Source organism: Pteropus vampyrus, unplaced genomic scaffold (assembly GCF_000151845.1).
Source record: "Pteropus vampyrus isolate Shadow unplaced genomic scaffold, Pvam_2.0 Scaffold1840, whole genome shotgun sequence".
Taxonomy (NCBI): domain Eukaryota; kingdom Metazoa; phylum Chordata; class Mammalia; order Chiroptera; family Pteropodidae; genus Pteropus; species Pteropus vampyrus.
Window position 1 is genome coordinate 1 of NW_011890621.1, and position 70,627 is coordinate 70,627.

Genomic DNA, 70,627 nt, shown 5'->3' on the forward strand with positions numbered 1-70,627 from the left:
TAAAGAGAAGCTAGGAGAAGGGGGGTTTCTCCTCTGACCCTCCCCCAGGGTCACGGGCGCTGCCGCTGCCCCTGTGGCATCTGTCCTGGGACTGCAGCGTTCTCCTTGACGGTTGTGAAGACCCTCGGACTGAGGACTGAGGGGTCCGCCTGCCCCAGAACAGAGGGCTTTGCAGAATCTCTCCAGGCGCTCCTGCCAGCTCTGGGACCCGCGGTCAGGGCTGTCAGGCTGAGCACCCCACCAGCACCTCCTCCGGGAACTCGGGGAGTCGGGACCTTGGTATGAGGGGCACAGGCTCAGGACCGCTGAGGATGTGGGTCTAGGACCTGCCGGGTCAAGGGCGAGACCAGGGGGAGGACTGCAGGAACACTACGGAACCAAGTGTCGTCCCTCCTGTCTGGCCTGGGGGACCCCAGAAGTGCAGTCCGGATGTGACGTCCACTGACTTCCGTCCAGGAAGTCTGAGAGGTGAGCACCGCGTCTGGGAGGCCGGCTTCAGGTCGGAACAGGGAAGGAGCCCAGTCCGGCAGAGATTCAAGGTACGACCCTGAGGGAAGACGGAGGGCCCCCACAGAATCCAGGGTGCCGCCACTGTCAGCACGGAGAGTCCCCGGGGCTGGGCCGTCGGGCCGAAAACTACCCCACCGCCACCGAACCGCACCCTCCAGAGAGACTCCGGGAGTCCAGGACAACATCTGAGGGGAGCAACCGCAGGTCAGCAGGGGGAGGGCCCAGGCCATGCCCGAGACAAGGAGAGGACCCTAAGTGAGATTGAGGGACCCTGGACGCCAGAACAGCGCCACCTCTAGCAGGGCTTACGCGGACGTTGGGGGGGTGGGGCGGGGCGGGCAGGAGGGGGGTGAGCACACGTGGCGGTTCCTGAGATCTGCATCGGGGACTTTGGGACTGGGGGGGGTTGGAATAAGGAGCAAGGCCTCTGGCGGCAGAGCGGAGGACCCCTGGTCCCGCTGGTGTCACGGTGAGGACATTGGCGGAGGACCGGGGGATCCTCTGCCGCAGAACAGTCAGCCCTGGGAGGTCCAGAGGGACGGCCCCGAGTGGCATGTCCTGCCGTCCGCACCCGGTGTGTGAGACTCGAAGGACTCGGTGCAGGAACAGGGACTCCGGTCCTAAGAGGGAGGGTCCAGGATTCACCAGGTGAAGTCGAGGGCCCCGAAGGAGGACTGAGAGGTCCCAGGACCCACAACCGAGGGTACCCCACCGAAGTCTGCCCCTGCTATGAACTCCGGCAGACCCCAGGGCGGGACGACCACATGCCTTGTTTTCGGACTACTGCATCCCCTTCTGAGAGGTGACAGGAGTTGGTGTGAGTAGCAGGGCTTCAGGCTGGCCGAACGGGGGCTTGGAGGGGGGGGGGCGGGCAGGCCTGCCAGCGTTGAGGATGAGGACACAGAGGGAGGACTAATTCAGTCCTGGATGGCCCATGGTGGCATGAGCACGGGAAGCATGTCCTGGTTTCCAACTCGGTGTCTGGGAAAGACTGGGGACTTGGTATGAGGAGGAGGGTCTCAAGGGGACAAAGGAGAGGGCCAAGGTTCAGCTGGGAGTCAAGGGGAGGACCCTAAGGAAGGAGAAGGGACGCTGGCACCAGAGGTCTGAGGGATCGGCCTTCAGGTAGGCAGAGGAAGTGGGTCCAGACTTGCCAAGATCCAAGGTGAGGACTGGGGGAAGGGTGGAGGAGGCCCCCTGCACACATTAAAGAGGCCCCACTGTGCCCTGTCCCTGCCATCAGCACAGGGGTGCCTCATGGCAAGGCTGTGGCTTTGGTTGTTTTTATGTTTCTACCCGAGGAGTGGCTAAGGGAGGTGAGGGCATTGGCCTGATGGAGCTGGACGCAGGGCAACAAGGGGAGGGGTCCCAGGCCTGCCAGTAAACACAGTGTGGGCTTTGAGGCAGGTCTGAGGGCCCCACTCACCCAGACAACAATGGAGATGTGGGCTCATTTCCTAATGACAGCTGGATTGTTTAGCGTGTGGTAGAAGATGTGATGTGTTGAAGTCCACCTCGCAGGTCTCAGGATGATGAGGGCCTTGGTGTGTGGAGTGCCAAGTCCAAGGCCTTAGATGCTTCAAGGTGAGTACACTGAGGTAAGACTGGCGGTTCCACACTAGGTAGAAACGCTCCCCTCAATATATACCAGAAAACCCCTGCAGTCCGCTCTGGGAGGCCTGGCAGGAAGCCTGAAGGAGACTCCTCCCCCGCTTCCTCATTGCGTGGATAGCTAAGAGACATGGTGCCTTGGCCTCCCCTCTGCATCCTCAGGGCAGCAGAAGGGAAAGGGCCCAGGCCCTCTATGAGTGACAGGGATAGCTTGGGGTGGACCAAGTTTACCACGACCCCAGACCAAGGGGACCCACCGAAACCCACTCTGTGCTGCCGGCAGGCCTAGGAGCCCCCTGACATGGGTGTGCGGGGGTGGTTCCCCCTGACATTCCCAGGGTCTTCAGGAAGGTGAGGGCCTTGGTCAGAACGGATGCGTTCAAGTTATGAATAGAGGAGTCGAGGTTTTGCCAGGGTTGGAAGGGTGAGAACATTTATTTGGGGAGAACTGTAGCTACCCGCTCTCTGAGAAAGAATGAGACTCCACAGCATCTGGGCATCCCCATCCTCATGCGGGAGGCCCCAGACAGGGGTAACTGGATGTGACATGCTTTACCATTGTCACATGTTTCCTGTAAGGTGTTCTCCTGAAGGACAGTTACTCAAGGTGAAATCAGGTCACCAAGGAGTCAACCCAGGCCTAGCCAGCAATAAAGACAAGTTCCAGGAGTAAAGTCATACCCTAAAAAAGATGGATCAGCATGCTCTTGTTCCTGGGTGACCCTGGGGCAGTGGACGGGGGAACAGTTGCGGCCTCATCTCATTTTGTCTCAGAGCTCTCAGGAAGGTGAGGACCTTGGTCTGTGAGGAGAACGTCAGCCTATCCTTGGAAGCCACATCTGGTCCACAGAGAGAGGAAGCCCAGATCCTGCTATGAATCAAGGTGATCACCCTGAGGAATGAGTGAGTTCACCGCGAACAAAGAGGGGGCCCCAGAGAAATCTGCCTTGCTCTGACCATCAGCCCTGGAAACCCTGGGCTGTGCTGTCAAGCCTACCACTTCCTCAGTCCCAAATTGGTGGTCTCAGGGAGGGGAGGGCCCTGGTCTGAGGCCTGGACTCAGGTCAGCATGGGCAGTATCCCAAGCTTTGGTAGGAATCAACGTGAGCACTGAGGAGAGCTAGAACACTTGGGAGTCCAGGACTGGCCTGCCTGCTCTGTCAGCTGTGGGGAATCTGTGTGGAACGGCTCCGCTCAGTTCCTCTTCTAGTGTCTAATGGAGAGGAGGCCTTATTTTAAGCAGTGTGGGTTCAGTAAAGGGAGAGCATTGTCTAGGTTTTGCAGGGGGTCAAGGAGACTTATGGGAATGTGTCCCAGGATAAATGGATCTGACACTTCAGTGACCCCTCGTGGACCCCTGGGAGGCTCTGGGCACGTGCAGTCAGATGTGAAGCCCTGCACTTCCTTCCGTTCAGTCTCAGAGGTGCGTGTATCAGTGCTCAATGTTTTGCCTCAGGCGAGCAGGGGACAGGACGCCAAGCCCTGGTGGGGGAAACATGGTCACCCTGAACGAGCAAGGAGAGGCCCGCCTTCCTGGAAGAGAGAGTATCTCACAGAATCTGGAATCCTCTCCTGACAGCACTGGGGCTCCAGGCTTTGCTAGACATCTGCACTTTAATGTCCCCCTTTGTTTTGTCTTGCAGGGGCTGCTGGATCCAGTAGGTGCAGGCCTTGGTCTGAGGTACGTGTCCTCATGTTGCAGAGCTGATGCAGGCCAGGCAGTGCCAGGAATTAAGGTGAGCTGTCCGCCCTGTATGTGTACCCAGTGGGTTCCCTACCCCACAAAGAGACCCGACAGTCCCCAAATCTACCCACCATACTGTCAGCCCACGAGCATGGACTGTGCCAGCTGCACCCTGAGGAGCCGTCTCACCTGTTGCTTCAGGTTCTTAGTGGACGGGACGCCCAAACAGGAGAGTGCTGTGAGGCCTGAGAGCACCCTAAAGAGGAGACCTGTAAGTCGCCTTCCTCAGAGCCGCCTGAGGTGCATTTCTCAGGTGAGATCTCTCACACTCTCTTTCTCCTCCAGCTGTGGGTCCATACCATCTACCCTCCGCCCACACTCCAGTTGCTATCCCAAGAGTCACCATGCCTCTCAGTAAAATGAATGAGCTCTTCAAGCTTGGGGAAGATCGTCTGGTCACATTAGGGATTGAAAATCTGCCAGAGATGCTATTCTTTATTTCTGAGGAGGAAAATATCCTGTCTTCTGACTCCTCCACATCTGATACCCCGCAAGAGGAGCCTGGCACTTTGACACTTATTCCTCCCCAGAGGCCACAGAGTTCCTGTCCCTTCCCAACTGCCATGGTGACCCCTAGACTGAGGCTATCCGTGGAACAGGACTCCAGCAACCAAGTTGGGGAGGGGCCAAGCACCAGGCAGGACCCGGGAAATGCTGAGTCCTTTCTTAGAGAGGCACTGCGTTGCAAGGTGTTTGACCTGGTGAGGTTCCTGTTGCTGAAGTATCGTGCAAGGGAGCCGACCACCAAGTCAGAACTGCTGAGTCGCGTCAACAAGGAGCACCAGGACCACTTCCCTGAGATCTTGAGCCGAGCCTCGCGGTGCCTGAGGCTGCTCTTTGGCATTGAGGTGAAGGAGGTGGACCCCAGCGATGGCGTTTATTTCCTGGTCGCCACTGGGGGCTTCACCTACGATGCGATGGTGGGTGAAGGGCCCGTTTTGCCCAACACCGGCCTCCTGGTCATGCTCTTGTGTGTGATTCTCGTGGAGGGCGACTGTGCCCCTGAGGAGGAAGTCTGGAAAGCCCTGAATGGCATGGGGGTGCACGATGGGAGGGAGCATTGCATCTATGGGGAGCCCAGGGAGCTCATCACCAGTGTTTGGGTGCAGGAACAGTATGTGGAGTACAGGCAGTTGCCCAACAGCAATCTTGCTCGCTACGAGTTCCTGTGGGGTCCCAGGGCCCACGCTGAAACCACCAAGTTCAATTTCCTGGATTATTTGCTTGGGGTCAATAGCAAGGATCTCAGTTTCTTCCTAAATCTATCCAAAGAGGCGGAGAATGATGAGGAAGAGATGTCCTGAGCCACACTTGCAGCAGGCATTATTCAGGTTTGGTCCCAGGGCCAGTGGTGGGGGGTGGGGGGTATTGTAGGATCTTTGGGGTCCTGTGATGATTTAGAAATTGAACTTTGTTTTCTTTATCAATTTTTCAAATGTTGATCTTTTTAATAGATGTTTTAAACAGCTTCACCTTCTAAATTTGTGCATGACATTGACCATACATATATTTGTCCTAATCTGTTCAAGAGTGAGAGTTTTGCTATTGTGTAACACAAATTGGGACACTTTCCATCCTAGTTTGTGATCTTGAACTGGATAACATGGCACTGGAACACGATTTCCATAGAAATTTGAAAGAACTCACCAGTAAATCCAAGGTGGTCAAGAAGTACAGATATAAAATGTTAATTCCTGTATTTTATTCTTTCTCGTTTGTCATTCCATGAAACATTTATATATACCTGGATTTGCTTGGTTCTTTCGAGAAAGTGGGAGGCATTTCACGGGAATAAAGAAGACGCTGGCTCAGAGGTTCATTTATTCCCCAGACTTTCACTGAGCCCCTGTCCTCTGGAAGGCCCTGTGCTGGTGGTGGGGAGACTAGGATAATCAGGAGAGACCCACGCACAGAGCGATTGTGTAGGGCCTGCAGTCATATAAGAAAGGTGCTGAGGTGTCCCCTAAGTCCTCTAGAACAAGTCAAAGAAGGGGAGATGAGGTAGGCCTCCAGGGGCGAGTAGTCGATTTTAAATAGCCCGAGTCTGTCTACAGCCATGCCACCCTTATCAAGCCCGATCCCGTCTGATCTTGGAAGCTAAGCAGGGTTGGGCCTGGTTAGTACTTAGATGGGAGACCGCCTAGGAAGACCAGGTAATGTAGGCATAAAAAATAAAAAATAAAAGATTGTAAACTGACAAGGTCCTTGCAATCTGTGAGGTCAACCAAGGGTTGTCTCACCTAAAATAAATAAATCAATAATTTAATAAATAAATAGCCTGAGTCCAGGCTGTTTGGGGCTTTGGGAAACTGTGATTTCTTCTGCAGGGATTGATTATAATGAAGCGGGGAGTGACCTTGCCAGACTGGGAAGATGGTGTGTCTTGGATATAAGAGTAATGTCTGAAATGGAAAATTGCTTTAAGAAGTTCCCTTTGGATCATGGAGAATCTCCAGCTAGTCATAGTGAAGATGTCCTGCACTTTTTTCCCAGTGTATTCGAATACAGAGAACAAGATGTTTTATCCCCATTATCTTCAAATATTTCCTGATGAATCAGGGTCTTGGTCCTTGAAATCATGATGTCACTGGACAGTCTTCTATTTGTCCTGGAAAAGCCAGAACAACCTCCACTAAAATGACAATTTATTTAGCCTACATTGAGTGTCATTGTCCAATTCTAAGCAAGGACCTTATTTCCATGGAGATGAAATGCATGAAAGTAGTGATTTGGATGGTAGAGAAGCTGCAAATGGGGAAAATAGAGTTGGTCTTTGACTTGAATTCTGGGGTGTTTTTAGTTCTACCTTGCTGGGAAGACCTCATAGCCAAATCAAATAATTTAGCCTCTAGGAGAGAAATTGCCCAACTTCTCTGATATATCATAGGAAAAAAAATTCCAGAGGAAGGAGTGGTGGGATCTAGGGTCAACATAATACTAAAAATGACTACCTATCATTAAAGATCCAGTATATGCCAGGCATGTTGTGATGCATTTTAATATATCGCCTACATTCCAATAGTCCTACAAAAAGTTTATCAAACCCACTTTGCAGATGAAAAACCTAAGGCTCATAGTGCTTGCTAATTTTCCCAAGATCATAAGGCTAGTAAAAGAGAAGTCTGCTCTGAACTTATCTTCAGCCCCGCTGTTCCTGGTCTTCTGTGTCTCACCACTCCATAATATCTCTTAAGAGACAAAAAGTCAGGTCTCCATTTTCAAATTACTGAAAGCAGCCCTAAGGTAGAAAGGTGAGAATGTGAATCAAACAGGATGTATGTATAGTCCGTGTCTTGTCTTCATCTCAGGTCCTCCTGCCAGAGCCCTAGGGTTTCCTCAGAGCTGACTCTGCCCAGGTACTGGCATTTCTGTCCAGCCCCAGCACTATCCCTCCTGACAGCACCCTTTCCCTGGTCTTCATTCCTGTACTCTCCTGTCCAACTCCTGAACCTGGCCTGATAGCTGCTGCTTCTTCTGGGCCTCTGTCCTCTGGAAGGCCCTGTGTTAGTAGAGGGGACACTAGGGTAAGTGAGACATACCTGCACATAGAATGACAGTGTGCCCTTCTTCCAGTGGAACAGCTCAAAAACACCTGTCCTCCCCATGACAGAGAGCATGCCTTTTCTCTATAGAAGTCCCCTTGCTATCCTATTACTAACCGTGGAAGCTCTCTATGAAAACACTTCCTTTGATATAAAAGGTCACATTGGACAGTGACTTTTAGACACCTGTGTCCACTAGAGTATTGAAATACCAATTTTTCCAGTGGATGGTGAATAGAATCTGATTTGGCCTATAATCTACTCATTGTTGTTTTGGGGTTGTAAAGTTAGGGAGAGGGTTTTGGAAACCATCCAGACATTTGCAGTAGGATTTTAATGTGGTATTTTATTTGAAAATGGCCTCTAGACACATACACAGATAGATTAGCTTCCCTAGGCTGTCATAAAGCAAAGGCTCCCTCATGAGTTATAGGTAAGGAATGATATGAAAATCATTGTGGAGAAAACATTTACTGAACCCGAATTTCAAATACCCTGAGACCTCCTAGGAAGTGAAAAATTGTTCTTTGGTGGACATGCTAGATCTGATTTATAAAAAAAAAAAAAAAAAAGAAAAGAAAAAGAATCATCCTTCCACAATGTCCTGTCAGTGTACCTTCCTACAGGGAAGTCCTGGATTGCCATGTGACTAGTATCACCTGTCCCAGTGTCTCTGCACATTCAGAAATGCAGAAGGTGCAGAGACTCACAGGTGAACATAGTGGCCTTGAATCAAAAGGAAGGAGAAAACTCATAGCCCCATGAAATTTTAGAGGCAGAAAGGTCCTCTAGAGTGAAGAGGGTGCTCCCTCCCTGCTGAGATGTATAAAACAATTTGAAAATTAGATGTGACCCTGGACTTGAAGTACCTGCCAAAAAGTAGGGGGGCATTGGAAAAAGGTATTGAATTTCAAGGGAAATGTGATTTTCTGAGAAACTCCTGCCAGAAATGAAGGGGATTTTGTCATAAATTATAGCAGCTATTTGATGAGCATCTACTATGCAACTTTCGATTGGAGAGGCATGAAGTCGTCTTCCTCTCCTCCCTGGATAAATGGGAACACTACATTCCATCCTTATACTTAGGAAGGGTTGTGTCATGACCCATTGCCACCGATGTTTGAGTAGAAGCATTGTTTGTCACAGCCATTTCTATAGAAGGCACCACAGGGTCCATGGATTCATTCTCAAGCCATGACAACGCAGACACAGAGCACTCTGTGTCATCACCCAGGGACTTAAATCATGCACATTTGCCCCTTAGATGTGAGATGCCAGATTGTGTGCCCTTAAGGCCCTGGGCAGGGTTGGCAGTGTTTGAAAGTGGAGCTGGCCCACAGAGAGCTGGCTGCAAGAACTCCTGCATGCCCTTTGCACCCTAGGCTCCTGTGCTGCTTCCATTAATGTCCTCAGTGCTGTGATGAGTCATGATGAGGAGGCCAGCAGCCAGCTGGCCATGTTGGAAAGGAGGTGTCCTCCTACTGGTGCCCCCATTATCACTGCTGCCCGCACTGCATGCTCTCTCTCCACACTGGCCTCAGTCTGCATAACTTGTGTCCCCATGGACAACTGCTCAGACCCTGGTGCTGATGTTCATGTGCAATTATATTCACTTGACAGTCCCCAGAAGGAAATTCCCTTTCAGGACAGTGTGGTTCAGGCAGAGTTGACAGAATGCGATGTATCTTCTTGCTTAGTCTCCTAGTGCCCAGTAAATAATAATCCTTGCCATGTGTATGTGTGACTAATCACTGTGAATATGAGTTATTTTCAAATCATTCCCTTTGCGACGCCCAAACGTTTGATTGAACTGATGGCCTTGTTCAGGTGACTATGAGGTTTTGCTGTGTGGGGCAGAGGCAGAGAGCAGGGCAGGGGTGTCTTGTCAGCTGTCTACAGAACTGGCTGGGAACTTTGAATCCCAAACAGGCAGTCTGAGCAGACAAAATGCTGTAGCAGATAACAGAGGTGGTCATCAGGATGCTCTCTCAGGCCCTAGACACCCCCAGACTCAACTGAAGATTTGGAGAGGACATGGGCAGGTGAAGGCTTTGAGGTCCCAGGATGCAGGTTGTGAAGGGGGTCAGATGTCCCAGGAAAGGCAGAAGATCAAGCACCTGCCAGATCCTATCTGGATTGCCCTGGGTTGGCATGGGGAGGGACATGGGGGTAGATGCAGCTGGAGGTGAGCTAGAGCCCTGGACCACAGCATGAAATGGGTGCTCCTGGGACAAGTCCCCGGACCAGAAACCCTGTGGGGCATTGCGGGTTGGAAGTAGGGATACTGCAGGCCCAGTTTTGGAGGGAACTGACTGGCGTGGGCCAGGCTCACCTAAGTAGGTTATGGACTGCAGAGTGGCTGCAACTGGGACTTCCCAAGCATCCCTCAGGTCCTTCAGGGAGGCATTTCCAGGGTGTGGCATCATGTAAAGCAACCTCTGTGTAGGCAAACACCACCCAGGTCCCTAGCCACTCCTGACCAGGGTGGGGCAGAGCACATAGGAGCCACCCTGCCCAACAGCAGGAAGGTTCTGACATTCTCTAGGTGCCCTGAGCCTGCCCCCTGAGTGGCTGATATGATGTGTCTCAGCCATGGTCATGCTCCTTTGAAAAGCTCCTATTCCCTTGCCAGGTCTACAGCCTGCTCTGAACTCCAGCCTCCTTGGTAAAGCACTGACCTTCTGCCTGCCTCCCGCCTGCCTTCTTCTGTGGCAAATATCCCTGGCGGCTATCCTGAGACCTTCAGGAGCAAGTAATTGGTTGTGGGTCTCCACCTGTCCTTGGTCCCTGAGCTGGGACCAGGCATAAAGATAGGTTGGTGGCAGGATGAAGGGTGTGACACCAAGGAATGTTCGCAAGACATAATCAGTGGCAAAGCCGTGTTTGTCCTGCACTCAAGACAGATGTTCTGTCCAAAAGGGCCCCATGGACCTCATCCTCACTTGGATGTATGACAGTTACCAACCCCATGGGCACTATGCTGTGAAGTACTGGCTGGTTACATGCCTGATGTCCAGCCTGCCCATGAGAGTGAGCCACAGGACAACCTTGCTTTCCATGAGAGCACCAGATTACTGGGCTGTGCCTTCAGTGAAATTGAAGCAGTCTATGTACATCTACTTCTGAAGATTGGGATGTGAGGCCTTGGGGTAGTCCCATTGCTCTCATATACCCTCATGGACAGGCCTGTGTGCTCCCCTTGGCAATCTGGCTTGCCAGAGCAAAGGAATACATTGGCAGGTTGTTGTGTATCTGTGTCCTATTCCCTGGGCTGGGCAGCCCCCAGACCGGTCATCTCTGGGCCAACTGTGGGCCTGCAGAGCAGAGGTTCAACTCCGGGACTTTCTGGGACGTCACTAAAAGTTACCTGTCCTCGAGCCTCTGGACTCCAAGCAGCCTGCCTGGTCTCTATCTGTGAAGCTCTTGAAAGGGCAACAGTGCCCATTACTTAAGTGTCCTAGCAGATGAACAATCTCACTCCTTAATGTCTTTCTGGAGTGAGGCTGCCTGCAATTAAGATGGTGCTGGCCTATCTAACTACTGGCAAGTCCCTCTTTCTAGCAGAATGTGGGCTGCAAGTTCAACCAGACCAAGTTGCATCGTTGCTCTGACATCCTTACTAGCTGGTGGCCCAGGGAATTTCCTACAAGCTTCTCTGTGTCTTGGCTTTAGCTCCTGTATTCAAATGTTCATTAGGAACCTCCTCAGGGGTAGACACTGGACTCCACATGGAGGATGGGCAGGGGAGTTGGACCAAAATTTCTGAGACAGGGTCCTGATTCTTGGTCAGCTGACAAACTTGATTCAGGTTAGTCATCCTCAAAAACAGGTCATATAATAATATCCATTCCTCAGTGGGTTTGGGAAGCCTAATTACCACTTGTGAAATGCTTTCAAGTTCTCAGAAGAAAGGTAATCTTTTATGGTATAGTATGAACTGTAATAATTGTGATCTTCTCAAGTTACCCCCCTCAGGGCTAACTCATATAAAATTGCCATTCATGAAACTCTGCCATTGTAACAGTTATCCATGATACCAGACTAATGTCTAAAGTATTGCTGTATTTGTAGAAAACTCTTAAATCAGCCCAAAGTTGAGAAGGTATACTAGATCACATGCTGTGACTCCCCTCCCCCACCGCCCTGGCCAGTGAATAGGTCTGTAGCCAAAGGAGAGGCAACCAGGAGGGGAAGATGGTTGGGAGGGAAGATGACTTTGGTGCAGGAGAACCTGAGTTTGGAAGGGCAGCGTATCACCTTGAGCTGCACTGGGCCTTGGGAGAGAAGTTGAAAAACAGACTTTGGAGTCACTGACGGCTCTGACAGGTGAAACCTGGAATGCAATCGCCAAAATGCAATGTATCACCCCTGGCCAACATATCACCTACCCGCCCCGCGCCCCCGAGGCTCTGCGATCATTAAGGGAAACCTACAGAAGGCTGCACGGGCCAAGGTGAGAGGCGTCCTGGAAGACCTCACCGCAGGCCTCCTGGGCGGCCCGCTCCCTCCCCGCAGGCCTGCACCTAGTCAGCGTCCCCATTCGGCTCTGCGACCCTGGCCCCTCACAGCCTCCAGCCCGTGTCCATCTCCTCCGAGGGCAGTGCAGCGACGAAGGGCTGGGGAGTGGCGTCACGCGCGACCCGCACGACCCGCGCGACCCACGACGCTTCCCAGGGCCTGCCAGGCGCATGCGTGGCCGCCTTACGGAAGCCCGGAAGGGGAGGGGGGGCGAGAGGCGGTGGCTCAGGTTTCTCGCGGCGGCGGCGGTGGCGGCGGCGGCGGCGGCGGGGACGCGGCTGGCGCGGGCACCATGAACTCGCTGTAACGCGCAGACTGCGCGGCGCGGTGGGCGGGGGGAGGAGGAGGCCGCCGCGGTGAAGTTCTCCGCCATGAACCTGAGGGGCCTCTTCCAGGACTTCAACCCGAGGTGAGGCGCCGCAGGCTCCGCTCCGGAGAGGCGCGGCCCGCACGATAGTGCAGCGGGCGGCGGGGCAGCTGCGGCCCCGGGCGCCTGCCTGAGACTCTGTGCGGATGCGCGCGACTCACCGGGAAACCTGTCAGCCTCGGCGGCGGCCCGCTTCCTCCTCCGGCGCCCGGTGCCTTCAGCACCCCGGTCCCCCGTGTCATCTAGAACCTCGCGCCCCGAGGGGAACCCCTTTCCTCTCGGCTTGCCCTCCTTCACTGGTGTCCCAATTTCCCTTCTCCCTTCCAGCCTCTTGCACCCTGGCTGCCTGACTCCCATTCCCCGCACCAGGGCCAAGTATTTCACATGCCCTCACCTCCCCTTCATCCCCCCAGCAGCCCTTGAGTTTTTCCTTGGAAATAAGCCCATCCTTCCCTTGTTTGCTTCTTTGTCGAACAGATATCTGAAACGTTGAATCCTTGGAGTCGGTGTCAGGGTATGGCAGTACCTTACATAATGCCTTTGGGGGTGAGCCTGACAATTTTCCATACACGTTTTCTCGTGTTCCCTATAAGTTTATTTGCGGGAAGTCGATATTGCTGTCCTATTTCCCAGTTACGGAATATCCAGTGGACAGTGTAGAGAGAGAACACTGGCCAAGGAATCAAACGTCTGTCCTTGCACTTGCCCAAGTGTAACTCTGTCCCCTCCCCAGGTTGTGAGTGTCCTGAAGCAATGTCCTGCTCATCTCACTATCCCCAGCACCTCCCATGAAGTCTGACAAAGAGTGCGCGCTTATGAAATATTTGGGGAACTAAACTGGGCCAGAAGACCTGATTGGAGACCAGGCCATGTGTAACTGGGTGATTCTCTGCTCTTCTGAAGCAGGAAGAGTTGGGCCAATCAGTTTCTAAGTCTACTACTCTGGGAAGGGAGTACCTATTTTCCTTATTTGGTGGAGGGAAGCCATGGACTCATAAACTTTTTGTGTGCTGGGTCCTGTGCCAGGTGCTTCAATGCTGGGAGGTCCCAGCTTGCGGGTGGAGAAGGGCATGTATATAGATGATTTACAGCACTGTGAGGTATTGTACTGAAGAGACCACTGTCTGGGCCATTGGGGAGGGGTGAAAGGAAGTCTTGGGGGAGTGTGTGTTGGGAGTGCAGTCTCCTTAGGGATGGTGATATTCTAACCTGTGAGCCATTGTGACTTCCTAGGTGCTCTTACTCCCCTTTGAGCACTACCGAGTTCATATTCTGATCTGCAATGCCAATATCCCAATCACAGTATAGTCATTATTATTGTTGGCCTTGAAGGCACTCTGCATAGAGGAGTTTGTTGAGAGCGTGTAATAGGAAACAAACTGCTGTGCCTTCCTCTGCTGCTCCCAGGGGTTAGGACTGGTCTACAGGGTAGAAGGATTGGTGCTGGAGTTGGAAAGGCCTTGTGTGTCTGCCCTGTTTGGTGAGGGTGATAAGAGAGATAAGTAAAAGCTGAATTGTTTTGTGTCCTTAGGCCACTCAACTTATCTGTCCATTTTATCTGTAGAATGAGCATAACCTCTCAGCAGGATAGGGGGGGGCAAATTAATGATTGACTGAAAGTGCTTTACACATGGAAAGTTCCAGGACTATTTTCTAAGGTGGCAGATCATTTTTAAGCCACAAGGAACTGCCTCCTGGGATTTAACTGGCTATCAGACGTGCCAAAGCAAAATAGTGCAGCATGGGCAACATCCTTAGCCATTTTTTCCCTGTAGCTTCTCCCCACTAAAAGAATTTGGTCTATGAAAATTAACAATAAAATGTTAGATATCTAAACAGATTTAAATGAATCATTAACATATACGTCAACACTATAAATCTACTGGGATTGAAATGCATCTCTACCTGAAAAGTTGAAAAATCTTTGATAGGGCGCCATTCTCCTGATGCAGTGTTGAGTCAGTGGGCGTGAGCGGTGTTACCTCACTGTGGTGACTGCTAAGACAGTGGCTGGGTAATATTGACAAGTCTTATTTTTTTAGCTGGTGGTGTGTCATGCCTCATGGATACACCTAGTTTTTGACATTGTTCTTTAGTCTTGCTCCATGATGAGGAAGACTTTCCAGACAGCTAGAAAGCAAACAGGGGTATAGACAGGAGATACCTTGTGCCAAGGCCTCAAAACTGATTGCTGCTGCCTCATTCTCTGCCTCTAATTCAGAGCCAGTTCAACATCTTCTCTCCTACCCCAGGACTTTGGCACATGCTGTTCTCTTCACCAGGAATGTTTCCCTCTCCTATTCTCCTCTCGGACCTAGTTAACTCTTATTTATCCTTGACATCTCAGCTCACTTGTTACTTGCTCAGGGAAGCTTTTCTGACTTCCCCAACCAGGTCCACTAATCACTGTTTGTACAATCTCTGTAGCATGGTGCACTCCTCCACAATAACACTTATTTGTCCCCTTGTATTTGTCTGTGTGTTTATTTGATTAATGCCTATCTCCCCTACTAAATGCTCTCCTACTATATATAAGCTTCATGGGGCCTGGTCCACGACTCAGTTCATTATGGTGTCCCACATACCTGGCTCAAGAAATATTTGTGGAAGGAATGAATGAGTGAGTGAATTACTGTTCAGAGCCTATAAGAGCAATCTAGAGCTGATTCTTTCAATCACTGCTTTCCTGATGGCCTGTTGCCTGCTTCTCTTTCCCTTCACGCTCTTCCCTCCTTTGGAATGCAGTCATTTCATTGAAGAAACAGAAAAGACCATGACACTGAGGCAGAACATGGTTGCCTTTAGTTTGTGGATTATGCGTGTCACAGAAATAGTCACTATCATGTTTTGGTGGGTCTGAAGGCATGGGCCATGGCTCCAGATCTCCTTTCCAAACTTTTGTTCTTGGTGAGTCTGAACCCCCTGCTGTATTGCCAATGCTCTGAAAAACTGCAGTGACAGAGAATGATTCACAAGTGTCAACACTCAGATGCACAGGGCTGCCAGCTGACCCTCTGCTTATTTCCATCTGGCGCAGAACTGGCTGAGCATGAACTTCTTTTTAGTTACACAGGTTAAGACTTGCTGAAACAGACACACTGGACCCACCAAGTCATTCCTTGAATGCCTGAGGCTGCCTAACAGCTAGGGAGCCCTATTCATTGAATTGGCAAACTATCACAAGTATACAGAATGGCAGACTCTGACTCTGAGGTGTTCCTGGGCGGTAGAGATCTGGGAGTAGGTGGCATGAAGCCAGCACCCTGCCCTCTCTGTGGAGCATTGGGATTTTCTGCTACCTTGGTGGAGTTGCTGGCTCGGAGAAGGCCCTTCAGCCCCACTAGCCAGGAAGTGTTCCAAGGCTGTGAGTACTCTGAGTTGTCCGCAGTGAGTGCGGTACGTCCCTCAGGTGTGCTGGACTAAAACAAAGACTGCGGTACCCCGCCCTACAGGTTCTGTTGAGTGGACATGGAGTACTGATGAGGTTGATGGTGTTAAGAAACTTCCATATGCTGCAACTTCTAAAGTCACTCTGGAGTCTGTGTACGTCATCTGTTACTCGAAGTCAGGAAAAATAAATGTGATTGCTGGTCATTGTTAAAAAAGGCAGCTACCTAGTCCTTAACAGTCTGTTAGTAAAGTATATTTAAAGCATTCATTACTCAAACATCTCCCAAATTCCTGCTGTGTGCCAAGAGATGTGATAGGTGCTCTAAGTACAAAAAGAAATGGCGTATAGTCCCTCTCCATGCTCAAGTCCAGCAGAAGAAGCAGAAATGGAAAGAGAAATTGAAATTCAACACAGGATGAGACATTCCATGACAGGAACCCAATGCTGTGGGAGCACAGAAGCTGAGCCACAAATTCTGTCTAGAGCAGGCAGGGAAGTTTCCATGGCTCGATCTTGAAGGATATAATTGTAGGGTTTCGTCAGACTGGAGGGCATTTTAGGAGGGACAAAGTATGCAAGGTACAGGGTCACGGGGCTGCCAGGTATGTTCAGATGGTGGTGAAAGGTGAGTGTGCTGTGAGCACTGCACGTGATGCCTCATGTGATTTAAAAATACTTCATGTAGTGTTTATAATTACTGCAAATATTTACATATTGTTTTTTTAAACAACATTGTGTGTATGTTGATACTGTTAACAAACTACTCACCACCCAAATGTGTATTTACCTGTCTCTGTCATCTCAAAGCACCTGTCATAAGAAAAGTCTCTTGTTTATACTGAGGTTATTATTCATAATAGCTGTGACTTATGGGGCACCAACCACTTACCTGGCACAACATTGGTGCTTTGTATCTATTATCTCCAGTCTTTACAACAACCCTATGAGTTAGATATCAACGTTGTTTTGAAGAATCTTAGAGACCTTGTGACTTCCCTAAAGTCACACAGAGAGCAAGGGACCAAGTCAGGGTTCTGACGCAAGTCGGTCTCCTTCTGAAGCTAGTCGGTCTCCTTTTGAAGCCTGTGCTTTTTCCTGAATTCCATACTGCCTCTCTAATTTAGTGATGGGCCCCTCCCCTGTGACACAGTAGGTCCAATATACTAAGGAGCCTTCTATTTATGAGATGTAAGTGATTAAACAAAGCAAACTTTATTCAGAGTTTACGCATCCAAAGAGTAGTATCTTTCAAACAAGTTACTTAGGGAAAAGAGCAATATATCTATTCCATTGCTCATACTCCTTATTACACATCTGACATTTCCTTTGGAGTCAGATTACAAATCATATAAGGAAATCAGTTTTGTTTTATAATATTTTATTTTGAATCAAAATAATGCCACCTAGTTTGATCACACGTCTTATTCACTACACTTGTCTCTGACTGAGTGTTGGCCATTTCCAAAAAATCGAATCTCCTCTCAGGGAAGATTTGACAGCATGGAGGATATTCATAACAATAGACTGTAGGCTCTCAAGCGATTCCAGGAGGCTGGCTCCAAAGATGGTTTGAGTAATGAAGTGAAATTAGTGTGTTGCTTCCCAGGGGGACTGTTTAAAGGAGACAAGTCTCATTTGAATGCATACTTTCTGGTTTTAAAAATACCATTCTCATTACTTGGCAATTACACATATTTTTCTTGGCTGTGTGTTCTTTGAAGGCCAGGATGTTGAGGCATTCAATAAATGTGCTGATGAATGATGCTGAGTACAAATAGACATGTACCATTGGAGACTTTGTTGTAAGGGAGAGACAGAGGGATGGAGGAGTTTTAGATGGTTTCCTAGGACTCTGGGAGTTAAGTTTCTCAACATTGAGCTTGGGGTTTCTAATTGCCTTGCATGATCATAGGTCATGCTTGTGCAAGGTGACTAGCATTTAAGATGAAAGCCTTGAATCGAACTCTGGGGAGAGGCTCTTTATAACTGATGATTTGTACTTTGTCACCTATGACCTAATAGTGAGAAAAATGATTGCTAAACGAGATTGGTACAACCTTTCTCTTCTATAATACTAGTAGCAGCTAAAATAGGTAAAATTGATTATTAACACAGGATTTTCACATCTCCTTATCTTAATGAATTGATATATGAGCAGCCTGATAAGGAGACAGGCTTAGGTAGAGAGCAACCCACCCATGGCCACACAGCTTTTCGCAGGCCTGGGCTCTTTCTAGTCCTCCTTAAGAGGGATTTGTTTTTATTTGGCTTTATGCTTTTTTATATCTGCTGGTTAGATGCTCTTAAACACTTTCCATCTTAATAAAACCAGGTAAAATCGCCACTAAAGGACATTCAATTTTGTCAGTAACTTTCTGCTCCATGTGAGGGGCGCAGTCCCTTTAACAGTTTGGGAGAGTGTCTGTTAGCATTTCGTCAGTTGGAGTCATTGAAGTGTTAAGAGATGCTCCCAGGGATGTATCACCCAGAGCATGCATGCACCCATGTGCGTACACTCGTGCCTGCTTCAGTTAAGCCAGCAGTTTTCACTGGAGAAAACTGAAGGGTCTAAAAAGAGTCCAGTTGCATTCTTTTGATTTACAGAAAACAGATACTAGAACTTAAATTCACAGAATCATCTCTTTACTAGGTATATTCCCTCGCTCCTTTCCTCCCTAGAAACCCTTTCCTTTCACCCCAAAGTGGAGAGGGAATTTAAGCCTCAAGCCAAAGTTCTATATACATTGCAGAGAGGATACTAGCTTTGTAGTTGCACACATATGACACTACTTAGTGATTGCTTACTATCTATCATTACCAATTCAGATGAGAATGGAATAAATCCATTTTAATGGTGCAATTGGAAAAGTGAAATTTAGGAAGTAGTGGCTGATGCCAGAATATCTGGTGGAACCTCCATTTGCTAGTTGGTGGAGAATTAGGCAGTTTATTTTTATACTTGGGCTCTGGTCTGAATGTTTCTTTAGAAATAACTCAAAGTAGTCTACGGCCATGCCACCCTGAACAAGCCCGATCCCATCTGATCTTGGAAGCTAAGCAGGGTCGGGCCTAGTTAGTACTTAAATGGGAGACCACCTAGGAAGACCAGGTGCTGTAGACATAAAAAATTTAAAAAAATAAGAGATTGTAAGCTGTCAAGGTCCTTGCAGTCCATGAGGTCAACCATAGGTTGCCTTGCCTAAAAAAAAAATAAAAAAATAACTCAAAGTAGTTTAGACTTTGACCGACTTTTTTTTTTTTAATAAATTTTCTTATCACTGTGCTGTTGCTGCATCATATTCTTTTCTTGCCAGTCAAGTTTGGAATTTCCTATTTGATGTGCAGTCATCTTTTTTACTTGGCTCTCAAATGTATTGGTATAGTTGAGATACTATTCCTTCTTCTCCCAATTAAAGACATGTATAAATTACATCTTTTAAATTTTCTGATTGTATTAATTTGTTGTTTAAACCAACTTTGTAGTTTCATTTTCTTCAAAGAACCAGCTGTTGGTGTTACTTATCAATTCTGTTTCTGTGTCTACATTTCTACTTTTAGTTTTGTATTTTGCCTCCTTTATTTCTCCTAAATTTCTTAGATAGAAACTCAGTTCACTAGTTTTCCCTTTGCCTCTTTTTTTTCTTTCCTTTTTTGCTTTTATTTACACTTTTGGAGTGGGTACATTTTCTCTGAGTTTTGCTTTGACAACAGTCTAGGTGTTTTGATGTTTCAGTTGTATATTATTAGCATTTTAAACATTCTGTGATAGTGTTGGGTTTCATCCTTGGTTTAGTCATTATTTAAGGAATGAAACTAATGTTCATGAGTATTACCTGCTTGGCGCCAAGCCTTGCTGTTAAGTGCTTTCTGATAGTTATGTAGCTCTTACCTCAGCACTGCCTGCCTGCTGGTAGAGGTCATATTATTTGCATTTTGCTCATGAGGAACCTGAGGTGCAAATAAAGTTGCACAAATCATCTCTTCAGTGCTACTACACTGCTTAACAAGTGAATGTGTAAAAGATACATGTGGTTAGGCCATTTATAGTCTGGGTTTTTTTTTTTCAGTTTATTATGAATTGTTTAGAATTTCTGCCTCTAGTCTCTACCAATTAGTCTACTTATGCCTCTATACCTTCTGTCACCCTTTTGCTCAGAAAATCTTCAGTGGCTTCTTATTGCCTATTAATAAATTTGAAGGACTTTACCTTGATATTACCCCCACCTACCTTTCCCTTTCTCAGGTACCTTTTCTCCTCTCTCCCCAGCACCCCACGCCCCTAAATTCACGAGATGTACTCTTCCTGGGTTATAAAAGGCTGTCTCCTACTTTAAAAAATCTTATCCTCTTCGTCTAGAATTTCCTTTCCCCAACCTACTGCCGCAGTCCTACCGCCCTTCCCAGTTCTCCCAGGGAAATGAATCTTCCATGTACCAGTTTACCATGGTGTATATAGTTAACTGTTGATCAGTCATCCCTCTCTGCTCTTGTTAGTCTTTAAGCATTTTCAGGGCCAAGGTTGTTTTTTTTTTTCTTCTCATCTTTGTATATCCCCCACATTTCAGGCACTCAAACAATTTTTTAATATTTTAAATTCAATTTGCGTTTATTGTATATCAGTGCCCCGTGACCCTGTTTTCCCCCTTGGAAAAATCTGTATGCATGTAAAGAAAGCATATATTTTTTGTTCTCCTATTTTATTCTCTTGCTAGAACCATGCTGTTTTTATCTACTTGAGTGTTCATTTCCAGAGTTTCCTTAGGAACTTTGCTTTATCTGTCATGATTTGATGGCATGTAGAAGCCCACAATGTACATATCTCTATATATCTTTAAAATAACACTTCTCAGATTATTTCCATATTCTATGGCCATGTTGCTAGGTTTTCATTTTTGAAATTTTCCTTATTAGTCATTTTAGTATTTTAATTTTTTTGCTTTGAAATCTAATTTATCAAATCACTGTACTAGTAAACTGCTTCTCTTATTTTTACCCAGGCATGAGAAACCTTTGTCATCTCCTTTCTTGTAGTTGGTTTGACTTCACATTGGTTGTAAGTGTGACTCTTAAATGCAACAGATATAGATTTTATTTTTTAATCTAGTAAGTGACCTTTCTTATTATCAGCCTGTGGTAGGCAGAGTAATGATCCCACCTCCTAGATACACCCTCATTCTAATCCTTGAAACCTGGGAATATATTCCATTACAATGGCAAAGAGAAATTAACACAACAGATGGAATTGAGGTTGCTAATCAGCTGACCTGAAACTAAGAAGACTGTTCTGGATCCTCTGGCTGGGCCCATTATCACAGATTTTAAATGTAGAAGAGGGTGGAGGAAGAGGTCAGAGTGAGTCAATGTGAGGAGGGCTGGACGTACCACTGCTGGCTTTGAAACTGGAGCCAAGGGCCATAAGCCAAAGAGCTAGGAGGCAGCCTGCAGGACCTGGTAAGATAGGAAAACATTCTCCTCTAGAGCCTCAAGGAGGGTCACAGCCCTGATGACACCTTGTTTTTAGCCCAATGAAACCCATTTCGGATTTTTGACATCCAGAACTGTAAAAATAATATGTTTGTGCTTTTTCAGCCAGTAGGTTGGTCGCAATTTTGTATGGCAGCAATAGAAAGCTAATACATGGACATTCCATCCTATTTCTGTTTTTCTAACCCTAATATTTGAATTAGGAATTATATTTTTGTACTATTATTTATCCTCTTGTAAGTTCATCTTGTTTCCTTCCTATTTTTCATTTTTCATGTAATAGACCTACAACTCTTTATGTCAAAAATAATAAAATAATCACTTTTCCAACATTTAAAACATTTTGGTACTTCTGTTTTCATTATTTCTACTCCTCTTCTATTAAATAAGAAACATCTCTTTTAGGGAAGATAACCAATTTAGCTTACAGGATTTACCTGTCCCTACCTTGTCTATTTTTTTTTAATAATCTGAAGCACCTCTGCATATTCTCTACCTGTAAACCCTATGATTATCATTGTCCTTGCATTCGTTAATGTTCTCATTCACTTATTTCTTTTAAATAGTCTGTTTTCAAATCCATTGTTTCTGGTAATATGTATAGCCAAATTTGGTTGACAAATGGGTTCTGATTTTATAGATTTTGTAATATCTCCCTGTGCTTTCAGTGAGAAAAAGTCATCTCAGCTAGTTACTTTCTGTTTGTGGTGCTCACTCCATATGTTAGCTTATGAATCCCCCTTTCTCTTCTCCAAAGTCTGGGGATGACGTTGTTCTTGTCTTGCCATCTTTTAGTGGTAGTCCTTCTTATTCATAGCAGCTTGTAAAAGCCCCCTCTTGTTTCTCAGCATTGACATAACTAACATGTATTTAGTGCAGCAGTTATCAGACTATTTTCCACAGACCCCTAGGGAGCCTTGAGAGCCTTTCCAAGGGTCCGTGAGGTCAAAATTATTTTCATAATAACACTAAGACATTTCTTTGCCTCTTTGTCTGCGTTGACATTTGCACTGATGGTGCAAAAGCAGTGGTGGGTAAACTGCTAGAACCTGAGCACAAATCAGGCTGGTGACACGAAACTGTACTAGGCATCATTAGAGTCTTCCCCACAATGTACTTAAAAAAAAACTTCACTTAAGAATGTCCTCGATAAATCAGAAAAAAATACCAGTCTCTTTCATTCTTGACCCTTGAGTACACATCTATTTTAATATTCCATGTGACAAAATAGGAAGAATGAATAAAAGCTGTCTGCTGTATGCTGAAGCGCAGTGGTTGACTCAAGGAAAAACACTTGTGTGCCTGAGTTGCAAGCTGCTGTTTTCATGGAATACCAGTTTTACCTGAAACTGTGGCTATTTGTATTAGGGTATTTGACAGTCATTTTCTCAAAAATGCAAGTGAATTTGTCACTTCAAGGAAAACAACTAATGGCATTTTTTACAATTGGTAAAATTTGAGCTTTCAAGGGAAAAATCACAATTTTTGAAAAGTTATATCTACCACCATAAGGTTGACAGCCTCCCAATACATGAAATATTTCTGATGAAGTGGCTTGTGATAATAACTAATGTGATTTATTTTTACTATTGTATAGTGAAATGTGTCAACATTTGAAAAATTTTTATTACTTAATGAACCAATATTTTCTATAAGTTCATTGCTGGTGTAGTCACAAGGCCCATGTACTCACTGCATCAAATATTTAATATTAAATAGATCAGAGTTTGGAATAAAGAAAGATTTTATTTTTCAAAATGGTACCATAATGAGAAGATGGGAGCTTTCTAGTTTTCTCAAATCCATCTTAAGAGCCACCCCTCAAGTTCCTGTATCCTATACATCCAGGGAAGGGAGAAGGGGCAGGGCAAGAGTTAAGATCCAAAGAAGAGTGAGAAATCTCCAGATCTTTTTGTTCCCAGTTTGTTATACCAGAAGTCAACTCAAGTCTCAGGTAGAACTCCTCTAGTCAATTAGCATATTTATAGAAATGTAAGCCCGAATTAAGGTAGAATCTGGGAGAGAAGCAGAAACATTCCACCCTGTTACAATTTCCCCCTTTATTTGTTCATCCCTCAGTCTCGAGGGAAGTAGAGCAAGTGGTTCCAATCTCAATCAAGAGAGAAGATTAATTGTAAGATGGAGTCAGATTTGCCTGCCCTTCATGCCCCTCTCATTTGCGTTCCTCCTATCAAGCTCTTTCAGTCTCACACATCCACTTCTTCCAAGATACTCTCCCTGAGCCTTAGAGGGGGCAATCTGAGTGTTCAATTTACAAGCAGAGACCAACCAGAGCAACAGTAGAAGCAGCAGTAGGTCAGGATAATTGTATCCTAATATGAGACAAATAAAAAATAATGAGGCAGGTGGTGCCAATCTGACATTCTCCTGATCTGCAACTTTAATGCCTCTGATGATGTCATCATATACTCAAGAAAGCTTTCACGCAGTATATCAGTCACTGAGATCGTCCAAGCATGAGCTGTTGTGATGATTTCTCCCAAGTTTACATCATTGTCTAGTTGTAGTCTGCAATTGCAAGGCTCAGAAAAAAAAAAAAAACAGTTTTAATTCTCAATAATTCCAAGGCAAAGGGTGGAAGAAAAAAATGAAACACTAGTTCAGAGGGTTGCTGCCAAACACTTCCACCAGAAAATTTCAGGATTCAGTCCAGTCCACAAGTGAAAAATAAAACTTTAAAGACAATTAACCGAACTAGAATCTAATATTCACAATTGCACATTATGGTCTCTATTGAAACGATTTTTCTCTAAAATCACCCTCATTTTTATCAAAGATAGCCAAATTAAGACGAATCCATTGCATAAGTCTAGCTTCAATAAACTCGGCCTGTTATTTGCATAAGTGCAGCAAGAATAGCAATTGCTCATATAGGCTCCCTTAAATCTGCTTTGCTGGAATTTCATAAGGAATCTCCAGATTGAACTTCAATTAGCCTCACGGGACTAAGCCACATCCTTGCCATCAGACCTTGCCTGCAATACTTATAGAATTGGGTGAACTCCTCAGGTTCTCAAAGTTCCCCAAACATCTTGAGGTTCTTCCTTTGCCATCTCCCAGGAACACAATCATCGTCCCTTACCTAGAAAGACTGCTGTGAACCATATCAACAAGGTACCAGGCTGTTTTTCCAAGGGGCTTTTATTGGCTTCCAAAGTCAATCTTAAGAATTAATTTAAAGCCTTCTGGTGACATCCAGAGTCTGTGCATATATATCTCTTTCAAATATGACATTCCAGTCAAAGCCTTATCAGGAATTTTCAATCGTGTCCTATTATAAAGATAATAGATTCTTATTGAATCTATGCAAACAGCCATATTACCATGAAAATAATATTGAGTTTCCAAATTCTGAAGGGATCAGGTAGGGAGAAAAATGTAAATATCTCGGTACTGCTTACAAAGGCATAATTTACCAAACTGCCCCAAAGAGGCAAGTTTCATTATATCTGGAAAAGAAAAAAACCTTAAAAATTAGCAATATTTCAAACAAAAAGTATTAAAAAATTATAATCATCTTCAGTTCAGTCCCACACAATCAATTCTTGTTTATCTTGATTATTTGCCAGTGTTTCCATGAATCAAGTTATTTCTCAGAATTCTCTAAATTATCATCCAGTTCCAAAGGTATGATCTGAAAATTCACTTTCAGAAACCAGTATCCTAAAATAAGCCAGAGTCCTCTCCATGTTTTTTTTTTTTTCTGGAGATGAAACATGCTTGCAAAAAGCATTAGAGTCAAACGGTGACTGTAAATGACAAAACACTAAAATGACATGATTACAGACCTGATGATAATGCAGTCGACAATGAACTTTGCTTTTCTGTATCATCATTCCTACCCAGGGAATGAATATCACCACCTAATTGAGTGTTCATTCAATTTAGTGCCTACCGCCACCAATCTGAATTCCTTTGAAGGCTCCCTCTCAGTCACTATCATAAGCTACACAGTTGTCCAACAAACATTCCCTACCCATGTGTTTCCTATCTTCATATCAAAGGAAAAAACTTGAAAAGGTTTTTCAAACAATTAACATTTAAGTGGCATTTAAGCGATTTGTTTATATGATTTTAAAATGGCCTTGTTCTTTGCAGTCTCCCGTAGGGCAAGGCATCAAATATTTCAAAAGGCAGCCATACACTTTTATACTTTTTAAGACAGCTTAAGTTCTAACACAACTTAAAAATAAATTGTCAAGTTTTGTTTTTACTATTATTTTCACAGATACAGAGCAGAGGATAAACCTAACAATGTCTACTTTTCCTAACTCACCACCATATTCATAAAAACTTTGTGATTCATTCTAACATACATATCAGTGCACTTGGCAAGAATATAATGAATAAAATGGCAAGTGGTAAAATCTAATTCATGCCAAAACATTGGAGAAGTTTCATAGGAAGCACAGACATATGCAACTTTAACTCTGTAGATTCTTGGTGATTTTCATATAATCTCTAGAACACCCATTTTACTATTCAAAATATATGTATACAAATACATTATTAGTTCTTTATTTGACAAAGCTTCTCATGTAATTTCAGCACACCATGCTAAGCCTAATTAGTTGTGTAACCACCATCCAAAGATATAGAATAGTTCCACTGCTGAAAAATATTCCCTCTTATCCCTTTTTAGTCAACTTTTCCCCCAGCACAGCCACTGGTAACCACACTGATCTGTTTTTCGTATCGATAATTTTGCCTTTTCCAGAATGTCAAATAAATGGAGTCATACAGTATATTATGTTTTCAGTCTGAGCTATTTTACTTAGCATGGTGCTTTTGAGGTTGGTCCATGCTGTTGCATGTATCCCTAGTTCTTCTTTACTGCTGATTAGTAATCCATTGAGCAGATATACCACAATTGGTTTAACTGGTCACCAATTTATGGACATTTGAGTTGTTTTCAGTGGCTATTATAAGTAGAGCTGCTCTGAACATTTGAATATAGGTGTTTGGGTAGACATATGTTTTTCTTTTTCTTGAGTAAATACCTTGGCATGGGATTGCTGGGTCATAGAATAAGTATGTACTTAACTTTATAAGAAACTGCAATAGTATTTTCTAAAGTGTCTGTACTGTTTTGCATTCCTACCAGCAATGCATGAGGGTTCCAGTTGTCCCATATCCTTAGCAACAGTTGTCAAAATTGACCATTTTAATATTAGCCATCGTGGTAAGTGTGTAGTTTCATCTCATTGTTGCTTTAATTTGCATTTCTTTAACGTATGAAAATATCGAGTATCTTTTTATGTGCTTATTTCCGTTTTGTATGACTTCTTTGATGGAGCATCTGTTCTCATTTTTCTGCTATTTTAATCAGATTGTTTTCTTATTTTTTAGTTGTAAATCTCCTTTATGTATACTGGATACAGGTACTTTGTATGATATATGTTTTCAGAATATGTTCTTCCAGTTTGTGGCTTGGCTTTTCATTTTTTTAATTGTCTTTCAGAGAGTAGGAGTTTTTATTTTTGAAGAAGACCAATTTTATATCCCATCTAAGAAATATTTACCTAACCTTAGGTGGCAATTATTTTTCCCCTTGTGTTTTCTAGATGTTTTGTAGTTTTGGCGATTACATTTAGGTCTGTGATCCACTTCAGGTAAATTTTTCATATGCTGCGAGATTGAGTCTAGGTGCATTTTTTTCCATCTATCTAGTTATTTCAGCACTATTTGCTGAAACACAATTGTTTCTCCATTAAATTGCCTTGGTACCTTTGTCAAAAGTTAACTGACCATGTATGTATGGATCTGTTTTTGGACTCTGTCCTGTTCTCTATGTCTCTCCTGGTGCTAATACCCATCATCTTCATTATTGTCGCTTTATGGTAAGCCTCAAAATCATGTAGTGTAGGTTCTCCAACTTTGTTCTTTCTCACAATTGTTTTGCCCATTCTAGGTCCTTTGCATTTTCATATAACTTTTAGAATCAGTATGTCAATTTCTATAGAAGAGGCTGCTCAGATTTTCATTGGGATTGCATTGAATCATTAGAATAATTTGATTAATAGGGTAGACTGAATAATGGACCTCAAAGATATCCACTTCTTAATCCATGGAACCTGTGACTATTACCTTCTATGGCAAAAAGGTAATAATTACCTTATATGGCAAAATATGTGATTAAGTTAAAGATCTTTTGATGGGAGAGTATCCTGGATTATCCCCGTGGGCCTTAAGTCATAGGTTTCCATATGAGAATGAGGCAGGAGATACTGTTAAGAGGAAAAGGCAATGTGATGGAAATAGAGAAAGAGATTTTAAGATGCCGCACTGCTGGTTTTGATGATGGAGGGAGAGGCCCAAGGAGTGCAAGGAATACAGCTCTAGAAACTGGAAAAGGCAAGGAATGCATTCTCCCCTAGTTCAGGAGGGAGCAGGTCCCTGCTGACACCTTAATTTTAACTCAGTGAAACCCATTTTGGACCTCTGGCTTCCAAAACTGTAAGAGAATAAATGTGTTGTTTTAAGCCCCTACGTTGGTGGTAATTTGTTATAGGACCCATAGGAAACTAATATACAGGATGTAAATCTTAACGATGTTGAATTTTCTAATCTATAAATGTGGTATATCTCTCCGTTTATTGAGATCTTTAATTTTTCTTGGTAGTGTTTGGTAGATTTCAGTGTACAAATCTTGCACATATTTTGTTACATTTACTTCTGAGTATTTCATATTTTGATGCTGTTGCGAATAGTAGTTTTTTCATAAACTTAAATTTAAGATAGATTTAGATTTATAGCAAAGTTGTAGTAAATGATAGTTTTAAAAAGTTCAATGTTCAATTTCTCATTGTTAGCATATAAAATACAATAATTTTTTGTACATTTACTTTGTAGCCTGCAACTTTGCTAAATTCAATTATTAGATTTAATAGCTTTTTTAGTAGATGATTTGGGATCTTCTACATAGACAGTCATATGTTGTCTGCAAATATCAGATTTACTCCTTCCTTTCAAGTCTTCATTCCTTTTAGTTCTCCTTCTTATATTTTCACTGTGGCTAGGACCTCCAGTACAATCTGAATAGATCTATTGAAGTGGACACATTTGTTTACAGTCTTGGGAAAGTATTGTCTTTCACCATTAAGCATTTTAACTGTATGTTTTTCATGGATAAGCATACATTCCTAATGTGTTTAGAGCTTTTATCGCGAATAGGTAGTAAATTATGTCAAATGTTTTTTCTGGAACCATTGAGATAATCATATGTTTTTTTTTCTTTTTCATTCTTTTAATACTGTGAATTTTATTAATGGATTTCAAATGTTAAGCCAAGCTGGCAATCATTGCCAAAACCATACTTAATCATAATGTAATTTCCTTTTTTATATATTGCTGGATTCAATTCTTTAAGTTTTAAAGGGTTTTTGCATCTACATTCGTGGAAGATACTCATTTGTAGCTTACTTTCTTGGTCAGGTTTTGGTATCAGGGTAATGCTGACCTCATAAAATAAACTGAGAAATTCCCCCCACCCCCCGTCATCTTTTTCTGCAAGAGTTTGTGGAAAATGGTGCTGTTTCTTCCTTATATGTTTGGCAGGTGTTGTCAAGGCCTGACATTTTCTTTGTGAGAAGGATTTTAACTACAATTTCAGTTTCTTTAATGAATATAGAGATATAAAAGAATTTGTTTCTTCTTGTATGTACTTTGATAATGTCTTTCTTTCAAATAATTTATTTGCATAAAGTTGTTCATAATATCCTCTTCTAATCTCTGTAATGTTTGTAGGATTTGTAGTGATGTCTCTTCTTTCATTCTTGGTATTGGTAATTCGTGTGTACTTTTTCCTGATCACTCTGGCTATAGGTTTACCAATTTTCTTGATCTTTTAAAAGAACCAGCTTTTAGTTGTATTGATTTTTCTCTCATATCTTTTTACTGTACTTTATCGATTTCTGTGCTTTTATTTATCATTTTCTTCCTTCTGTTTATTTTTCAAAAAATTTCCTACTCTTCCTATTTTCTGAAGATATTTTCTAATATAAGCATTTGATGCTATGAATTTCCCTTAAGTACTGTTTTAGCTGCATCTCACAATTTTGATATCTTGTATTTTCACTTTCATTTAGTCCAGAATTTTTCAAATTTTCCTTGTGGATTTTTTCTTTCACCTATGGATTATTAAACGAGTGTTGTTTAATTTACAAGTTTTTTGAGACTTTTCCAGATCTCTTCTTTATCAATTTTCAATTTAATTTCATTGTGTTCAGATACTTTGTATGATTTCTATCCTTTTAAATTTATCGAGGCTTGTCTTATGGCCCAGAATTCAGTCTGTCTTGGTGAATGTTCCATGTGTACTGGAAAGGAATTTGTATTCTGCTGGAATGTTTTATCAATATCGATTAGGTCATATTGGTTGATAATGTTGTTATCATCTTGTATATCTTTAGTAATTTTCTATGTGTTCTACCTTTTACTGAGAGAAGTGTTAATTTCCAATAATAATTGTGGGTTTTTCTATTTCTCCTTAATATTTTAAATATTCATATTTTCTATGTGTATTTTGAAATTTTATTAGGTACATAAATATTTACAGTCTACCTCTTTATCATTATGAACTGCCCTTATCTGTCCCTGGTAATTTTCTTTGTTCAAAAATATACCTTGTCTTACATTGCAGTAGGCAGGATGTCCCCCCAAAGATATCCAGGCCCTAAGCCCTGGAACCTGTGACTGTGTGATGTTACATGGCAAAGGGGACTTAGCAAATGTGTTTAATTTTACAGTATTGGTTTCTATTGCTTTCATAACAAATTACCACAGATTTTGTGACTTAAAACTACACAAACATTTCATAGTTCTGTAGGTCAGAAGTACAGGTACAGCATGGCTTAGGTCTTCTGCTTAGAGTCTCACAAGGCCAAAATCAAAGTTTTGAAAGGGCTGTACAGCAGGTCCTCAAGTAATGTCATTTCATGATAACGTTGAAGAGATGCTGTAAGGTAAGAAAGTAACTCTAGTTTATATCAGTTAGCCTGTGGTAAAAGTGGTTTTATGTTGTTTTGCTGAAAGCTGCAGAACCTATCAACGATGTTAATTGAGGATTCACTGTATTTCTTTCTGGAGGCTCTGGGGTTTAATTTGCTTCTAATCTCATTCGGGTTGTTGTCAGAATTCAGTTCCTTGTGACTGTAGGACTAAGGACCCCATTTCCTTACTGGCCATCAACCAGGAGTCATTATCAGCTTCTGGAGTCTGCCTGCATTCCTTGTTTGGCTCATGGATCCCTTCCTCTGTCTTAAAAACCACCAAAGGCAGGTCATGTCCTTCTCATGTTTGAAATCTCTCTGACTTTCCCTTCTGTCTCATCTCTCCTCTTCTCTGACTTACTCATATGCCACTTTCTGCTTTTAAGGGCTCATCTAATTACATTGGGCCCACCTGGATAATCTGGAATATTCTCCCTATTTTAAGGTCAGCTGATTAGTAACCATAATTCCATGTGCAGAGTCCCTTCGTGGTAGTACCTAGATTTGTGTTTGATTGAATAACCGCAGAATAGGAATCTTGGGGAACATCTTTAGAATTCTGCCTACCACGGTTATGGACTTTAAGAGGGGAATAGTATCCTGGATTAGCCAGGGGACCCAATCTAATCACATGCACTTTTAAAAGCAGAGAATCTTCTCAGGAAGCAGGAGCAATATGGCAGAAGGAAAAGTCAGAAGAATTCCAAGCATGAGGAAGATTTGCTATGCTGTTGCTGGCTTTGAGATGTAAAGGCCTTTGTGCCTTTATATCTTTGATCAGAGAGAAACCTCTAGGACCTAAGGGCAGCCCACACCTGGCAGCCAGCAAAGAAACTGGGTTTTCAGCCATGTGATAAGAAACCAGATTGCCAACAACCTTGAATGAACTTGGAAGCAGATTTCTCCCAGAGTCCCCTGATAAAAGCCAGTTGACACCTTGATTTCAGCCTTATGAAGCTCTGAGCAGAGAAATTAACTAAGTCTGTTGGGGCTTCTGACATACATAACTATGAGATAATAAATTTGTATTTTTTTAAGCTGTTAAGTTTGCAGTAATTTGTTGCAGCAGCGATAGAAGACAAACATATTAATATAGACACTCCAAGTTTTCTTTTGGTTAGCGTTTGCTTGGTATAACTTTTTCTGTCTTTTTACTTTTAATCTATCTCTGATTTTATTTATAAAGTGAGTTATATATAGACAGCACATAGTTGTCTTGCTTTTTAAAACCATTCTGACCATCTTTGACCTTTAATTGGTATTTACACCATTTACATTTAATGTAAACTGCCTCCAAGTGGTAAGCTGAGGGAATAATAGAGTTTATTTATTCTGTTTTCTTTCCTTCTGCCTTCACAGTCCTTCACTTAATGTTGTCCAGTGTCTGAAAACTTGTTTCATATATTTTGCCCAGTTTCTTATTTAAGGTGGAAAGAAAACCACATTCCTTTTACTACGTAGAAAAATGGAAGTGGAAGTCCTCAGTAATGTAATCTCTAATTAATATTTTAAGAATATTCTCTTCAGGAAATCTCTTTCATATGAAATGAAAGAGAGAGAAAGATGAATTTATTCAGTCTTAGAAAGTATAATACATGTATTAAAATGTTACTGTATATGAACATGGCAGATGGAAGCCTTTTTAAAAATAGAATTAAATAATTAGTCAGTGACAGAACTTGACCGTATCCTGAACATGTCAGCCTTTTCCAGCCTCCGTGTCTTTGTATGGCTAGTTCCTTCTGCTCGGAATGTTTCCTCACCTCACATTCTTTCCTGCCTGATAGCTTGCCATGTAACCTCTGGAACCAGCTCCAGAGCCACCACCTCTCTGTTTCTCAGGGCCCCCAGACAGAATCCAGATGTTCTCTTGTGGGCTCCCATCGCACCCTGCCCTATAGCACTGTTATGGCACATGCCATGCTGTATTATATGTTTCTGTGTGGAGTCCCTCCTACAGGAAGCCTTTGAAAGCAGGGAACTAATTTTAGTCTTTATGTTTCTCTTATCCCCTAACACAGTATGTCAACTACATAAAACTTTTCTGCAAATGATTGTCGAATTAGTGAGTCTTTTCATGTGCTGAAAAATAACTGCTGTTACTACTCCCTATTTTAATATCACATATTTGTAAATGTGAATCCTCTTTAATCATTTTACTTTTCTCTTAGTAAATTCCTCATCTATGCCTGTCTGCTGCTGTTCTCTGTGCTGCTGGCCCTTCGTCTGGATGGCATCATTCAGTGGAGTTACTGGGCTGTCTTTGCACCAATATGGCTGTGGAAGTTAATGGTCATTGTTGGAGCCTCAGTTGGAACCGGAGTCTGGGCACGAAATCCCCAATATCGGTAATACTGCTTTATAAAACCCATTGGTCTCTATCCTGAAGCATCAGTCTCTTGCTTTTCACTTTAGATAAAGTAAGGACTGTTTTCTTTTCTACCTCTCCAGGGTTTTATAAGAACTATAATATAGGCAAACTGAGTTCTAGACTAAGATTTTTAAACTTAGGTATTCGATATGCACTTTCTCGCAGTGTTATTTTGGGTGGTTCATTTCCTAGCCAGCCCACAGAAGCCTATGTAATCTAAAATACATGCAAAATATGGAACTGTTCTGCCACTCTAGACTAGGAAATATGAAACCACCATGTTTTTAGGTGCCGTTCTACTGTCCAGACTTTTAGCTCTGGTCATCAGGGTATATCCTTTGCCAGTTCAGTCCTGGAACTGGGGCTCCTGTTGTCTCAATCTTGTAGTGTGTGGGGGAAGTAGCTTGGCCAGGAAACTGAGTCCCTGCGATGGAGAGACATGAGGCCCAGAAGCTGTGCAGGAGAGCAGAGGCCTTTGGGAGCCAGGCAGAGGTGTGACCTGTGACCTTTACCTTCAGCTCCTCAGCACCTTTCTTGGGTGGCTCAAGTGGTCAAAGTGTGGGGAGTTGGCTCACTCCAGCGTGTAGCCTGGAGCTAGCTGCTGGGGCCTGTGAGAGTCTCTCCTCTCTCCCTCACAGATACTAGTATTTCAGAAAGGAAGGAAGGGGGGATTGAGAGGGAGGGCTGTTTTGAACCTTCACCAGGAAGATGGGAAGAAAGAGGGGAGCACGTGCAGCTGCTCATGTGAGAAAAGCGTTTAATTCTTGGTTATTGACATGAAAATAAGATTAAAATTATATAAAATACATTACCACATACGTATCTAAGGATGTTAAAATAGCCACACAAGGAGTCTTGGCAGATAGGGGACATTCTTATATAGCTGTTTTAAAGGAATTAGATTTTTTTAAAAGATTACCTGTGTGGCTGCAAATCTTTTTATTTAGACACTATTTGAACTTTTCTCTCTTGGTTTAATTTAAGACTTTTAGAGCAAGGGTAGGAACTACCCTTGTGTGCAGTTGAACGTATTGAGTGTACAGACATAGTCATTCTAGAATGTGTCAGTGATATTCAAGGGAACATTATTGGGTCCTAAAGAAATAACCAATGGCCACATTTTTTCTGTGTCCTAAACTCAGTATCATCATCAAGAGATAACCTAAATGTTCATCCATATTTTGAATAGAACATTAGAGGCCTTCCAGATGCATTACGAAGCATTTTCCTGATTAGCGGCCTTATTATTTTTCTGTTGTTAATCTGTTAAGTTTATGCATGATACTCAGACAGCTAATTAAACTGATTTTGTTTAAAAACAGTTTTAATTCTTTTCCTCTTCTCTCATCTGCAGGTGTTAATTCATCCTCATGGAATAGCAAGGAAAATAAAAGCATTCATGCTTTTTATTTGCATTTTAAAATAGCACCTAACAGTAGTTACTGCATTTTCTTTAAATACAACCCACTCTTTTTCATAGAGCTAGAGTTATTTTTATATCATTGCATGAAATGTGATTTTATATGGTTTTTAATTTGTTAAGAAATGAGGATCATGAAACTTAAGGGATATTTGCCAGTTTTTAGCAATAGAAGCAATCAGCTTGAATAATGTTGGAAATAGTTGAATTTAAAGTTATGAACAAAAGTGTGTACATTGTTAGGGAAATAATAACTGTAGCTATTACTTCTGAGAATATCTTTACACAATTAAAACTTTTAAGTCAAGTTTTGTCATAATGCTCATTTGTCATGTAGTAGTTCTTTGATGTTTGAAAGGTCGGCTATTAAATATTAAGTTAGCCTTCTACCTGATATTTCCTTCATTTGTTGTCAAATTTACAAATATGACTCACAGTATCAACATAAGTTGATATTTGTCCTGGACTATTTGCTCGTTATGGAGATTCTTCTTCTTCTCCTTCTGGCCCTTTTTAGAGCAGAAGGAGAAACGTGTGTGGAGTTTAAAGCCATGCTAATTGCAGTGGGCATCCACTTGCTCCTGTTGATGTTCGAAGTGCTGGTCTGTGACAGGATCGAGCGAGGCAACCATTTCTGGCTCCTGGTCTTCATGCCGCTGTTTTTTGTTTCCCCGGTTTCTGTCGCAGCTTGTGTTTGGGGCTTTCGACATGACAGGTCACTGGAGGTGAGTGTTCATATATTTAAGAATGGTCAGTCATTGTGATGTAGATTCCTTGCCCTTTGTTAGGAAGAGATTGATCTTTAACCCTAGATCATGGTATATAAGGAAACAAAAGACCATGGAAATAACCATGTTTCTCTTTTTTGAGTTAAAACACTGATTTTTCACCCAGGCCATATGCCTCATTCCAGCTTCACATCTTTCCCTGCCCACCTGTATCAGTCAGGCTTTTCCTCAGCAACAGAACCAATAGGAGAGATGCAGATGTGAATGTAGACACCAATAGAAGGAGATTCATTTTAAGGAGCTGGGTCATGTGATTGTGAGGGCTGGAGACTCAAATCCACACGGCAGGCTGGAGACTCCGCAGGAGTTGATGCTGCAGTTTTGAGGCAGAATTTCTTCCTGTCCAGGAAACCTCAGTTTTTGTTCTTAAACCTTTTAACTGATTGGAAGAGGCCCACTGCATTATCGAGAGTCATCTCCTTAAAGTCAGTACCTTCACAGCAATACCTAGATTAGTGTTTGCTTAAATAACTGGGTACTATAGCCCAGCCAAGTTGACATGTAAAACTAACCACCACACTGCCTCAGACCCCACGATCCAACTGTATCTGATCTCTGGCTAGCTTATCCTGATGTGCCGGTATGTTTGTTTATTCATTCGGTAGACATTTGTCAAGTATTTACCAAGCCCTTTTTGCCTAAACCTAGAGGATACACAGATGAACTAAAAAGCAGTAGTAATACTAGTAATAAAAATAATTGCAGATCACATTTATTGAGCGCTTACTATGTGCCAGGCATCGGGCTAGGCCCTTCACATGCAGTAATATGTTATTAAAGACTCACAACAACCCTGTGAAGCCCATGTAGTTGTCATCCCTGTTTACCAGAGAAGGTAAGTGATTTGTTCCCAGCTGCTCATTTGGGCTGGATCCCTTTTCAGTCAGCTAGACTCCAAATCATGAGTACCAGACCACATGGAAGCCATGGGCCTGCAGCCTGGCACAGATGGGTTCAGGGGAGAACTGCACACTGTGGACACTTTGTTTTGAGCTGCGTGGGTAAAAAGTGGAATAAGGACATGGCAGTTGGGCAGGAAAGGAGTGGAGGGTGGCTTAGGGCAGGTTAACCTTGAGAGGAAGGCGCTGTGGAGAGGGAGGGTAATAGAGCCAGGGCCTGTGAGAAGCAGAGGGAACGAGGCCCCAAGCACCAGGAAGGGCTTGGCCTTGACAGGGAGAACAGTTCTGGTGCGGGGGAGAGGAGTTGGGTGGACTGGGAGGGAGAGCACCCCTAAGGGCCCGCTTCACCCTCCCTGCACTTCCCCGAGGCCGGACAACCCAGACACTTCTCTGCGCTGCCCCCATTGGCTGCTGGCCAGTGGTACTAAAATTTCATGAGGGAGTGTGATTAGGAAAAAAAATGTCTAAAAAGACCCCTGGGAGGACAGTAATGAGAGCAAGGTTGAGAAGCTCTGAGCTGGACCCCCTTTGCCCCTCTGCAACCCGCTCCCCGGCCATCTCTGCGCAGTGCCTCTCCCTGCTACCTGTTCCCCAGGAGTCAGTCCAGACCTTTGCCTGTTCTCTCTCCTCCGCTTGTCCATCCTCCCTCCTGGGGCAGGCCAGTCACGCCCCTGCTTCAGCCCCTCTCTGCTTCTGGTTCCTTTAAGCATTTGCTCCTACACTTACCCATACTCTCTCCAGTAACTTTGGTCTCTCTCATCGGAAAGAGAAAACAGAGTGACAGCAGAAAACCCTCTCAGTCCTCCTGCTGTTGCCCCTTTCCTTCCTAAGACAGTGCTGTTCTGACCTCGCACTCCGTGCTCAGTCCTGCATACCCCAAAACTGGCACTGAGCACCCTCTGGCCAAACATAGCGGGCCGTCTTCAGTCCTCGTTCTGGGCACCGGCCACTCTGTAGCTCCTGGCACTCCTGGTCCTTGGACCAATCTGGCCACTCCTGTCTTCGGCTCTGTTGCTGTTTCTTAGGATTCTAGTCCTAGGCATTTTCAATCCTCACTGTGTGTATTTCCTCCAAATATGTTGTTACACTTTCTGTCTCCACTGCCACTTGTGCACTGTCACCTTCTAAATTCACAGTTCTAAATTCAGATTTCTCCTCTAGCTCCAGACTCCATATCCAGCTTCACCCAAATCTGTATTCCCTGTATTGATTAAAGGCACAGTTTCGACCCAGTCATCCCTACCTTTCTACTTTACGCTTTTCCTGTTTTGCATGTTTTTCTACTACCTGAGTAAATGAAGTACAAACATTTAAAATCATTTCCAAAAGGTTACATTAAACAAAATCATTGAGATTGAACATCAGCGATATCACTTATTTAGTTCAGCATTTCTCAGTGGGGGATGGGGGTATGCAGTTGGCCATCTGGATAGGAAATCTTTTGTTGAACAGGACTGGCCTATATGTTGCAGGACCTCTGCCCACTAAATACTAGTGGAGGTGCCCACCCCCAGTCTTTGTGACCCAGTAGCACCCCTGCACGTGCCCTAAGGGAGCAGTGTTGAAAAGCACTGAAAGGGCCTGAGAAAGAAATTTAAGAAAACTAAAAATGAGTTATTTTGTTTCTTGGAAAGCAAAAGCATATACAAAGGCTAGGACTGTGTTGAGCATGAAACCATAGTTTCCTAATGCAGAGTTATAGAAAGTAAGTTGTTCATACTCTTGGCATTCCTACCCACAAGAAGCAGCACCATGTCTGGAGTTGAGCTCCCCCTTGGTTCTTGTGTTGCAGGAGGATAGGCTACCTCTGTGTGAGCCTATCTCCAATCACCCCTTAGCATTTGCTAGGGGGTGATTGGAGATAGGCTCACACAGAGATATGAAAAGAGTCGGGATTGGCCAGGGTGCCCCGTACAGCTAGGAAAGGACATGGTATTGTCCAGGCAGAGGGAGTAATAACACATACAGAGGCCAAGACAGGAGAAAATCTATCGTGTTGTGTGAACTTTGGTGGCTCAAATATGACTGAAGCACAATTTTATAAGCTGCAGAGAGTTCTGGAGATGGATGGTGGTGATGGCTGCACAACTTAAGTGGTATTAAGTGTCTAATACCACTGAGCTGTACAAGATGGTAAGTTTTATGTTGTGTGCATTTTACCATAATAAAAATATATATATGCCTGGAACATAAAGTGGAAAGAAGGGCATTGTGGCAGTTGGGCGAAAGGGAGGCTGTGTAGACGGATTGGGCTGAGTAGGGGCCAGATTCTCTGTCCTCAAAGAATGTGCCGAGCTGCCTCAGGCACCATGGTGATGTTGGACAGGGGCACCATGACATATTGGATATGTTTGAGGGAAAAGCAGTGATAGCTGACATCTCTGGGAACACTATGTGAACTACTCGCTCCAAGTAGTTTATGGTTTTGTTATGAAGTCACATTACATTCCTTTCGATGATGTCACAGAAGAAGCTGGGTTGTTGGCAGTTGCTGTGATAAGAAGATATTATTGTACAAAAATCCATGCAGAGAACAGGTAATGCGGGCGGAAGTGTCTTGAGTAAAGGTACAGTACCCAACAGGCACATACGTCCCCTTAGGAATTAGTTGTGCTTATTTAAAAATGAAATAAAAATATTTTCTTTCAATTTATGTGAGGTTTTTTTTTTTTTTTTAAGATAGCTGCTTAAGACACAAATACTAAGTTTAGATCTAATTACTTAAATCAGTGGAACTGTTACGTACTTCATTTGGCCCAGAGGCTTACGAAAGAACTCCTGAGTCACTAAATGCCCGTGAACTCAGAACTTTGGAGACGCTCTGAGCCAGATCCAGTGGCCTCATGTGATTTTTTCTGTGGGCACTGGTGAGCTGTTGGAGAGCAGCTAGCACTGCGGGCAGAACACAGACAGTCTGGAGGGCATTGGGGAGCTGAGGGCCTGCAGGACTGAAGGCCAAGAAGCTAGTCAGGGGTTATTGGAGTGTTTTGGGGTGGAGGGGTTGGAGATGAGGAGGGCCTGACTAAGCAATAGTAATCGAGGTGGGTGGCAGGCAGGAGATTCAAGAGAAGTCTGGATGGTAGAGAACAGGATGTGGTGACTGAATAGGAGAATGTGGGGAGAGGAGTGCAAGGTGCTTTCTGCCATCACGGTTTGGGAAATTAGGCCACTGTGGTACCTTACAGAGAGATGGGAGACTGTCAAAAGGGGTGGGATAGGGTAACAAAATGGGTAATCGTGCAGGGAATAATGAACTCGGTGTGGGGCTGGCTTCATCTGAGGTGCCTCAAGGAGACCTGGGTCTGGGGACATAGCACAAAGGCTAGGTTAGAGACAGAGATTAGAGAACCAGCCAGTAGGAGGAAATGCAAACCAGGAGTTTGGATGGCATCTCTTCTCCCCCACCCCCAGGGCAGAGTAAGTGAGTGAAAACGTGTGTTCGTGTCTGTGTCTCCCTAGTGGGGAGAGGAGACTGAGTTTAAGGCTCTGGGGAGCATCACTATTTAAGGAGAGGAAAAGGAGGCTGAAAAAGAACTGTCAGAGCACCAGGAGGTAGGCGAGACTATGCACTGGGACCCTAAGAGGAAGGAGTGGTCAACAATATTATGCTGCAGAGATGCCCAGTAGGATGTGAACTGAAGTGGTCTGAGACTGCAGAGGTTATTGGTGACCTTGATGAAAGCAGTTGCTGGGTGGTCATGGGGATGGAGGTCGGATCACAGTGTGTGGAGTTTGAAATGGCAGGAGAGGCCATGGGGCTTAAGTATCCATGATGTCTCACAAAACTTGATATAACAGAAAGAGCTAGAGCAAGAAGGGATACTGGATCAAGGGAAGGGTGGATTCATTTGGCCTTCGGGTTGTTTTGTCTGTAATGGAAATGAGTTAAACTTGTTTGTGTTTCTGGGAAGGATCAGTGGAATAGACAAGGTTAAAGATGCAGTAATGAATCTATAATTGATGTCTTGATGTGACAGGTCCCGGAGGAGCCAGAAAGGAAGGGGTGGAATGCAGGGCTGACTCCTGGGTACAAGAAGAAGGAAGTACAGGGATGGTTAGGAATAGAGATGTTTGTGGATAGAGGCAGGAAGGAAGCTTGGGGAGTCCACTGTGGATCGCCTCTGTACTTGGCAAGCCTGGAAATGAGGTCATTGCCTGAGTGTAAAGGGCAGGGCAGCCACTGAGCAGAGGGGATGACTCAGGAGGCCAGGGGCAGATTTCTCCTTGGCACAGCACTACTTCACTCCTCTGGTGCTGAAAATCAGGTGGTCTCAGTGTAACAATAAAACATTTACCGTATTATAATTTACATCACCTTTTAGTGTGTTAGACAAATAATTACAGTATTGAATACAGCTTTTACTTTGTTTAACTGATTCTTCTCTTCATTTTTAGTTAGAAATCCTGTGTTCTGTCAACATTCTCCAGTTCATATTCATTGCCTTAAGGCTGGACAAGATCATCCACTGGCCCTGGCTTGTATGTAACTTTTTAAATTCTTAAATAAACTTCTTTTTTTATTCTTATAAAAGTAATTCGTGTTCATTGTAGAAAACTTGGAAAAGACAGATAAGCATAGGTAACAGAATAATAATCACCCATAATCCACTGGGATATAAGATGGTTAATGTTTTCTGTTTCCCTGCTTTGGAGTTTATTGTTTCATAAAGGTAGTTGAGATCATGCCACATACATAATTTTGTATCATGCATTTTTATTCTAACATTGCATCATAAACATTTTCCCATGTCAATAAAAGTTCTTTAAAAGCATAACTGTTAAAGTTTAATTGATGGAAAATATTCTTCAAATGCATTTACTAAATCATCCCCTTATTTATGAATATTGAGGTTGTTTACTAGTATTTTACAATTATAAATCATGCTGCAGCATATATTTTTGTGCGTAAAAGTCTTTGCCTGATTTTTTTCATTGTTTTCTTAGGAAAGACTCCAGAAATTTATTACTGGGCCACAGGGTGGGAACTTTTTGAGATTTTGAAATACAAACTGTGCTGCCAGTTTGCTTTTCAAAAAAGCTGTGTCGGTTTTTACTCCTGCCAGGAGTGAGGTATAAGTCATGCTTGTAACTTATGGCTTCAGTTAATGAGTGTTTGGTTAACATTGACTGTGCATATATGTGGATAGATGGATGGATGGATGGATGGATAGATACATACATATTTTACATAGCAAGCTACAAATTAGAGACTGCACTATGATTTCAACTATTAATGCATAGAGAGAAGATGAGAATAAAGGTAAAAAAGTTACATTGCTTTGGGAGATGAGGTCCTGCCTGTATATTTTCCCCCTGATGCTTGATGTGTACTTTTGCACACAAGACATTTTCTGTAATGCACATGATTTACATTTAAAAAAATGAAAGTAAAGAATATATTAAAAACAAAACATTCATTTGACAACAGGGAAGAAAATAAAGGAGCATATGTTGCCTCTACAATGAATAAGGACAAGACTCATCACTTCTGCCCCAAAATTTTTGATAAAATATTCTGAATAAAAAATATTGTCAAGCACCTTCCCTGTATCTTCAGGGTGCTATATCTGGAGAATGGTAATTGAGTTAGAATTTTCTCTTGTGACAAGGAGGAAACAAATCTTGGTAACACCAAAATTTTAGTGTAAGGTACAATAAAAAAATAGGAATTGTTAATGTTTTCTGTAGGCGAATAGGCTTTTTAAAGGCCCAATCCTGTGCAGGTCCCAGCAGGTGAAGCAGTCTGATTGCACGTTTCCCCCAGTGATCAAGAGAGAGCAAGTGAGGCTGTTACAACTACTAACATCTCACAAGGGGCAAGCCGCTAAATGAGAGTCTGATCACAGAGAAGAGGTTGTGCATAGACTCTACAGCAAATCCTATGATCAGGAACTCCAAGCTACTCAGGAGGACTAAAAATCATACACTAACTCAAGTAATTGGTCTAAACAATAAAACATAAAACCAAAGAACTTAGAAGAAAATGTAGGAGAAAAGTTTTGCAACTTACAGTTAGGTGAAGAGTTTCTGGAAATGACACCAACAGCATGATCTGTAAAAGAAGCTCAAAAGCGAAATGAAATTAATGAAAAGACAGGCCACAGACTATGAGACGATATTTGCAAAGCACATGTCTGACCAAGAACTTGTATCAAAAACATCTAAAGAACTCTCAAAACTTAAAAATAAAAACCAAACCTAATTTAAAAATTGACAAAAGACCTGAACAGACCATTCACAGAGAGGACATACATAGAGCGAATGAACACCTGGAAAGGACACTGTTACCCATAAGGGAAAGGCAAGTGAAAACCAGGATTGAGGTACCACAATACAGTGTGCTGGGGAGGGTGCAGGGGGATGGGGACACTCACACATACGGGGGGTGGGATGCCAAATTGGATAGGCACTCTGGAAAATGGTTTGGCAATTAAAAAGTTAAACATGATGTTACCATATGACACAGCAGTGCCAATCCTGGGTATTTCCCCTAGAGAGATGAAAACGTACAGCCACACAAAAACCTGTGCACAAATGTTTACAGCACCTTTATTTCGGATAGCCAAAAGTGAGAAAGCACCCAAATCTCTTTCCACTGGTGACTGGATGAACAGTCTGTGGGACATCCATCCAGTGGAAGGAACAAACCTGTCGATGCAAACAGGTTGGGTGAATCTCAAAGGCATCCGCCGATTGAGAGAAGGGATTCTCAAATGTGATATGCTGTATGATTCCATCTGCAGCGCATTCTTGAAAAGACAAAAATGTACTGATAGAGAACAGATGAGGGATTGGCAGGGGTTATGGATGTGACGCAGTGAAGGGACAGCATGAGGGAGACTTGTGGAGTCAAGGAGCTATCCTGTGTCCTGCCTGGGGCTACGCAGAATTATATGTACGTGAAAATTCAGAACTGTACGCCAAAAGAAAACAGTCATTTTTATTGTTTGATAAGACAGGTATTCAAGGGGACAGTGCAAGGGGAGGAGAGATTATGAGACCCCCCCCAAGACTTAGCCTGCAGCTTCTGGAAGCATTAAAAGAGGTCTTTCTGGTATTACAGCAACAGACACAGAACCTGCCTGAGAGAGGTGGTAGGAACCCAGTGTGCTAGTTGGCAGAGGGTCTGTGCTCCCTGGGCAGCGGAAGCTTCCGGGGAGCATGTTCCCCAGTCTTTGGCCAGCGTACCATCAGCAGGATGGGGATATGGCGTGTGAAGAGGGCACGTCATGGGGAGATGGGGTGAGTGTGCATGGGTGGCAGCTCTGGCCTGTTTCCCTGGAGGGGTAGGGGCATGGGGGTAGTGCTGGCAGAGCCGGTGCCAGCTGAGTGAGAGCATACCCCAGGAATAGCAGTTGCAAGACTCTTCAGCCCAAGAGTGATCAATGGGGGAGCAGTGTCTTCATGGCAGAGAGCCGACTCTGCCCACCTTAGATGTCGGGGTGCAAACTAGACTACCAGAAAGACATCTCTTCTCTCCTTCCCTCAGGTCGTGTGTGTCCCCCTGTGGATTCTCATGTCCTTTCTGTGCCTGGTGGTCCTCTATTACATTGTGTGGTCTGTCCTGTTCCTGCGCTCCATGGATGTGATTGCAGAACAGCGAAGGACACACATAACAATGGCACTGAGCTGGATGACCATTGTTGTGCCTCTACTTACTTTTGAGGTAAGCTTTCGACAGCAGAACTTCCGAGGCCCTGTAGGCCACCCTTCCCTATGACAGTACCCTGTGTACCTGAGGGCAGCTTGCTCTCCCTGGAAATCACAAGCCAACTCCAGGCCAAGAGAGAAAGACAATAAAATTAGTATATCATTTCTTTTGGAGGGAGGAGGCTGGTCATGAGAAATGTGCCGTTCTAGCTATCATGTATCTGTATGTATCAATTTGTCTTCTAGAAAGAGAAGGTTAGATGTTGTATTTTCATATCTAAGTTCTTGTCCTCTCAGAACCAACACCAGGAGGAGTTTTCCATAACAGTCCCGGCATTGGAAACTTTCCAGGTGGATGGATTTTGTGTCCCCCGGAGTAGAGAGTTTCTGTGGTCTCCTGTGGAGCTGACTTTCTGCCTTATGAAACCTGATAAGGGAGGGGTGCTCTGGCTTCACATATCGTCCATTTTCAGATGCCACATCAAAGAACCTCAACTGTTTCTCTTTCCTTAGATCCTGCTGGTTCACAAACTGGATGGCCACAATGCATTCTCCTGTATCCCAATATTTGTCCCCCTTTGGCTTTCCTTGGTCACTCTGATGGCAACCACATTTGGACAAAAGGGAGGAAATCACTGTATGTACCAGCATTTCAGAAACCTTGACCTATATGTGTGTCTGTGTGTGTGTGGCCTTGCTCTATGAGAAGATGAGCCTGAGGGCCCCAATTAAGGAGTTTGCATGAGAAAGCTAGCTAGCACTGACGAAAGTCTGGAATCTTCCAAGTGAAAGGTGTGCTGTTAACCTTGCTTTCCCCGCCCTGCATCACAGCCTCCCTAGCAGTACACTCTGTGATCTGAGATAGGACTGAGCATGGCAGGTAGCCTCTCTGAGCCCCATCCCGTCTACTGCCACATGAGGATCAAGATACGTCCTTCTCAGGGGCTCCTGAGCATTAAGTAAAAATCCACATTGCTCAGCGAACCCTAGGTGTCCTCCTAGGTTCTGTTTCCTTCTCGCTTTCCCCAGTGTCATTTCTGACGTCACCAGGCCTTGTCAGTGGTGCCTGCTTGCTCTCTCCTCCTCTTCACCTGCACATGCTGATACCGAGGTTTGAAGTATCTTTGAGGAGGGTCTCTTCCTCATTAGGCTAAGCTCCTTTGCATGTAGCTCCTGAGCATAACCTTCTGGAAGCCAGTGAGATGTTGTTGTGCCCCCAGGAGAGCCAGCACTGAGCTGACGGTCCCGTGGTACACAGACAGGAAGAGCAGGCCTCAAGAGAAGTAGCTCTGAGGTGGCCCCATGAGCTCAGGCCACCTCCTGGGCTGGACCAACACATGCCCACCATCCTCCCGGATTCCAGAGGATGACGGAAGTGCTTTCTTTGGGTGACATTCTTTGTCATACATGAGTTCATCCCAGGTGGGAAAGGTTAGAGGATGTTGACAGAGTCTAGATGCCACAGGTATTTGAGACCCACTAGAGCGGTCCTCAGACTGGAGCACCTGTCAGAATCCCTGGGAGGGCCTGTGCAAGCAGACTATGTATCCCACCTACCAGTTCTGATTCAGGAGGTCTGGGCTGGGCCAAGATCACACCCCTACCAAGGCCCCAGGAACACTATCCTGGCTGCTCTGGGAATGCTACTTGGAGAACCATGGAGCTCAGATCTGACTTATTGTCCTCAGTGGGTACTTAGGCCTTGCTCAGGCTTCATTTCTAAGGCATCAGGATAAAACTTCCCATTCAGGAAGGAAAAGTAACATGAAATGCAGTGGAGGCTAGTGTTTGAAAAAGTACATTCTTCTTTTTCAGGGTGGTTTGGTATTCGCAAGGATTTCTGTCAGTTTCTGCTTGAACTCTTCCCATTTTTGAGAGAATATGGAAACATTTCCTATGACCTCCATCATGAAGACAACGAAGAAACCGAAGAAACCCCTGTCCCAGAACCTCCTAAAATTGCTCCTCTGTTTCGAAAGAAGACCAGGGTAGTTATCACCCAAAGCCCTGGGAAGTATGTCCTCCCACCTCCCAAATTAAACATCGAAATGCCAGATTAGACAGCACTTCCTGGGGCAGAATGCAAGTGCACTGGGACGCACGTGCTGCCGTACCTTCCTCTGCCTCTTTGTTCACTCCCCCAGAACTGGAACTGGAGCTGGGTCTCCGGGTACTTCCATCTCATGCCTTGTTTGCACTCAATGCCTACCAGTGACTCACTACAACAGGACACACAGGTGGCAGGTGACAGGAACACATGGTGTGGTGTAGAGTGTGTCAGCGGATGTGGATGCAATGGAGGGAGCGTGTGGTATGTAAAGAGGGGGAAAAGAAGCGAGCAGGCTCAGACCCATCAGGGATGGCTGATTAGTTCAGAGGAGAAATGTCTACAGAGCTGGTTTTCAAAGTGCTAAAATTCCTATCAAAAGTGTTACCTGAAAATGTAATTTTAAATTGGGCCAGCCTCATCGCATAGCTCAGATTCTCCTGTTGTGGCGTGCTCGGTAGGGACTGTGACTACGCCTCTCGCAGCACGTGGATATCCACTCCGTTATCACAGTTCATGTTCCTGCTGTGGAAGTACTTCCTCTTTGGGCATGCTGACAGCAGTTTTTAATTGCCTCATTGGGGAGCTCTTTCTAATGGAGTAACTCCGTGCCTGTATAGTATTTATACAAATATTTTAGCATTGTAATATACCGTGTTAAATCCTAGTTCTGTACAGTATATTCTGTTAAAGTATTTTTTTACAAGCTTGTACTGGAGACATATGTGTTCTGTTGCAGAAGTAGAACTCGGTGGCACACCTGTCCTGCCCATTGCAGTGCCACCCCTTAATGGGACATTGCTATTTCCCCATGAATTTCTCCACATCCATAGTAGCTGCTACTGCCAGAACAGCCACAATAAGCAAGAAATGGTCTGTGTTTTTCTAACATGCTGGGACTATTGACATGCCAGAAAACTATAAAGCATGACCTGAAACTGGAACAATGGAGGAAGTTGCTGAGACTAGAAACAGCCAGTGGAATTATGTATATGTGAAGATCTGAGGGTTTTTGTCTGCTCCCAACAAGCATGTTCTGGCTGGGCCCATGTTTTTACCTAGGAATGCAGTTGCTCCAAGAGCTGCTGGTGTAACCATAAGTCAAAGGGAAAGAAAGCAGATCCAACAAGATAACAGCCTTCTACGTGGAAACAAGTAGGCCATTTGTAAAAAGGTGGGGGGGAAGGAGTGCTGACATTCTTACCAGGAAGAGTGGAGGGTTTTAAGGCAGGCAATTGCTAACTTGTCTGAACCAGACTCCGCTGACGTCCAACACGTACATGACAGCAGCCTGGCCCTGGCCCCCAGCAAGCCTGTTCTGTCTGGGAGAAGGGAGACATTTGGAATGCTGTAGGCTTTCCTGCCTGTTGTGTAACAAATGTAGCTCAATCCACAGTTTTTGCTCCCTTTAGTTGTTCAATAAACTGGCTCCTCATTTTCCATGCGTACTGTGTGGGTCTTGCTTTAGATATGGTCTAATACACTGCAGTTCTCAGCCCTAGGAAAGGAAACCACTAGCTGCCATAGGTGGCCAAGGCATGTGGGGTGAACATTCCTAATGAGTCTTCAGGCACAGCCTGAATGAGCAGTATGCAGAGGGAAAGAGGGGTGTCATGGAGATTCTACCATTGGTTGGGGAACATAGTGCTATAGTTGTCACAGCTTACGGGCCTTACAAGAGTGTTCTCGGGTTCCAAGATGGTCTCAAGCCAAAATCGGCTTTTCAGTAGTCCCGAGGCATTACCTGGTCACAGCAGAGGCTAAAAATTGCTTATGATGAAATGAAATATTCTGTCCAGCTCACCCTAGGTGCCCGTACAGTCTAATGGGCACTTAACTCAGATGGTGTTTCAGCCCATTCTTTGCAGCAATGACGAGGAAGCCCACAACATGCTGGTGATGGATGATTTCCTGCAGGAGCCAAAGGCCACAGATGGATCATGTCTGACGCTCACTGCATTTCACACTTGCTGTTGGACAAAACACACTTTTTGGTTACCATAGTAGCTATGACTCCAGTTTCAGGGCCCATGTTACCTGCTGTACCTCCCATTGTAACCTCAGGACCCCACGAAGCTACTACTATTATTCCCATGAGGATATGGAGCCTCAGAGAAGTGTAGACATCCAGAGTCACGCAACTAGGAAATGACAGAGCTGAGATGCCGGTGTCAGTGGTCTGCGTGTAGGGCCCTGCGTCTATGCACTGGACCAGAGTGCCTGGGTACTGGGCAGATAACCACTCAAGTGTAGGGGTATTTCTGCTTCATGGAAATCTCTGGGAAATCATTGAGCTTTGTGCTTGGATTGATGGGGGCTTTGGGGGAGGTGGCCCTGCATGTGAGGAGAATGTACTCTAGAGGCTGCTCTGCTCAGCCACCTCTTACTAATCTCCAACCTCACACCTCAAAGAAAGATTGCCCAGCTCAAGCCCTGGACACACAGCAGGATAGAGGGCCCTGTTGACATCACCTAAGGGAAGAAAGCCATGTGTGAAGGCCAATGGCTAATGCCCTCTCATGTCTTGCCCAGGAAGACATAGGATGTATAACTGCTGAGGTGGGGTGAGACACGTGCAGGCTAAGCTGTGGCAGAAAGGAAGACACCTTCTCCCCTTTATCAGTCTGTGATGCAGCTGTGGGACACTTAGTTAACTCATTGGCCTAAGCGGCAATGTCACTCACCTTCTGGTGACCCAGGGCATGGGCATATTAGGAGAATCTCTGTGTAGGACCTGGCTGCCATGGCTATCACGATGGTAGGTCAGTGTGGCTGTGCCCATGGCCATGCACACCCGTCTTGGACTTTGCTCAATGCTTAAAAGCATCAATATGGCTCAGGTCCCTCAAGCCCAATGGCCCCAGAGAATGGGCTCTGACCTTGTCAATTCACACATCAGTGTGGGTCTTCTGGCTCCAGGAGCTCGAGGCCAAGGAGTCAGTTAACGGTTTGCACCACCTGTTGGGCTGTTACTTTAAACCCACATACTGGTGTCTTCTTTCCCAGTGAAATATCTGTGTGTGGTCCAGAATGCTGACAAGCAGATGGGTTATGTGTGTGGCTTGGTCCTTTATAAGGTCACTTGCTAGCTGTCTTATGATGTTACCCACAGCAACCTGCGCCCCTTTGTAATGTCCCGAGCTGCACTATTGTCATGAGTTCTGCTGGCCACACCACTCTCTCATGTTTACATGAGGGATGGACACGCCAGCACTTAGTATGTCTGCAAATGAGAAAAGTCATCAGACAGGCCAGGGGCCTAGATTTGGGATGGTGCCTTTTCCTCCAGAAACATGGGTTCTTGAGATTGGCTCAGAAAGCTATGCTCTTCCAGTGGCCCCGTCACTCCCCCTGGCCCAGTCAGTGTCAGCTGGGTGCCCTGAACTTCAGGCTGCTTCCTAAAGAAACTGCTTTCCAAGTGGTGATCGAAGAGCGTTTGTCCAAAAGGCCACGTGCAGTCCGTGACACCCTGTGAGTGGGAGAAAGCGACCACCTCTCTCTCCCCTTCCTGAAGAAGCTGTAGAAAATCATCAACAGCAATCAGTTTGCATCAATTTGGTGGGAAGCTGGTGGGCCTTGCATAGGTATCAATGAGACTGTTTCAAAAGATTTGGAGAGGGATGGCCCAAAAAAAGTGTTTGAAACATACCACATGAAGAGTTTCATCTGGCAGCTTTACCTCTATGAATTCTGCAAAGTGTACCAGGACTTTCAGCCATCCATTTCCATTATCACCTTTTTCACTGAAGACAGACCCATCTGAGTCCTAAGCAAGGTAACAGGACAAATCTCTTCAAGGACTGAGTTGCTGGACTCTGGTGTGGGTATCAGGTCTAGAGGAATCCCCAGGACGTCCTATTGGGAATTGGGTGCCTGTTATCCCCTTTGTGGTGGTGGTGGTGATAGTGACTAAGCGTGGAGACGGGCAACATTCCCAGAACTGTGCTAACTGTATTGGGAGAGATTTATTAGAGATGACAATGACCAAATGATGACTAGCATTAACATATCTGTATGGTATATTTGAAAGTTGTTTACTGAGTAGATCCTAAGAGTTCTAATATCAAGAAATGTTTTTCTTGTTTTCTTTGTATCTATGAGATGATGGAGGTTCACAAAACATACTGTGCTAATCATTTCACAATACTTGAAAGTCAAGTCATTATGCTGTATACCTTAAACATATACAGTGTGTATGTTAATACAACTGAGGGTGGGAGTGAAAAGATGATGTTATTGAAACACTGTACCACAAATGTCAGGAAGGGGGGTATTTGCATACCCATGAGTCCATTACTCTGAACGGTATCTTAGGTGTGCGCTTGGCATTTCATGTGAAAGAGCAATGTCCCCTGGCTTGTTCTGGAAAAGCTAGCCCCAAAGCACTTTGCAAAGCCTGTGGAAGTTTGAAGAAATGGGCTGGAGGGCTGGCAGGCTTCCCAAGGTTAGTGAGTCTCTGGAGGCCAACAGCCAGTGACTCCTAGCTGACACTTCCTTATAAAGCCTTGTACTCTCCTTCTCCCCACATCTGCAAACCCCGTGTCCCCTATTATTGGACCTGTGCATTTCCTAACTGGCCATTTTTCCTCATTTTCCAAGGGTGAAATGTGAGTCATGTTAGGGAGTCTTGAGAATATAAAAGTTCAGTGTGCCGCTTCCCACTGGACCCTGACTGTCTTCCTCCAGGGAGGTGTCCAGGACTTCTGGATTGGATCTCACAGGGGCCTAGGGGGCTGTCGATACTCATGATCAACAGGCCGTGACCTGACTTCATTTCTCTTTATATTTTGAACCTCAGTGAAGTTCCACTGCAGTCACTTGTTTGAGAGACTGTCCTTATCTTGTGAGGATGAAGAGGGGAGTGAGCATTAAACTTGCATTCAGGCAAATGGAGAACAAAATAAAAGCCCTGAGAAATCACCCAGTACCTACAGCTGCCACCAAGTAACAAGATTACTTTCTAGGCTCTGATGAGGACAACCAGGAGGCACAGAATGACCGAGAACTTGAAAACTCTACCTCCCTGGTCAGGGGTGACTGTACCTCCAGCCATCCCTGGGGTGGCAGCTCAGCCACCATCCCGACAGATGCTGATGCTCCAGTATATGAGACAGCCAAGGTCCATGCTGACGGCCCCCAGCCTCCAGACACGGGGTGGCTGTCATCATGCCTGGGGAGTCCCCCTTGTTCGTATTACATCGCCTCCAGGTCAGATAAATTGTTTCTGGCCTGACGTGGGCATTGTTGCCATCCTTCCAAGATGCCTCGGTGTGCCAAACACAGCTTCCTGTGTGATATAAAACACCCTCTATAACACATTCGCAGCAGGAAAGATAAACCGCAGCAGTCAGTGTACACCGGGATCGGAATGCGTACACTGCTTCAGCATCTTCACCCTCTGGGGAAGGTACGTCTCAGACACCAGCGGCACTAGCCATGCCGTCTCAGCACTCAATTTGGGCATGCATTTAGCACACAGGTCACGTCCCGTATACACGCGCCACCTCTCCGAACTTGAACTATTACTGTGCCCGTGTTGCAGGTTAAGCAATCGAGGCGTGGAGAGTTCACATGATTTGCTCGGCTTTGGAGCAGCGGAAGTCTCCGGCAAACGGAACTGCATGTGGTGCAGCGCTCTGGCCCTGCAGCGCTCTGGGCATCTCCCCCACAATCAAGGGGGTTCCGGCTTCCTTCCTTGGTGACCTAATGCCTGATGCCTCAGGCCCCATGATTCACAGACGGCGGGAAGCCACGCGGCAAGGTCAGAGAGTGTCTGACACTCGGCCCGAGCCTACCACGTGGCCTCTGAAAGTGCCGTCAGGTCCCCTTCTGTCCTGAGCTGAAGACCATGTCCCTGGAGAAGAAGACGTGTTTCGACAGGACTGTGTGAGGGTAAAGAGGTTTCCACTAAGATGTGGATGATGGAGGTGTGGATCTCAGAAGCCTGCTCTAGTTTCTGGCATGGGCCTAATGTTCCCATTTACCTCTCCAGTCTGGTCCCTTCCCCCTCCCCGCCAGCTGGTTGGATGGCCCGACGTTGTCCTGTGGCTCAAGCTGCTAGGCAGGCAGAACGTCAGGCACAGGCCCGCCAGCAGTTCACAGCACAGTGCCTCCGGGCCCGTGACTCTCATGCGTCCACACTGGGCGAGGGTCTGTGGGGCCCTTTTGGACAGAACGTCTGTCTCAGTGCAGGGCAAACATGGCTTTGCCTCTGATTCTGCCTTGTGGACGTTCCTTGGCATCACGCCCTGCATACTGCCACCAGCCCAGCCCGATTCCTGTGCCCACCCACAGCTCAGGGACCAAGGATGGGGGAGATCTGGAACCAATGATTTGCACCCAGAGGTCCCAGGACAGCTGCCACGGGTATTTCCCACATAGGAGGGCAAGCGACAATCAGGCAGAAGATCAGCTCCTTGCCAAGGAGGCTGGAGCTCAGGGCAAGCTCTTAACCCCGCCGTGCAATGGGGGCTATTCTCGGGACTATGGCCATGCCTGAGTCTCAAAGCACCAGCGACCCAGGGACTCATGCCCTCAAGGACAGGGACCCTGATTTCTCAGGAAATCCTTGCAGATGATGGGGATAAAACACCTTGTTCTCGGTGTTCAAACGTGCTGGGAGGAAACTGCAGGATGCTAGCTCCCTGGTACAGGTGGACATTTCTCCATGATCCAAAGGCACTTCTCCGAACGATTCCATTTCAGACACTCCTCTCAAACCCAAGACACACCATCTGTCTAGACTGGCAGATGCCACCTACCAGTTTCCCTATAAAGAACCCCCCATGAGAAAAGCAGAATCCCACAAGCCCCAAAATGCCCTGGCTCGGCCCATTTACACTGGAGTGCTTGCCCCTGGAGGCCTACCTCATCTCCCCTTCTTTGACTTGTTCTAGAGGACTTAGGGGACACCTCAGCACCTTCCTTATATGACTGCGGGCCCTACACAATCGCTCTGTGTGTGGGTCTCTCCTGCTTATCCTAGTCTCCCCACCACCAGCACAGGGCCTTCCAGAGGACAGGGGCTCAGTGAAAGTCTGGGCAATAAATGAACCTCTGAGCCCGCGTCTTCTCTATTCCCATGAAATGCCTCCCACTTTCTGGAACGAACCAAGCAAATCCAGCTACATACAATTGTTTCACAGAATGACGGACGAGAAAAGAGAAGATGCAGGAATTAACAAGGTTTTACTTTTTATTTCCGTACTTCCTGACCACCTTGGATTTACTGGTGAGTTCTTTCAAATTTCTATGGAAGTCGTGTTCCAATGTCATGTGATCTAGTTCAGGATCAGAAACTAGGATGGAAGGTGTCCCAAACTGTGTTACATAGTGGCAAAACTCTCACTCTTGGACAGGTTAGTGAAAATACATGTATGGTCAACGTCACGCACAAACTTAGATTCAGAAACTGTTTACAACAACTATTAGAAAGACCAACATTTGAAAAATTGATAAAGAAAACAAAGTTCAATTTCTAAATCATCACAGGACCCCAAAGATCCTACAATACCCCCCACCCCCCACCACTGGCCCTGGGACCAAACCTGAATAATGCCTGCTGCAAGTGTGGCTCAGGACATCTCTTCCTCATCATTCTCCACCCCTTTGGATAGATTTAGGAAGAAACTGAGATCCTTGCTATTTATCCTGAGCAAATAATCCAGGAAATTGAACTTGGTGGTTACAGCATGGGCCCTGGGACCCCACAGGAACTCATAGCGAGCAGGATCGCTGTTGGCAACCTGCCGGTACACCACATACTGTTCCCGCACCCAAACACTGGTGATGAGCTCCCTGGGCTCCCCATAGATGCAATGCTCCCTCCCATCGTGCACCCCCATGCCATTCAGGGCTTTCCAGACTTCCTCCTCAGGGGCACAGTCGCCCTCCACGAGAATCACACACAGGAGCATGACCAGGAGGCCGGTGTTGGGCAAAACGGGCCCTTCGCCCACCATCGCATCATAGGTGAAGCCCCCAGTGGTGACCAGGAAATAAACGCCGTCGCTGGGGTCCACTTCCTTCACCTCAATGCCAAAGAGCAGACTCAGGCACTGTGAGGCTCGGCCGAAGATCTCAGGGAAGTGGTCCTGGTGCTCCTTGATGACGCGACTCAGCATTTCTGACTTGGTGGTCGGCTCCCTTGCACGATACTTCAGCAGCAGGAACCTCACCAGGTCGAACACCTTGTAACGCAGTGCCTCTCTAAGAAAGGACTCAGCGTTTCCCGGGTTCTGCCCGGTGCTTGGCCCCTCCCCAACTTGATTGCTGGAATTCTCTTCCTCAGATGGGCTCATTGGAGCGGCCTCCATGGCAGCTGGCAAGGGACCGGCACCCTGTGGGCTATGGGGGGGACTAGGTGTCATAGCATCAGGCATCTCATCTGGGCTATCAGGAAACAACACAGAGGGGGTGGAAGATACGGAGGAAGAGGGGGACACGGTATTATTCTCCTCTTCGGACACTAATAGCAGCTCCTCGAACAGGTTTTGGTTCTCCATTGGAACCAGACGATCTTCCCCATGCTTGGAGAGCTCATTCATCTGACTGAGAGGCATGGTGACTGTTGATGAGACAGCGACAGAGGAGTGTGGGCGGACGGTGGTCGGTGGGGACCCACGCCTGGGGGAGAAACAGAGTGTGAGCGACCTCACCTGAGAAATGCACCTCAGGCGGCTCTGAGGAAGCCGACTTACAGGTCTCCTCTTTAGGGTGCTCTCGGGCCTCACAGCACTCTCCTGTTTGGGCGTCCCGTCCGCTAAGAACCTGAAGCAACAGGTGAGACGGCTCCTCAGGGTGCAGCTGGCACAGTCCTTGCTCGTGGGCTGACAGTATGGTGGGTAGATTTGGAGACTGTGGGGTCTCCTTTACTGGGCTGTGGGGGACCCACTGGGTACACATTCAGGGTGGGCACCTCACCTTACTTCCTGGCACGGCCTGGCCTGCCTCTGCTCTGCGACACGAGGACACGGACCTCCGACCAAGGCCTGCACCTACTGGATCCAGCAGCCCCTGCAAGACAAAACCAAGGGGGACGTTAACATGCAGATGTCCAGCAAAGCCTGGGGCCCCAGTGCTGTCGGGAGAGGGTTCCAGACTCTGGGAGATACCCTCTCTTCCGGGAAGGCGGTCCTCTCCTTGCTCGTTCAGGGTGCCCATGTTTCCCACACCAGGGCCTGGCCTCCTGCCCGTGCTGGCCTGAGGCAAAATACTGAGAACTGGTACACGCATCTCTGAGACGGAACGGAAGGAAGTGCGGGACCTCACATCTGACGGCACGTGCCCAGAGCCTCCCAGGGGGCAATCAGGGGTCAGTGAAATGTTAGATCCACTGATCCTGGGACACGGTCCCATCGTATGTCTCCTTGCAGGTCCTAGACAACACCTTCCTTTACTGAGCCCACTCTACTTAAAACAAGGCCTCCTCTCCATTAGACACCGGAAGAGGAAGTGATCGGAGCCGATCCAAACACTCTTCCCAGTTTCCCCACAGCTGACAGAGCAGACAAGCCAGGCCTGGGCTCCCAAGTGTTCTGATTCCCCTTAGTCCTCACCTTGATTCCTGTCACGGCCTGAGATCTCACCCATGCTGACCTGAGTCCACGCCTCAGACCAGGGCCCTCCCCTCTCTGAGACCACTGATCTGGGACTGAGGAAGTATTCGGCTTGACAGCACTTCCCAGGGTTTCCAGGGCTGAGGGTCAGAGCAAGGCAGATTTCTCTAGGGCTCCCTCTTTGTTCTGGGGTGAACTCACTCGTCCCTCAGGGTCATCACCTTGATTCTTAGCAGGATCTGGTCCTCCTCTCTCTGTAGAACAGATGTGGCTTCTGGGGATGGGCTGATGTAGTCCTCAAAGACCAAGGTCCTCACCGTCCTGAGAGCTCTGAGAAAAATAAGAAATAACCCCTTCTCCCCCTCCTCACACCCCCAGATAACCCAGGACCAACAGCATGCTGGCCCATCTTTTCTGGGGCACGGAGTCACTTTAGATTGTCCACCAGAAACTTTCCTTTATTCCTGCCTAGTTCTGGACCGACTACCTGCTGACCTGTTATCATACATAATGAGAACACCTCAATGAGAACCATGTGTCAGAAGGGAAAGATGACATATCCAGATACTCTTGAGGATGAGGACTGAAAATCCCAGATGTGATGAGATTGCTTACATTCCCAGAAAGCAGGTAGCTGTGGTTCTCCCCAAGTAAATGTTCTGACCCTTTCAACCCTGGAAAAACCTCGACTCCTCTGTTCACAACTGGAACTCATCCCTTAAAACCAAGGCCCTCACCTTCCTGAAGACCCTGGGAACGTGAGGAGAAACCACCTCCGCACACCCATGTCAGGGGGCTCCCAGGGCTCACAGCAGCACAGAGTGGGTTTCGGTGGGTCCCCTTGGTCTGGGGTCGTGGTAAAATTGGTCCACCCCAAGCTACCCCTGTCACTCACAGAGGGCCTGGGCCCTTTCCCTTCTGCTGCCCTGAGGATGCAGAGGGGAGGCCAAGGCACCATGTCTCTTAGCTATCCACGCAATGAGGAAGCGGGGGAGGAGTCTCCTTCAGACTTCCTGCCAGGACTCCCACAGCGGACTGCAGAGGTTTTGTGGTATATATTGTGGGGAGCGTTTCTGCCTAGTGTGGAACCCCCAGTCTTACCTCAGTGTGATCACCTTGAAGTCTGTAGGGCCTCGGACTCCACCCCCTAATGAAAGGAGTTGCAGCCCTCAGACCAAGGCCCTCATCTCGCTGAGACCTGCCAGGTGGACTTCAAGTCATAGCACATCTTGTACCAGGCCCTGAGGAACTGACCTGTCTCAGCAGGGCCTGAGCTGGCTGGTATGTTTTTGCCTGGGTGGGAGGGGCCCTCAGGATTGCCTCAAAGCCCACACTGTGTTTACTGACAGGCCTGGGACCCCTCCCCTTGTTTCCCTGCGTCCAGCTCCATCAGGCCAGTTCCCTCACCTCCCTTAGCCACTCCTCGGGTAGAAACATAAAAGCAACCAATGCCACAGCCTTGCCATGAGGCACCCCTGTGTTGATGGCAGGGACAGGGCACAGTGGGGCCTCTTTAATGTGTGCAGGGGGCCTCCTCCACCCTTCCCCAGTCCTCACCTTGGATCTTGGCAAGTCTGGACGCACTTCCTCTGCCTACCTGGATGCCGATCCCTCAGACCTCTGGTGCCGGCGTCCCTTCTCCTCCCTTAGGGTCCTCCCCTTGACTCCCAGCTGGACCTTGGCCCACTCCTTTGTCCCCTTGAGACCCTCCTCCTCATACCAAGTCCCCAGTCTTTCCCAGACACCGAGTTGGAAACCAGGACATGCTTCCCCTGCTCATGCCACCATGGGCCATCCAGGACTGAATCAGTCCTCCTCCTGTGTCCTCATCCTCAACGCTGGCAGGGCTGCCCGCCCCCCCTCCAAGCCCCGGTTCTGCCAGCCTGAGGCCCTGCTACTCACACCAACTCCTGTCACCTCTCAGAAGGGGATGCCACAGTCAGAAAACAACGCACGTGGTCCTCCTGCCCTGGGGTCTGCCAGGGCTCATACCAGGGGCGGACTTTGGTGGGGTACCCTCTGTTGTGGGTCCTGGGACCTCTCAGTCCTCCTTCGCGGCCCTCAACTTCACCCGGCAAATCCTGGACCCTCCCTCTTACGACCCAAGGCCTTGCTCCCACAGCGAGCCCTCCGAGCCTCACACACCGGGTGCGGACGGCAGGACATGCCACTCGGGGCCGTCCCTCTGGACCTCCCAGGGCTGACTGTTCTGCGGCAGAGGATCCCCCGGTCCTCCGCCAATGTCCTCACCGTGACACCAGCGGGACCAGGGGTCCTCCGCTCTGCCGCCAGAGGCCTTGCTCCTTATTCCAACCACCCCCAGTCCCAAAGTCCCCGATGCACATCTCAGGAACCGCCACGTGTGCTCACACCCCCTCCTGCCCGCCCCGCCCCACCCCCCCAACGTCCGCGTAAGCCCTGCTAGAGGTGCCGCTGTTCTGGCGTCCAGGGTCCCTCAATCTCACTTAGGGTCCTCTCCTTGTCTCGGGCACGGCCTGGGCCCTCCCCCTGCTGACCTGCGGTTGCTACCCTCAGATGTTGTCCTGGACTCCCGGAGTCTCTCTGGAGGGTGCGGTTCGGTGGCGGTGGGGTAGTTTTCGGCCCGACGGCCCAGCCCCGGGGACTCTCCGTGCTGACAGTGGCGGCACCCTGGATTCTGTGGGGGCCCTCCGTCTTCCCTCAGGGTCCTACCTTGAATCTCTGCCGGACTGGGCGCCTTCCCTGTTCCGACCTGAAGCCGGCCTCCTAGACGTGGTCCTCACCTCTCAGATCTCCTTGACGGAAGTCAGTGGACGTCACATCCGGAATGCACTTCTGGGGTCCCCCAGGCCAGACAGGAGGGACGACACTTGGTTCCGTAGTGTTCCTGCAGTCCTTCCCCTGGTCTCGCCCTTGACCCGGCAGGTTCTAGACCCACATCCTCAGCGGCCCTGAGCCTGTGCCCCTCATACCAAGGTCCCGACTCCCCGAGTTCCCGGAGGAGGTGCTGGTGGGGTGCTCAGCCTGACAGCCCTGACCGCGGGTCCCAGATCTGGCAGGAGCGCCTGGAGAGATTCTGCAAAGCCCTCTGTTCTGGGGCAGGTAGCCCCCTCCTTACTCACACCAAGGGTACTTACAAATCTGGAGGAGAACACTGCAGTCCCAGGACAGATGCCACAGGGGCAGCGGCAGCGCCCGTGACCCTGGGGGAGGGTCAGAGGAGAAACCTCCCTTCTCATAGTTTCTCTTCACCAGTCCGACTGAGACTTTGGAAACAGTGTGTCCTAAAAGTTTGCTTTTTTACTGGAGATGCTGAGCATCCACAAGAAATTCGGGACGTGCTGAAGATTTGCAGTAATATGCTTTTGACTTTGGACTGCAGGCTTTTCACTTTTTGATTTATTCGTATTAATACGTTTTACCTCTCTACCTAGTGTGTGTGTATGTGTATGTACTATATAGATAGATAGGTAGGTAGATAGATATATCATCAATGTAGATTAGATGTGCTTATATACCCATATATATGCATACCATATAATAAACATGTATGTATGCATGCATGTTTGTCATGTATATTTATACCTTATATAGCGTATAAGTTATTTGATGAAAGAATGCTTGCTTTTCTACTTCTATTAATATTCTATTAAGGTAATGATTTTGAAAGGCCAGTCTGTGCTAGTATTGTCCCAGTGCTCCTGGCATGTGTGGTCTCTGGGCTTCAGATTTGTGCAGTAAAGTAGGGAAAGGAGCTAAAAATCTTCCCTCCTATCATCCTGTGATCTGCACCATGCAGCCTACTGCCCCTCCCAACTACCTGCTCCCACACCCTACCCAAAACACAAATACTAGCTCACCACAGTCTTCAGTCTTCCCCAGGGCTTTCTCTGTTTTTGTTTTGTTTTGTTTGTTTTGTTTTGTTTAGATTTCGTTGTTCATATTGAGTATTTATTTAAAGACTTCATTTGTTAGAGCACTTTTAGGAGCACAGAAATATAAAGGGGAAGGTACTGAGATTTCCCAGTAAGCTCCTGCCCCCACATTGCATAGCTCCCCCATTATCCACACCTCCACGAGACTGGTACATTTGTAATAATTGTTGAACCTGTGTTGATATCTCATCACCGAACATCCATGGTTTACATTCCGGTTCACGCTTGGTGTTGTGCATTCCATGCGTTTGGACAATGGTACAATGGCATGTATCTATCATTATAGTATTGTACAGAGTGTCTTAATTGTCCTGAAAGTCCTCTGTAGTATGCCTATTTATTTCTCCCCCTACAGCCTTTGGAAACCACTGGTCTCTGTACAGTCTGCATAATTTTGCCTTTGAATCGTACAGTATATAAACTCTTCAGATTGCTTCTTTATGCATAATAATATGTATTTAAAGTTATTCCATATTTTTCATGCCTTGAGAGCATATTTCTTTTTAGCACTGAATAATATTCCAACATCTGGATTCCAGCAGTTTATTTATCCATTCATTTACTGAAGGACATCTAGGTTGCTATCGTTTGGCTATTATTAGTAAGCTACTGTAAATACCTGTGTGCAGGTTTTCTGTGTTGACGTGACTCCTTTGGTCAATACCCATACGATTGCTGGATGAGTAAGAGTATGCTCCATTTTGTAAGAAGTTGACAAGCTGTTGTCCAAAGCAGCTGATTTATATTTTTAAATCACATATCTGATAAAAGTCTTGTATCAAGAACATACTTAGACCTCTGAAACCTCAGTAAAAATGAATCAAACAGATCACCTAACAACCACTAATCAGCTTTCTGTCTCTACGGACTTGTCTATTAGTGGACATTTCTTATAAATGGGACCACGCAGCATGTGATTGTAGGTGTCTGGCTCCCTTCACTGTGCATACTATGTTCAGGGTCCATCCATGATGTAGCATGGACCAGGACTTCATTCTTTTCTATGGCTGAATTAACTATATTCCATCATATGGAAACATCACATTTTGTTTATCCATTCTTCCACTGGTGAACATTTGAGTTTTTTTAACTTTTTCGGTGGTATGAATAATGCCTCTTTAAATGTAAGTATATGGGTTTTTTGTAAGTATGTATATTGTCATTTCTCTTAGATCAGGTTTCTTCTCTGAAATGCATGCATCCTCACCCACAAGGGTATCAGCACCCTTGTGTTAACTGTCGAATTTCTGCAGTTCTCTGGTCAGAGATGAGTGAGAAACCAAAGGAACCGAAATGATGTGTGAGCCATTCTGTTTCACTGTGTTAAATGCGGTTTAAGATCTCTCTGTGGTTCTTTGCACCATTAGGATACATCCGAAGAGCAGTGCACACTCAAACACTATGTACCAAATTCACCTAACATAATTCTTTATGAGATCATGCCTCCAAATTGATAAACAGTGAGGTCCATTTTTTCTCAGATATTATTCACGATTACCTTCTTAAAGTGTAATTTGTTTTTTTTTTTAAATCATGTAAGGCATTTACATGGTTCCAAAGCAAAACTACAAAACAAGATACATTCAGAAAAATCTAGCATCCATTCTTGTCTCTTCTCTTCAGTGCCCTGACTCACCTTGTAGGTAACTGGATTATTTGTATATCTTCAACCAAGAGTCTAGGGGAACCTTCTGGCCTGTTCTAGCCATAGGAACACGGTTGCGACAGATTTTAATCATTAGTCTTGTCTGGATGTATTTGAAAGCTACACATTTAAGTATTGGGAGGGGGCAGAGGGTAAATTTGTCCTGTACTTGACTGCGTGTTCAGACAGGACCGCAGTCCCTAGATTTTTGTGTCTATTTTAAATTATATTTATTTAGTCAAAGCTCAAAAGAGATACCTGTTCCCATGCCCTAGAAACCAGTGTTTACTGCACAGCATACCTACTTGGGGGAAGTGGTGAGCAATAAGCTACCACTAAGTCTAAATCTCTGCAATCAATAATGCAGTCCAGTGCAACTGAAGCATTCAATACAGCAGTGTTAATGCGGGCATGTGTGGGTGAGCCTGTGCATGTGTGGGTGAGCCTGTGCATCTGCGCGTACATGCGTGCGTGCGTGTAGAAGCTTTAGGGCTCATAGTGGAAGGATAAGTTTGGTTTTTCAAGAGGATTTTTTGTGGGACAGAGATGATGTACACAGGCTTTGTGGCATCACCTGGTCTCACACAGAGCTGGTACAATTCTGTAAGTCTTTATATAAGGGGAGAGTTTTTCCCAGTTTTCTGCCCGCCGCAGAAGACAATGCTACTGTCCCTGTTGTTCTGGGAGACTTCTGGGCAGTGGTTGGAAGTGTCTCTGCTGCCAGAGCAGGCATAGCTTGTGTAAACATGCTCGTGGCATTGTGCTTTAAGATAGATTGGTTATTGGAGTTGCCGCCTGCCATCATGTGTAATGTCATGAGTGCAGTTTTAGAAGCTTTTAATGACCTTCCTTTCTGTCCGATACACATCTCCGGCGTATATTGAGCAGGACACGGCTTGTCCGACTTTGCTAGAGTCCTGGGCACTTATTTCTTGTAGAGATATAATTCACATATCATAAAATCACCCTTCGATGAGTACAATTCCAAGTGGTTTTCCTTATCTACACAAGAGTTTATAACCATCACCACTATCTAATTCCAGAATATTTTCATTGTTTTGCATTCATTTTACAAAGTTTACAGAAATCTTCACATAACCCAGGATCCCAAAGTTTTTCTCCTATGTTTTCTTCTGCAAGTATTATAGTTAAGTCTGTCTTCAGTTTTGAGTTATGGGTTGAAGTTTGTTTGTTTATTTGTTTATATTTGGCACGCAAATTTCCAATTTTGCTAACAGCATTCGGATTGCTTTGCAAATTTGTTTAGGTCTATTTTGAACTTTCCATTATGTTCATTTGGTCTATGTGTTTGCACCTTTGCTAATACTACACTGTACTGATTGAATAGCTAAACACAAGAGATTGGCCAACTGGAGGCAACAGTGCCAACTCTGTCTGCCACCACGTTTTATAAATGAAATTTTATTGGAGCACAACATTGCCTCTCATTTACATGTTATCTATGGTTGCTTTTGCACTATAGTTGTAGAAGTGAATAGTTACGGCAGAAACTGTATGACTCACAAAACCTCAAAAAAACACACGAGAAGATTGCCAACCTCTGCTGTATAATAAGTCTTGAAATGAAGTTGTGTGAGACTTCTAATGCTCTTTTTTAAAAAATTGTTCTGGCTATTTTAGCTCTTTGTCTTTCCCTAAAAGCATCCTTCTGCAGGAATTAAAAATATATATTGAAGTAATATTCACATAACATAAAATTAACCCCTTTATAGTGAACTATTCAGTGGCATTTAGTTATGCAACCAGGACCTTGACTTAGTTCCAGAACATTTTTTCACCCTAATAGAAAACTTACCCATAAAGCAGTTAATTTCCATTCCTGTCTGCCCCAACTCCCTGGCAACTACAAATCTTCATTCTGTATCTAAGGGTTTATTTTATCTGAATATTTTATATAAATGTAATCCTGGCATGTGACATTTTTATGTGGCTTCTTTCACTTAGTCTAATATTTTTAAGATTCATTCATGTAGTAGTATGTACCAGACTTTATTGACTTTTATGGCTGAATAATATTCCATTCTATGTACATGCTACAATTTGTTTACTCATTCACTCGTGGATGGACCTTAGTGCTGTTTTCACCTCTTGACTGTTATAAATAATGCTGCTATGAACATGTGTGTGTACATGTGCTTTTAAAAATCTATTTTCAAGTCTTTGGGGACTGGAGTTGGAGGATCTTGGTATTTCTGTTTCGATTTTTGAGGGACTGCCAAACTGTTTTCTTCCTGCTGGGATTTTGATTGCGATTGGGAAGAATCTATAAAATGATGTGATGAAAATTAACATCTTAACAATGTTGAGTCTTTTAATACATGAAAATGGTATATCTCTACCTTTTTCTTGATTACTTTCATCAAAGTTTTGTAGTGTTCAGCATAGACATACCACACATTTTTTGTTAGACTTATGCTAAAATCATGAAATTATATTTCATGTTTTCTGGTTCTATTGTAAATGACATTGATATTTTCCAATCTTCACTTTTAACAGCAATGATTCTATACAGGAATATATATTCTCTGTGATATTTCTATGTTGTTTTTGTGTCCAGTACCTTCTCAAAGTCACTTAGAAATTTTCTTGGTAGTCATCAATGTCATTTGCTAATTGGGACAGTTTATTTTTTTCTTTTCTTCACTGTATACCTTTTAGTTTTTGTTCTTGCTTCATTATATTTCTTAGACCTGCATATTTCTATATGGTTTGAAAGAGTTTACTTAAGATTGGACATCGTGGCTTTTTCCCTGTCTTGGAGAAATATAATTCACTCTTTTTCCATTAAGGATGATATTAGCTTGAGGGTTATATTTTTTGAAATTAGAATCAAGGATCAAAAAACTTATGGAAGTCCAGGCCAAAATCGCTCACGTTGTAGCAAATATTCTAAGTAAATGTATAGCATATTCAACATACGAGTGACTTAAACAGATGAACTGGCCATATTAGTCTGTTGGCATGCTATAAGAAAATAATACAGACTGGGTGGCTTATAAATAGAAATTTATTTCTCACAGTTCTGAGGGCCAGAAATCTAAGATCAAGGTGTCACATTGGGTGAGGGTCTTCTTCTGGGTTGCAGACTTCTCATTTTATCTGGCATGGAGGAAGGAGTTAATGATTACTGTGGAATCCCCTTTATAGGGCACAGATCTCTTTCATGATGTTTCCACCCTCATGACTTAAGCACCTCCCGAAGGTCCTATTTTCTAATACCATCACAACAGGCATTAGAATTTCAAATATGAATTTAGGGGGGACACAAAAATTCAGACCAAAGTTCAGGCTGTATTCAATGAATGAAAATATGTTTTAACATTAGAAAAGACTTTCATGTGTAATTTTCTGTGTTAACAAATTAGCAGAGAGAAAAAAAAGTATGAATACTGAAAAACCTGTGAAAGATATTCAAAATGATTCATAAAAATAAAAAAAAAAAACCCTTTTACCAAAATTAGATTAGAAGGGAATTTTTCTTTCTTAAAATTGATAGCAATTATACTGAAATGTCAAATGTTAGAAGCATTTCTATCAGAGACAGTTATAGATATATACTATCACATCTACTTTTTGAGGCTTCACTGAAATATAAAGCCAAAGCTATGGATATCCAAATAAAGAAGTCTGCATATTATAAAGAAAAAAAAATGAGCATTTGGAGTCACAACATGATTATCTATCTAGGAAATTCAAAGGAATTGGCCCATAGAACACTCATATGAATAAAAAATTTCAGAAAAAGAGTCTTGCCATGCAAAAACAAAACTACTTAGAATATGTAATTGAAAATACACCCATTCAGAACTGTAAGAAAATTTTTTAATTACCTAAGAAGAAGCCCAGAGAAATTGTACCGGTCTTTATAGAGGCAATTATTTTAGTTTACTGATAGATTCAAGTTAAAGAGTTCACAAATAAATAGAGCAGTATACCATATACATTGAAGGGAGACCAGAATGTCCCGAATATGACAAATTTTGAAACAGATTAATAGAATTAGTGCCTTAAGTTTAGAGCCAAGCAAACAGACAAGATAACAGACAATCTTGAGACTTTGTCTTCTGTTTCGAAAATCCATCCTGGAAAAATATAGAGGAGAGAATGAAATGTGAAAACATACACAGCGATATAATCTAAGCAACAAAACAGGAGAAACCCCTGAGGGAGACTGAAGACTGTGGTGAGTTAGAACTTGTTTTCAGGGTGGGGGTGGTGGGAAGGTGGGAGGGTCTATGGCCTGTATAGATGCAGATGACAGATGGGAAGGAGGAGAAGTTTAAATTTCTGCCCGTACTTCCTTGTGGAACCCGGAGGCAACATCCCATGCCACAGATGCCAGGAGCTCTGCGGTAATAGCAGTGCAGCAGGAATGATGGGACGATTGAGGCAGTAGGGCTCCGGAATTTGTGCTAAGAACCACCTGAAACCACCTTCGTGCCTGAGGGCTGGCCTTTTCTAAATTTATCATTTTAATGAAAGAGAAAGACGTGCCCAGAAATAGTGTCAAGCATCAGAATACATCAGGCAGAGGAAGGGTAGGTATGCATGTCTGAAATTTGGTGAGATGTAAAATAAATTTCAGACATCAAAGGAGGGTTTTAAAAAAGGAAAAATCAGTGCTCTAGACTATGAAATGTAAAATAAATAACTTCGAAAAGGCAGGACCTCCCTATTTCCCGCTGCTCAGGCTCTTCTGGGGAGAAAATAAATCATTTGGGACACAAGGTTTCCATGGTTTGGCTGCCTGGTAAAGAGACACGATGGGAACTGGAGCTTCTTCTCTGACCTACGCCACAGACGGGGGCAACAGCTGCCCTCGAGCATCTGTCCTGGGACCGCAGCATTCTCAACCAGGGATGTGAGGACCCTGGGAGTGAGGACTGAGGGGCCCGCCCGCCCCAGATCAGAGGGCTTTGCAGAATCCATCCCGAGGCGCTGCTGTGAGCTGTGCGGAACCCGGGCAGGGCTGTAAGGTAGAGACCCCCGTCCCCGTCCCCACCTTCTCAGGGACCTTGGGAGTCACAGCTTCAGTCCCAGAGGGCGAACTAGGGTGGGAAGAGGGCGGAGATCCTAGTCCTGCCAGGTCAAGTTTGGGACACCTTTGGGCCACGCCCTCGCTCCGCCCCCAGCGCACCAGAACGAATCTCCGCCCCTCCTGTCGGCGCTGGGGGACTCAAGAAGTGCACTCCGGCTGTGACGTCCACTGACTTCCATCTCTGAAGTCTGAGAGAGGTGAGGGCCGTGTCTGTGAGGACCGCTTCACGTCGGTAGAGGGAAGGAGCCCAGCCCGGCACAGATTCAAGGTAGGATCCTGAGGGGAGGAAGGAGGGCGCCCACAGAACCCTGGTTGGCCCCGCTGTCAGCACGGAGAGTCCCGGGCAGGGTCGGGAGGCTGAGCCCCTCACCCACTTCCTCATCGGAAGACTCGGTTCCCGAGGGCCTGGGTGGAAGAGGCGCGGACCCTGGTCGGCAGAGCTACGGACCCAAGATCCTTGTGGCAGGGGTGTCAGGATGCTGAGGGCAATCTGAGGGGCCCGGCCGCCCTGGATAGAGGACACACAACAAAATCCAGACCGTCCCTGCTTTCGGCCCTCTGAGCCCCAGGATATGGTGGTAACAAGTGCTGTTCACTGAAATTGCCTTCGGAGGATGAAGAGAGTTTAGGCCCTTAGAATGAAGGGAACAAAAGTAGGTGGGCAGTGGAGAGGGAAGAGGTCCTGCTGGGAATCAAGTTGAGCACCAGATGGAGGGGTGAGGGACCTCAGGGAGGCCATCTCAGGACCTCGGGTCAGGCCTTGTAAACTCTGGATTTAGTGCCTTGATGTGATGAAAACAAGCTTCACCTGGGAATTCTCTGGGCAGTGAAGGCTTTGGTCCGAGGGGCCTGGGCCCGGGTCAACAGAGGGAGGATCCGGGACCTGCCAGGGCTCAAGGTGAGGACTGCGAGGGAGGACAGAGGAGACCCCACAGAGTTCGCCCATGCCGTCAGAGATGCGAGGCCCCGTGGTCGTTTGACCACAGGCGCGTTTCCTGACTTGCACATGCGTGACTCAGAAAGCCTGCGGGCTCGATGCAGAGGAGCCTGGCCTCAGGTCCTCAGAGAGGCGGGCCCAAGACCTTGTGGGAGCAAAGTGAGGACCCTCAGAGAGGACTGAAGTGTATCGATACCCAGAACAGAAGAGAACCAACAGAAGACCACGCCCACTGGTCGCCCCTGGGAGACCGCATGTCGAGTTTATCCCCAGGTGGCATTTCTCGACTTCCCCGTCTGGGTCTGAGAATGACTGGGGTCTTGGTATAAGGAACAGGGCCTCAGGTTGCAGGATGGGAGAGCCCAGGTCCCCCTGGGAGTCAAGGTGAGGACCAGGAGGGAAGAGGGAGTGTAACCCAAACTCCAGACCTACAGGGGGCCCCGCAGAATCCCGGTCTGCCCCTACTGTCAGCCCTGGGGAACCCAGGAGGCCTGTCAGGTTGAACCCTTCCTCATTCCCAGAAGGGTGGTCTCAAGGAGAGGAGGGCCTTGGTCTGAGTGTCTGCACTCAGGTCAGCTGGTGCAGGTTCCCAGGCCCAGGCAGGGGTCACAGTGAGGACTGAGTGGGTCCCCCCCACACCAGGGCACATGGAGCCCTGACCTGCCGAGCCCTTGTTCTCATGGATGGGGAGACCTGGTATGGGTCGGTGGATGGCTCCCCTCACTTCCTCTTGCAGAGTCTTATGGAGATGAAGCTTAAGGAAGGTGGCCTCAGGTCAACAGATGGAGTTGTCCCAGTCACAGCAGAGTGACAAGATGAAGACTGTGTGGAACTGTCCCATCCTAGGACAGATAGAACTAATAGAATATGGTGACACACATGTGTCCTTGGTGACACCTATGAGAATCTGGGTAGGTGTGGCCAGATGTAGGGCCACCCCACATTTTCCTGGGCAGTCTCAGGTGTATGCGGTCTTGTTCTGCGTGTTTTGTCTCAGGCCATCAGAGGTGGATAGGCAGGCCCTGCCAGGGACAGGTGAGGATGCTGAGTGAGCATGGAAGGGGTCACCCAAATAGAACAGACGAGACCTCACAGTCTCAATTCCCACCCCCAACCACACCGTCAGTGTCTGATCCTCAGACTGTGCTGGCTGCACCCTGAGGAGCTGTCTCACTTCCTCCTCAGGATCTTACGGGAAAGGCTGTCGAGGTGAGATCCCTGTGAGGCCCAAGAGTACCCCTAAAGAGGACACGTGTAAGGTAACGTTTTTCAGAGACACCTAGGGAGTGATTCTCAGCTGAGGCCGCTCACAGTGCCTCTCTCCCCCAGGCCTGTGGGTCCCTATTGCCCACCTTTTGCCCACACTCTTGTTGCAGCCTGACACCAGTCACCATGCCTCTTGGTCAGATGAAAGAGCTCTCCAAACTTGGAGAAGACCATCAGGACCCAGAGGAGAAACACGGCCATCTGGAGTCACATGTTTTTGGAGCTGAGGTGACGGAGGGGGCTACGGTCCCCTCCTCCTCACCCATATCTTCCACGCCCTCTGTCCTGTTCCCCGACGTCCTGGAGGAGGTGGGTGGTGCTGCGACACAGAGCCCTCCCCAGAGCCCTGAGGGTGCCTGTCCTTCTCCTCCTGCCATGGCTACCCCTGAATGGAGCCAATCTGAAGATGAGGGCTCCAGCAGCCAAGATGAGGAGGGGCCAAGCAGCAGCGAGGACTCAGAAGATGCCGAGTCCTCGCTCCAAGATGCCCTAAATTTGAAGATAACCGACCTGGTGGTCTTCCTGCTCCTGAAGTATCGCATCAAGGAGCCAACCACAAAGGCAGAAATGCTGAGTCGTGTCATCAAAGAATACGGAGACCACTTCCCTATGATCTTTAGCCTAGCCTCTGAGTGCCTGCAGCTGGTCTTTGGTGTTGATGTGAATAAAGTGGATGCTACAAACCATACCTATGTCCTGTCCACCACCCTGGGCCTCACCTACAATGGGATGGTGAGCGATGGGCACAACATGCCCAGGACCGGCCTCCTGGTCATGCTGCTCGGCTTGATCCTCCTGGAGGGCGACTGTGCCCTCGAGGAGGACATATGGGAAGCGCCGGGGGACATGGAGGTGTATGCTGGGAGGGAGCATAGCATCTATGGGGAGCCCAGGGAGCTCATCACCAAAGTTTGGGTGCGGGAACAATATGTAGTGTACCGGCAGGTTGCCAACAGCGATCCTGCTCGCTACGAGTTCCTGTGGGGTCCCAGGGCCCACGCTGAAACCAGCAAGTTGAAGGTCATGGAGTATTTGCTCAGGGTCTATAGACAGGATCCCAATTCCCTCCCATCCCTGTCTGAAGAGGCTGACGGCGATGAGGAAGTGGGAGCCTGAGTCACAGTTGCAGCCAGGCACGTTTCAGGCCCACATGCGGTATCTTTTCCTGCTGGGCGTGAAGCGAGGCCAGTTCTCTCTGTGTTTGAGGAGAGAGCTGTCAGCATTCTAGCTAGTGAAGGCTGGGTGGGGGAATATGGGCCGTCACATCTTAAGATTTCTGTGATGACTGAGATATTGATCTTTTGTTTCTTTTAAGAATTTTTCAATGATTCCTTTTAGTAGAAAAGTTTAATAACCCTCAGAATCTATTTGTGCACGACCTTGACCATACATGTATTTGCACTAACCACTGGAAGAGCGAGAGTTTTGCTTTTCTGTCACACGCGTTGGGACACCTTCCATCCTAGCTTGTGATCCTGAACTAGATCACATGGCACTGGAACAGGATTTCTTTGAAAATGCGAAAGAACTTAGCAGTACAGTAGAGGTAGTCAAGAATTAGAGAAATGAAGTAAAATTTTGTTAATTCTTGCTGTTTATCCCTTTCGCCTGTCATTTTATGAACTAAATCATGCATGTCTACCTGAGATTGCTTGGTTCATTTCAGAAACTTGGAGACATTTGACCCGAATGAAGAATACCCCTGCTCAGTTTACTGAGCCTCTCCTCTGAAAGGCCCTGTGTTAGTGGTGGGGGCGAAAGAGGAGGGAAACTGAGTCCAGGGCTCAGGCGACCTGCGCCGCTCCCAGCTGAAAGGCCGACACAGGAGTTGGCTTAAGTAGAGTCAGCGTTCATTAGAGGGTCGCAACTCCCATAGACACGGTTGGCTCTCGCTCCAAAAGCCCGACTCCCCGGGACCTTTGGGAGCCCCGATCATATAAGGAAAGCAGCAGTCACAGAAACTAGGGGAGTGGGGATGGCCAAGGCCATCTAGCTTGTCCTTTCAGCCCAGGCTAGTTTCCTAGGCCACCTGGAGTGCAGGCGAGAGAAACTGGGTGTCCGGTCGTGGAATCGGCGGCTGCGTCATCCCGTGACCTTGCTCCTTGGCAAAACTAGCTCATCAGGGGAGTAACTGACGGCCCCAGCAAGGGGAGCAAATTGTGCTGCTTAATTACAGGAGCAGATAGCACTTTAGAGAACGACAGACCAACCGCCTTCGCAAGCGGAGCAGGCAGATAATGTCCGTGGGAATGTCCGAGAAGCATGCAGTGCCCATGGGAACAGCGGAAACGTCCTTGGGAGCAGGCGTTGCCCACAGAGTCCTTTGTTCATTGTGTTCCTTGGGGCAGATGAGCAGGAGGCCCTTCCTATCTTCTGAGTACCTGGAGGGGCTATGCTTGAGTCGACACTGTATTCGACCCCGACATAACTCCTTTATTTCACATTCTTTGTGTCAGTCTTCCGGACAGGGGTTCTTTGTATCAGGGCCTTCTTCGGGGACACTGGGATAAGGGGGACACATTCGCCCATAGAATGATCATAGAGGACTCGCAGTCATACAAAGGAAGGTGCCGAGGTGTCCCCTAAGTCCTACGGAACAAGCAAAAGAAGGGGAGAGGCGTTGGGGCTCCAGGGGAGAGCACTCAGGTGTAACTCGCCTGAGCCAGGGCTGTTTGCGGCTTTGGGATGCACTGCAAAGGAGATAACTGCACAGCCTTAGGACACCCCCGACTCCCTGCTGCTGCTCAGGGTCCTCAGTAAAACTAAACCTTTGGAATACACGGCTTCCAAAAGCTCAGTCTGCCGAACAGACAGCATGAGAAAGGGGGTTTCTCCTCTGACCCTCCCCTATGGTCTCGGGTGCTGCAGATGACCCTCTAGCATCTGTCCTGGGATG

The 70,627-nt window shown here is 45.9% G+C and overlaps 4 protein-coding genes, 1 long non-coding RNA gene, 1 other non-coding gene and 1 pseudogene across 6 annotated transcripts; 5 read left to right on the top strand and 2 right to left on the bottom strand.

Annotated features, from left to right (window-relative positions):
- The first annotated feature begins 4,209 nt into the window (after window positions 1–4,209).
- On the top strand, window positions 4,210–5,169 carry LOC105310278 (melanoma-associated antigen 4-like). The gene has a single exon (XM_011386467.1). It carries the CDS (start codon window positions 4,210–4,212, stop codon window positions 5,167–5,169), a length of 960 nt encoding a protein of 319 aa, XP_011384769.1.
- Window positions 5,170–5,911: 742 nt separating this feature from the next.
- On the top strand, window positions 5,912–6,030 carry LOC111734562 (annotated as a pseudogene).
- Window positions 6,031–11,031: 5,001 nt separating this feature from the next.
- On the bottom strand, window positions 11,032–12,046 carry LOC111734559. Its single transcript, XR_002778489.1, has 2 exons — window positions 11,841–12,046; window positions 11,032–11,740 (listed from the first exon to the last, which is right to left on the bottom strand). It is a non-coding gene; the product is annotated as an uncharacterized LOC111734559 (long non-coding RNA).
- A 120-nt stretch (window positions 12,047–12,166) lies between these two features.
- On the top strand, window positions 12,167–46,795 carry TMEM185A (transmembrane protein 185A). Its single transcript, XM_011386466.2, has 7 exons — window positions 12,167–12,334; window positions 32,350–32,526; window positions 34,487–34,694; window positions 40,052–40,135; window positions 43,146–43,322; window positions 43,820–43,943; window positions 45,122–46,795. Exons 1-7 carry the CDS (start codon window positions 12,297–12,299, stop codon window positions 45,364–45,366), a joined length of 1,053 nt encoding a protein of 350 aa, XP_011384768.1. The 5' UTR covers window positions 12,167–12,296; the 3' UTR covers window positions 45,367–46,795.
- Window positions 18,686–18,804, top strand: LOC111734560. The gene has a single exon (XR_002778490.1). It is a non-coding gene; the product is annotated as a 5S ribosomal RNA (ribosomal RNA).
- A 6,132-nt stretch (window positions 46,796–52,927) lies between the features above and the next one.
- LOC105310279 (melanoma-associated antigen 4-like) lies at window positions 52,928–53,899 on the bottom strand. Its single transcript, XM_023526652.1, has one exon. It carries the CDS (start codon window positions 53,897–53,899, stop codon window positions 52,928–52,930), a length of 972 nt encoding a protein of 323 aa, XP_023382420.1.
- A 14,171-nt stretch (window positions 53,900–68,070) lies between these two features.
- LOC105310280 (melanoma-associated antigen 8-like) lies at window positions 68,071–68,847 on the top strand. The gene has a single exon (XM_023526651.1). It carries the CDS (start codon window positions 68,107–68,109, stop codon window positions 68,845–68,847), a length of 741 nt encoding a protein of 246 aa, XP_023382419.1. The 5' UTR covers window positions 68,071–68,106.
- Window positions 68,848–70,627: the final 1,780 nt, after the last annotated feature.

What these genes read in the sequence shown, in the direction of transcription:
- LOC105310278 (XM_011386467.1), top strand. Translation starts at nt 4,210, where the DNA reads ATGCCTCTCAGTAAAATGAATGAGCTCTTCAAGCTTGGGGAAGATCGT.
- TMEM185A (XM_011386466.2), top strand. Translation starts at nt 12,297, where the DNA reads ATGAACCTGAGGGGCCTCTTCCAGGACTTCAACCCGAG. An exon ending in GACATGACAGGTCACTGGAG is followed by an intron (nt 34,695 to 40,051) that starts GTGAGTGTTCAT and finishes CTTCATTTTTAG; the next exon opens with TTAGAAATCCTGTGTTCTGT. An exon ending in TGCCTCTACTTACTTTTGAG is followed by an intron (nt 43,323 to 43,819) that starts GTAAGCTTTCGA and finishes CTCTTTCCTTAG; the next exon opens with ATCCTGCTGGTTCACAAACT.
- LOC105310279 (XM_023526652.1), bottom strand. Translation starts at nt 53,899, where the DNA reads ATGAATGAGCTCTCCAAGCATGGGGAAGATCGTCTGGTTCCAATGGAG.
- LOC105310280 (XM_023526651.1), top strand. Translation starts at nt 68,107, where the DNA reads ATGGCTACCCCTGAATGGAGCCAATCTGAAGATGAGGGCTCCAGCAGC.